This window comes from Hypomesus transpacificus, unplaced genomic scaffold (assembly GCF_021917145.1).
Source record: "Hypomesus transpacificus isolate Combined female unplaced genomic scaffold, fHypTra1 scaffold_329, whole genome shotgun sequence".
NCBI classification, from domain to species: domain Eukaryota; kingdom Metazoa; phylum Chordata; class Actinopteri; order Osmeriformes; family Osmeridae; genus Hypomesus; species Hypomesus transpacificus.
Genome location: NW_025813856.1, coordinates 19,712 through 91,433, shown reverse-complemented (window position 1 = coordinate 91,433; position 71,722 = coordinate 19,712). Strand labels below are relative to the sequence as shown.

The 71,722-nt window shown below is 46.3% G+C and overlaps 4 protein-coding genes across 10 annotated transcripts; 3 read left to right on the top strand and 1 right to left on the bottom strand.

The window, feature by feature from the left end:
- The first annotated feature begins 2,014 nt into the window (after nucleotides 1-2,014).
- LOC124464239 (NACHT, LRR and PYD domains-containing protein 12-like) lies at nucleotides 2,015-8,359 on the top strand. 4 transcript variants are annotated; one of them, XM_047016216.1, is made up of 9 exons: nucleotides 2,015-2,352; nucleotides 3,123-3,156; nucleotides 3,297-5,075; nucleotides 5,443-5,619; nucleotides 6,434-6,607; nucleotides 6,790-6,960; nucleotides 7,115-7,273; nucleotides 7,516-7,565; nucleotides 7,705-8,359. In XM_047016216.1, exons 1-9 carry the CDS (start codon nucleotides 2,115-2,117, stop codon nucleotides 8,250-8,252), a joined length of 3,330 nt encoding a protein of 1,109 aa, XP_046872172.1. In that variant the 5' UTR covers nucleotides 2,015-2,114; the 3' UTR covers nucleotides 8,253-8,359. The 4 variants fall into 4 exon arrangements, with proteins under 4 accessions (XP_046872172.1, XP_046872171.1, XP_046872174.1 ...); XM_047016215.1 differs by having other exon boundaries at nucleotides 3,120-3,156; XM_047016218.1 differs by having other exon boundaries at nucleotides 3,120-3,156; nucleotides 7,516-7,540; nucleotides 7,772-7,904.
- Nucleotides 8,360-12,951: 4,592 nt separating this feature from the next.
- On the top strand, nucleotides 12,952-48,528 carry LOC124464242 (uromodulin-like). Of its 2 annotated transcripts, XM_047016223.1 has the most exons (9): nucleotides 12,952-13,146; nucleotides 13,757-13,962; nucleotides 14,450-14,601; nucleotides 14,759-15,004; nucleotides 15,302-15,461; nucleotides 35,763-35,838; nucleotides 48,022-48,026; nucleotides 48,096-48,255; nucleotides 48,462-48,528. In XM_047016223.1, exons 1-8 carry the CDS (start codon nucleotides 13,056-13,058, stop codon nucleotides 48,228-48,230), a joined length of 1,071 nt encoding a protein of 356 aa, XP_046872179.1. In that variant the 5' UTR covers nucleotides 12,952-13,055; the 3' UTR covers nucleotides 48,231-48,255; nucleotides 48,462-48,528. The 2 variants fall into 2 exon arrangements, with proteins under 2 accessions (XP_046872179.1, XP_046872180.1); XM_047016224.1 differs by lacking the exons at nucleotides 35,763-35,838; nucleotides 48,022-48,026; nucleotides 48,096-48,255; nucleotides 48,462-48,528 and adding exons at nucleotides 15,612-15,687; nucleotides 15,778-16,437.
- On the bottom strand, nucleotides 16,862-28,061 carry LOC124464243 (pancreatic secretory granule membrane major glycoprotein GP2-like). 3 transcript variants are annotated; one of them, XM_047016227.1, is made up of 6 exons: nucleotides 27,771-28,061; nucleotides 27,508-27,665; nucleotides 27,064-27,312; nucleotides 26,826-26,985; nucleotides 26,489-26,564; nucleotides 26,072-26,378 (listed from the first exon to the last, which is right to left on the bottom strand). In XM_047016227.1, the coding sequence occupies exons 1-6, from the start codon at nucleotides 27,993-27,995 to the stop codon at nucleotides 26,365-26,367; spliced, it is 882 nt and encodes a 293-aa protein (XP_046872183.1). In that variant the 5' UTR covers nucleotides 27,996-28,061; the 3' UTR covers nucleotides 26,072-26,364. The 3 variants fall into 3 exon arrangements, with proteins under 3 accessions (XP_046872182.1, XP_046872183.1, XP_046872181.1); XM_047016226.1 differs by lacking the exons at nucleotides 26,072-26,378; nucleotides 26,489-26,564 and adding an exon at nucleotides 16,862-16,987; XM_047016225.1 differs by having other exon boundaries at nucleotides 26,826-27,312.
- Nucleotides 48,529-50,021: 1,493 nt separating the features above from the next.
- LOC124464246 (soluble scavenger receptor cysteine-rich domain-containing protein SSC5D-like) lies at nucleotides 50,022-61,232 on the top strand (the record flags this gene model as incomplete). Its single annotated transcript, XM_047016229.1, has 12 exons — nucleotides 50,022-50,149; nucleotides 53,374-53,456; nucleotides 53,791-53,886; nucleotides 54,215-54,480; nucleotides 54,654-54,974; nucleotides 55,197-55,607; nucleotides 56,680-57,726; nucleotides 58,020-58,075; nucleotides 59,106-59,210; nucleotides 59,946-60,055; nucleotides 60,118-60,170; nucleotides 60,730-61,232. Coding segments are annotated over exons 3-12 (2,964 nt in total), but the record flags the coding sequence as incomplete, so codon positions are not given.
- Nucleotides 61,233-71,722: the final 10,490 nt, after the last annotated feature.

The window sequence follows — 71,722 nt, the reverse complement described above, 5'->3', positions numbered from 1 at the left end:
ATTGTATCGTTTGCACTATCTGTACTTTTTGGTATTTTTAGGTTAAATTGTAAATTATGGCTACTTTTATTTTATTTTTTATTCCCCTTAGTATTAGCTAGACCCCCCTTAGTATTAGCTAGACTTTGCTCCTTTGTATACTTAGTCCACATATTTAAGTTTCAATATTCCTATATGTTTAATGTATGCACCTCTCTGCCAAAGTAAATTCCTTGTTTGTGCAAACACTCATGGCGAATAAAATCCCTTCTGATTCTGATTCTGATTCTGATTCTAACTCACTAACTCACTTACTCACTCATTCACTCACTCAATGAATTCAACCATCGGTCAGGTCATTTTATTCAGCTGATCATTCATTCATTCACACATTCACTTGTTCACTCATACTTTATGATTTCTAAGGACTCGTGTCCTCAGTTGTTTATGAGTTAAATATTAACAATTAACAATAATGTGCTATTGTTTTCACACACCTGTTCGCTCTGAGAGGAAGATAATAAAAGTTGATTTGAGATACAGGGATACAACATGAGGAAGCTCGATATATTCTCAGGCCTGCCTGCCTGCCTGCCTGCCTGCCTGCCTGCCTGCCTGCCTGCCTGCCTGACTGTCTGTCTGTCTGTCTGTCTGTCTGTCTGTCTGTCTGTCTGTCTGTCTGTCTGTCTGTCTGTCTGCCTGTCTGCCTGTCTGTCTGTCTGTCTGTCTGTCTGTCTGTCTGCCTGTCTGTAACACAAACACACACACTCACACACTGAGAGGGAGAGACTTCTCCCCGAGTGGTAGAATGTTTTTTTCTCTCAACTTTTGGCAGACTTCCATTCCTCTTATCAACTTACACACACACTCACTCACACACACCCCCACACACACACACCCACATAAGGCGGGTGAACACATCCACAGAGTCCTCTCCACTCACATTAGACTCGACGGTTCAACGACGACCTTGTGTCAGTTTCCAAAGTCAGAGAGGTAAGAGTATTACTGAGAACGACACTGTGTTTTTTTTTTAAGAATTGTGAATAAGTTTGACTGAATTTGTTCCACTGGCTGTTTTGTACTGCATGTGTTCTACTGCATGTGTTCCGCTGGCTGTGTTCTTCATACAACAGAATATATCTACTCAAATTCTAAGAAGATCATTTGGGCGTTCCTGGAATTCAGCAGAGTACTGCACATGCAGTCGAGCAAGTGTAGACAAGTAGAACACAGTTGAACACAGTAGAACACTGTCGAACATTAGAACAGTAGAATGCGGTTGAACAGATGTCTGTTTAGTTCAAAGGAGTTTTGTAGCAGTAGATACTGCTGCAAAGGTTGTGCTTTTCCAAAACCACACAATCATTTTTACCACGATAACATCATGATTATCACAATTAGAAAAGTATACCCATTATCATACATTTACATTTATTCATTTAGCAGACGCTTATATCGAAAGTGACTAACCCCTCTTACAGGACACCACACTCTGTAGGTCTCGGGGAGGGGGTTAGCTAGCACATGCATTACCATGTTGCTTTACAGTAACTGTTTCCTGTTTCCTGTTTCCTGTTTCACGGTCAGCTAGGTGAGACTGAGAGCAACGCTGGGGCTTTGTTGATGCATTCAGGGTTAGGGTTAGACACAACACAGCCTCTCCTCCAGCACCCCTCAAAACACACACACACACACTCACACATTTACACACACTCACGCATTGACACACACTCACACACATTCACTCACAGACTCACACTGTCAAACACACTCACTCACTCACGGACTCGCACAAACACACACACACACACACACATACTCACTCACAGACACACACACACACATTCACACAGTCACACACACACACATATTTTGGGACTGTGCTATAATCACACAAAGCGTATCTGTACTCCAAATCTGGCAAGGTATTCCTGGAATTTAATCAGTTTAGTAAGGAGGAAACTGAAAGGGAGAGAGAGAAGGAGAGAGGGAGGGACTGGGGGAGAGGGAGGGACTGAGGGAGAGGGAGGGACTGAGGGAGAGGGAGGGACTGAGGGACAGGGAGGGACTGAGAGAGAGGGAGGGACTGAGGGAGACGGAGGGAGTAGTATATGCATTGAGGAAACCAGGCCATGGGAAACACTTGTTCCAAATGTGGAGGACGTGAGGAAGGGGAATCTGAAGAGAGGAGGGGGAGAGGGGAGAACCAAACAACGAAAAATGAAGAGAACCAAAGTGCAGCAGTTCCTCTTCTGACCTCCAACCACGCTCAGTCTGGGAGCAACATCTTGGCTCCTGTATTCAGCCACACAATCATCCAGGGCCCAGTTAACATCACCACGACAGCTCCTGCACAGGCTCAGAGGACGGGTATAACTTCAGCCCCTCACCACCCCTCCTCCCCTCACCACCCCTCCTCTCCTCACCACCCCTCCTCCCCTCACCACCCCCTTCTCCCCTCCTCCCCTCCTCCCCTCACCACCCCTCCTCCCCTCACCACCCTTCCTCCCCTCTCCACCCCTCCTCCCCTCACCACCTCTCCTCCCCTCACCACCCTTCCTCCCCTCTCCACCCCTCCTCCCCTCACCACCCCTCCTCCCCTCACCATCCCTCCTCCCCTCACCACCCCTCCTCCCCTCTCCACCCCTCCTCCCCTCACCTCCCCTCCTCCACTCACCACCCCTCCTCCCCTCACCACCCCTCCTCCCCTCACCACCCTTCCTCCCCTCTCCACCCCTCCTCCCCTCACCACCCCTCCTCCCCTCACCACCACTCCTCCCCTCACCACCCTTCCTCCCCTCTCCACCCCTCCTCCCCTCACCATCCCTCCTCCCCTCACCATCCCTCCTCCCCTCACCACCCTTCCTCCCCTCTCCACCCCTCCTCCCCTCTCCACCCCTCCTCCCCTCACCTCCCCTCCTCCCCTCACCACCCCTCCTCCCCTCACCACCCTTCCTCCCCTCTCCACCCCTCCTCCCCTCACCACCCCTCCTCCCCTCACCACCCCTCCTCCCCTCACCACCCTTCCTCCCCTCACCACCCCTCCTCCCCTCACCACCCCTTCAATCATATTTTAAAATTATTAATTGTGTGGGATGGCATTGTCATGAGACTTGTCTCTCCTCTCCTACTTTCAGAAGATGCTTCCCCACACTGCAGTGCCTCCATTGAAAGGTAAGATGTCTGACGCACCACAACAGGAACTACTGTCGTAGAAAAAGAATGGTGTAACTGTAACAAACTTGTAAACAAAATATATCTATCCCAGTAAATGACCCTGTTCTCCATGCTATCCCCCCCATCCTGCCCAACAGTGTCAAACTGAAACTTAAAGCCAGTTTAAAGGAGAAGTTTCAATTCCTGAGGAGCGATACGTTCCTGTACGTGACGTCCCCGGATGGTCCGACGCCCCTGAGCAGCATCTACACACAGCTTTACATCACGGAGGGCGAGAGCAAAGGGATCAACACAGAACACGAGATCAGGAGGATCGAGTACACGTCCGTTAGCAAAACAAGATCAGACAAACCCATCAAGTGCAACGACATCTTCAAACCCCGACCCGGACGAAAAGAAGAGGTCATGATCGTGCTGATGAAAGGCATCGCAGGCATTGGAAAAACCATCTCAGTTCAGAAGTTCATCCTAGACTGGGCAGAGAGGGAGGCCAATCAGGATATAGATTTCATCTTCGTGCTTCCGTTCAGAGAGCTGAATTTGATTCAAGGCCAACTCAGTGTCTGGGGTCTTCTGAAGGAGTTCCACTCAGAGCTTAATGAAATTGAAGTAGCGGAAGTGTTTCAAAACCACAAAGTGCTTTTGATCTTTGACGGTCTGGATGAAAGCAGGCCGTCTCTGGATTTCAAGAACAACGAGAGAGTGTCTGATGTCACAAAGGAGTGTCCAGTTCACATTCTGGTGACTAACATCATAAGGAAGAATCTACTTCAGTCTGCTCTCCTCTGGATAACCTCTCGACCCACAGCAGTTGTAGAGGGCCTTCGTAAAACCATCCAACTCCACCTGTTGGATGTTGAAGTTCAAGGCTTTGACGACGAACAGAAGGATCAGTACTTCAGGAAGCGATTCAGTGACAATGAAGTCCTGGCCGACGCAATCATCTCACACGTCAAGGCAGCGAGGAGTCTCCACATCATGTGTTACATACCCATCATGTGTCGGATCACGTCCGTGGTCCTGTCGCAAAGACTGAAAGAAAACAAGTCTTCAAACATCCCGACGAGTCTGACCGAGATGTACGTAGACTTCCTCATCAGTCAAACAGAACTCGCACAGGAGAAATTCGAAGGGCAAAACTACATGGGCAGACAGGAGGTCTTGGAATTCAGTCAAGACTTTATTCTGAAACTGGCTCAACTAGCGTTCCAACAGCTTGAAAGAAAAAATGTCATTTTCTATAAGGAAGACATTAAAGGATGTGGCTTTGATGTTGATGACGCTGCAGTGAAATGTGGACTGTGCACGGAAATCCTGAAGGTAGAGTGTGGGCGGTATAAGAAGAAGGTGTACTGCTTTGTGCACCTGAGCTTTCAGGAGTTCCTCGCTGCTCTCTATGTGTTCTACTGCTGTGTGCCCAAGAACATCAGTGCACTGGAATCCTTCCTGGAGAACGTGTCTTCAGAGCAGCCCCTGCATGAGTTGCTGAAGAGAGTCGTGGATAAAGCTCTACAGAGTGAGAATGGACACCTGGACCTGTTCCTCCGCTTCCTTCTTGGCATCTCAATGGAGTCCAACCAGACTCTCTTACAAGGCCTTCTGCCCCAGACAGAGAACATCTCAGAGACTGTTGAGGAGATGAGGAAATACCTCAGGAAGCCAGACGTAGAGAATATCTCATCTAACATGTGCATCAACCTCTTCCTCTGCTTGATTGAGATGAAAGACAGCTCAGTGCATGAGGACATTCACAAGTTCCTCTTCGCACAAGATGATGATACTTTGTCGCTGGACGGGTGCTCGGCACTGGCTAATGCTCTCCTGCTGTGTCAGGGCGGGGTGGAAGAGTTGGACCTGTGGCAGTATGCCTGGCGCAAGAGAATGATCCCTGCGGTGAGGAAAAGCAGAAAGGCCATGTGAGTGTTTGGGTTCTACTCTCCAAAGTAACTTGCAGAAGGGATTCGAACCTGTGCCCTCTTGTGTTGTTCTACCATTGAGCTACAGCATCCATCACCTCAAGTTTTGATTTCCAACTGACACTCTACTGCCTCCTCATTAGCCACACTGGCCAGATAGAGATGGGATTTAAGTCTTGAGCATCACTGCTGCAACCGGTGCAACCTATTGTTTCTTGGGGTTAGGGCTATGGTTAGGGTTAGAAACAAGCTAACCCATTGTTTCTTGGGGTTAGGGCTATGGTTAGGGTTAGAAACAAGCTAACCCATTGTTTGTAGGGGTTAGGGACTTTGGTTAGAAATGCACTAACCATGTGTGTTTCTCCAGACTGAATGACATGAACCTCAGCCCAGAGGACTGTATTTCCCTGGCCTCCTCCCTCAAGTCACCAGACTCTCATCTGAGAGAGCTGCACCTCATAGAAGACAAGCTGACCGGTGGTGGGGACCTGAGTGACGTCTTCGCTTCCCTGGGAGATTGTCACTGTAAACTGGAAATATTGAGGTCAGTGCCTTTGTCAGGGCTTTTCATGTATTTCATCGAAAACATTTGTGGTCACTCTTTTCCATCCAGACAAATTCCACTCAGCAGAGTGAATCAGTGTATCTCCCAACGTGCCCCTCACCACACCTTACATGTAGTACCTCACTGGCTGTATGGATTGCGCATGCTTTCTCGAACACCACAAAATGATCTGTAAATACATGAGAAGTATCATCTTTATGTATCACAAGAAACACAGAGGTATGACAGAGGTGTAGATGCGCGCGCGCCGAAAATTTCACTTAGCTTAATTATTTATTATGTATTGGTTTATTTACTGTATTATAGTCTACTTATCAAGCATTCTCATGAGGACTTCTTATCACTCTAGTATCACTCTTTAACCCACCTGTATCTGTTTTTTATAATTCCGTTTCATGATGACTGCCGACCGACGAGGTTTTGTATTTTGCCAGCAGCACAGATCATGAGAGGGGCCCCCTAAGGGGATTCCGATAACAGTGTCATTGCACTTTACTGCATTGACTATCAAAGGGGCGCTCACACAGTTTGTCGTTGCATTTTATTCTTAACCAGTCGGTGTCTTGGGGCCCCAAGCCAGCTCGGCGCTCAAAGCAATTGCTTGTTTTGCTTGCCTTGTCGCGACGGGCCTGTTCGTGTGTCGTAATTTCTTCCCGGTACGGCGTACCTGCCAGTAACGGCTTACTTTCACCCCTGTGTAGATGTGATGTGAATCCTGGCTGCCAAAAGACCTCCAGTCAACAGTCCTAACCACTTCACCACACTGCAGCACATGAATGTTCTGTTTCCACAGACTGACTGACATGGAGCTTAAACCTAAGGACTGTGCATCACTGGCCTCCTTCCTCCAGTCACCAGACTGTTCTCTGAGAGAGCTGCACCTGGGATATATTTTTCCCTCTGGTGGCGATGAAGTACTGATGGATATTTCTTCCAGCCTGAAAGCATCTAAACTGAGTTTATTGAGGTAAGGAGCTTAGATTCAGATAATCAAATCAACTGTCTTTCATTGACCCCAAAGGAAATGTAAGATTAGTGCTTTGAGGGGTTCAGTTTTAGTAGAGCTTCTCAAACATGTTATGTCTGTTGAAAAACAGAAAAAACACGTTTGTCACTTAATCACTGATACATTTAACATCTTTTGTTTAGGCTGAACAGCTGTCTCCTGACAGAAAACTATTGTAGGGAGTTGACTTCAGCCCTTATTTCCATTTCCCACTTGAAAGAGTTGGACCTGAGTCACAACGACCTGCAGGATTCAGGAGTGAAGCTGCTCTCTGATGGACTGAAGAGTCCACACTGTAGACTGAAGATCCTGAGGTCAGTGATCAGACACACATGGAACCAGAGAGGGACACATAGAACATGTTGAAGAAGTAAATGTATGTCAGTCAACAATGTACCCAGTGATGTCAACAACACTCACCAGCAGAGGGCAGCAGTGTTGTAACGTCCTGATGACTTCTCTTTGCAGGCTGTCGTTTTGTGGAGTCACAGAGGAAGGCTGTGCTTCTCTGGCTACAGCTCTCAGCTCAAACCGCTACCTGAGAGAGTTGGACCTGAGCTTCAATCACATAGGAGACATAGGACCAAAGAAACTGAAAGATTCAAACTCGAGACTGAAAAAACTCAAGTTAGTTTTGGTCGATGACACATTCATACAGTAGACTGCATACATTATGTGTAATGCACAGTTTGTGCATTATCCCATGTATAATTCTATAATTATGAGTAAGTCTATATAGTCAGTGAGGAACTTACTGTTTTAAGATCCTCTGTATTTTATTTTGAATCCTTTTTTCATATTTCTGCAACAGCAGAAGATGAGATCTTTGTGTGTGTGTTTCTTACGGTCCGTACCTGTTTCCCCTACAGTGTGGACCACAATGAGGAGATCTGGGTAAAACCACATCTTATTAAACTGTGTAAGTGCTGTCTTCAATCAACTGTAACCATTTTCACCACAACTAGTGAAACACGCAAACACACACGCACTTAAACACACATTTCTCCCTGGTACCATCACACACAGTTCTGATCCAGCCTGTCGTCTCTGTTCTGTAGGTGACCAGTACCTCACATTTGACCCAAACACAGCTTATAAAACCCTCTCTCTGTCTGAGGACAACAGGAGGGTGGAGGCAGTAGAGGAGGACCAGCTGTATCCTGATCACCCAGAGAGGTTTGATGAGGAGGAGCAGGTGCTGTGTACAGAGGGTCTGACTGGACGCCATTACTGGGAGGTGGAGTGGAAAGGTGACTGGATATTGGTTGGAGTCACATACGGCAGCATCCAAAGGAAAGGAAGCACCACTGCCTGCAGCCTTGGAGACAACGACAAGTCGTGGTGTCTCCTGTGCTCCAACTTTGGGCCATACATGTGGCACAATCATCAACGGACTTATCTCCCTGCTGCCTGCTTACCAGTTCCCAGCAGGGTAGGAGTTTACCTGGACTGGCCGGCTGGAGTTGTGTCCTTCTACAGGGTCTCCTCTGACACGATGACCCACCTGTACACGTTCAACACCACCTTCTCTGAGCCCCTCTACCCAGCGTTTTGGATTGGGCAGCCAGGGTACTCAGTGTCCCTGTGCCAAGTAGGGCAGCCTTAAACCTTATTAATATTACCCTTTACCAGCCTGGACACTCTCTCACTCTCTCTTTCACTCTATCTTTCACTCTCTCTTTCACTCTCTCTTTCACTCTCTCTTTCACTCTCTCTTTCACTCTCTCTTTCACTCTCTCTCTCTCTCTCTCTCTCTCTCTCTCTCTCTCTCTCTCTCTCTCTCTCTCTCTCTCTATATCTCTCTCTCTATCTCTCTCTCTCTATCTCTCATCTCTCTCTCTTTCTATCTCTCTCTCTCTATCTCTCTCTCTTTCTATCTCTCTCTCTCTATCTCTCTCTCTCTCTGTGTCTCTCTCTCTCTCTCTTTCTCTCTCTCTCTGCAGTCTGTCAGCTGATGACCTTTGATCTCCTAAATCCTGTCCTAGAGCTTCCCCTGGTGGTCATTTTGAGATGTCAAAAGATTGTTTTTACATATTTCCCATAGTTTTTATGCACATTACAATTAAATATTAGCAATAATAATAACAGATTTGATTGAGTTAAGCATAAGTTGATAATGTTTTCTAAAGAACAACGTTCGACCAGAGCAATGTACTGTAATCATCTACAGTTGTACATTCAAGGTATCTATAGCGATGAATCAATGAAAATATAACAATAATATAAATAACTTTTTTACTGATTGCCAAGACATTTTCTTGAAACTTGAAATCCTTACACCTAACCATTAAAACGTTACACAATTTTGTATTTTATTTTTATAATGCAAAACTATTAGAACAATTTGTTTTAATATGTTGCTGTAGCTACAGGATGAAAATGTCTCAACATGAATTCACAAGGCAGTGCACGGTGGTTCAGGAACTGAGTAAGGGATTATTTAGTTTGATCTCATTGTTTGACATTTGATTGTTTGTTCGTTCTTTCATCGTTTTTTTATGACTGTATTATTGGTCGCACCTTTATGCTATTACGTGTTGTTTTTCCATTTGTTTGTTTTTCATTGATCTGTTATTCTCTTTTGTGTTGAAATGGCAGGGTTCCCAGACTGACTCAGTGTTTCACCTGTGTTTGAGTGACACTCTGTTGGGATAAAGGTGAAAGAAACAGACACAGAGATTCCACAATCTTTGAGACTATTAAGACTAAGCGGAGTCAGTACCCTGTGTGACAACACAAAAATAAAGATTACAAAAGATAAATAAAAACAAATATTTAAAATGTATATAAATAAATACAAATATTAAACTATGGACAATAAAAACATTTAAATGTCAACGTTAAACAATGAGCCTTAGCTGATTCATCCATAACAAAGTACTTGATCAAGCATTTTAATACCTAATTTATTTGGATTTAATATCAATCAAAGGTTACATTTGTGTACATCCCTTGGCTAAATCAAGGCAAGTTCCAAACTTAAAGCAGCTGCAACAAAAATTGACTTGTGTTTTTGCTTGTTGGAATGTGATTTTCATTGTGGTCACACATCTTATATTTTCACCAAGTACAGTTTTTGTAAATATACTATAAACATGAAACCAAGTTACCGCCCTGTGGTCTCTATCTGTCTCAGTTCTCCCTGAAGGGCTGAACTTGCCTTTGACACTGTGGCCTTCCAGAACACATAGCACTCCCTTTTGTGTAAACTTGTTGAGGAGGACCACCTGATAAGGTATTGTTAGCAATGCAGTGCTCACATTAGTGGACGCGCTGGCTCATTCAGCCCATGTTTCGTGTGAGAATCCGATGCCTTTTCTCTTGGTAGAAGGTTGTGTAATATCTGGCTGATACAGGACTGGCTGGGTGAATGAGTCGATACCAATACCAAGAGGGAGAGAGAGAGAGGGGGGAGGAGAGGGAGCAAGAGAGAAATTGAAAAGGGGAGGGAAAAAGATGGAGGGAGAGAGTGGAAAAGAGAGGGAGGGGGAGAGAAAGAGATGGAGAAAGAAAGAGATCTGAGTTTGATGTCTCAATTATGTAAGAATAACAACGACTCAAAGCTAGAGACTGGAGGCTCCCGGACTTTAGAGTCATCACCGGGAACACCCTGGAACAGGGTGTTTTCAAGATACTCACCAGTCATTTCTACACACAGACCATTGTCCTTTTGACAATGTCTTAAGTGTGAGAGGTCAACGAGAATGTCTTGAGTGGTAAAATCATTCATATCCCATCATTCTCACATTATTTGCACTGTGCCACATATCAACAGCCTCGCCTGTTGATACAGGTCTTTGCAGCTTTTCTCATAAGTAGCCTTAATTCGACATATAACATCTAATTTATCCTTCCTCGCCCTCCAAAGCATATAGACTCTGGCTCAATAACAGAACAGATTGAATGGTTGCAGAAGGTAAGGATGACGTTGTTGGTGCTTGAACCATAAAAGGTGGTCATGATTCAACTTCCTGTGCAGAATTTTCACTTGGGACTGCATTGTCACATGACCCTCCCTCTCGCCTGCTCTTTATCTCCTCAGTCACCTGTGTGTATAAAGGAGAGTGGCCCTGGTTTGCTACAAACAGACACATCTGAACACAGGTAAGTCTTGCCGTCTTGTAGCTTGACTTCTCTTACTGTTGAAAAGATTTGATAAAAAAAGAAAACGTTTCTTGTTTTTTTCTTTTAATTGAACAAATTAAGAAGAACATTTTTATATTCTATTAAAACTTGAGAAATTTGTTTTTCACATGTGATTGCATAATCAATTTAAACAATAAATACATTAAATTAATTAATTAATTCTGCTTATGGAATTTTGCATATTTTAAGAAAATATAAAAGGAAATAGAGAAGGATTTGGATAAATAAATGTAATGATTTATTTGCTTTGCAGTTTTGCCTTAAACTTTCCTTCCTTGTGATCAACAACTCTCTGATGTGGACAATAACTTCACTGGTATTGCTGGTACCTTTACTGGTACTGGTTAACACCAAATACACTTCAGGTAAGGAACTGGTTTTACCAATCGATCTTCCTTTGTCTCCTTACATTCTTTACACAACTTTAAATTGTATATAAAAGTGTTGTCAGTGTGAGTCCTTGGCCTTGTTGAAGAGGCCAGCTTCGGATGGGAAGAAACTGTTCTTATGGCGTGAGGTTTTGGTCCTGATGGACCTTCAGCCTTCGTTCTCTCGTTTTCTCTTTCCCTCTCCCTCCATCTCTACACCTTCTTCTCTCTGCCCCTCCCTTTCCCCTCCCCTTCTACTCCTCTGTCTTTCCCTTCCTCTCCCTCCCTCCTAATTATCTCTCTACCTCCCTACCTCCCTTCCTCTTTCTCTGTCCTCCATCTCTCTCTGTATCTCTTTCTCCCCAATGCACATGACCACCACACTTCCCCCTGTCTCCACAGGCGTGATCATCACCAGCTGTGAGGCGTGTCACCCACACGCCAACTGCCACACGGCGCCCGGCAAAGGCCCCACCGGAGAGGACGTGGCCTCAGCCAGCCAATCAGTTTCCTGCGTTTGCAAAAGTGGTTTCACCGGCGATGGCCTCACCTGCTCGCCTCTCCTCGCCCACGTCCCTGCCCCCCCCGCCCCCCACCTCCGCCCCCGCCGCGCCGCCCCCACCTCCAGCTCCAACCAGGCCCAGGTGACCTTCACCTGTGGGTTCTACCAGTGCCCGCCCGGCCAGGACTGCCTCACCATCAATGGGGTACAGCAGTGTGCCAACCCATGCCAGACATACACCGTCCTGAACGACCCCTGGCGCGCCACCAACAACCCGTCCACCCCTAAGGACCGGCACTGCGACCGCTTTGTGGCGTGGGACGGCTGGTACCGCATGTTTGTGGGCAACGCCAGCGTGTCCATGCCCGACAAATGTGTGGAGCAGTACATGTGTGGCACCCAGGCTCCTCTCTGGTTGGCGTTCCCCAACCCACAGCTCATCGATGGGGTAAGACACAGCCTAACCCTAACCCTGCTGCAACCCTACCCATAAACGTAGCCCCAACCCCGAACCTAACCTCAACCCTGACACTAACCCACGATATCCTTTAGGGAATTCCTAAAGTATCCATCCATCCATCCCATTATAGCTTTGTTATATTTTGACTGCATTATCATTTCTGTGCTTTTGTGTGTGTATTTGTGTGTGTGCTTTTGTGCATTATAATTTGTGTGCTTTTGTGTGTGTGTGTGTGCTTTTGTGTGCTTTTGTGTGTGTGTGTGTCCAGGTGGTCAAGAGTTCTGTGTGTGCCAGCTTCAGAGGGGTATGCTGTTGGGTTCAGTCCCAGCCCATCCATGTCAAAGCCTGCCCAGGGAACTACCATGTCTACAAGTTTGTCATGCCTCCAGGCTGCTACTTTGCCTACTGTGCAGGTTAGGAGGAAGGCATTTGTCAATCTGCTTTTTCATCCTGTCATTCGTTTACCAATTCAGTCATTTGTGTTGTCCGTCAATCTATCTTTCAGCTGTGGACTCCAACCCCACAACACAACCACCAACTACCACAACCACAACCCAACCACCAACCACCACAACCACAACACAACCACCAACTACCACAACCACAACCCAACCACCAACCACCACAACCACAACACAACCACCAACCACCACAACCACAACCCAACCACCAACCACCACAACCACAACCCAACCACCAACTACCACAACCACAACCCAACCACCAACCACCACAACCACAACACAACCACCAACTACCACAACCACAACACAACCACCAACCACCACAACCACAACACAACCACCAACCACCACAACCACAACCCAACCACCAACCACCACAACCACAACACAACCACCAACCACCACAACACAGGCACCAACCACCACAACCACAACACAAAGTGTCAAGTTGACTACACCACCCGACACCATGACAACAGGGAAAATGATGTGTGTGAGCTGTAAAGAGGGGGAGGTCTGTGTGAGCAAAGATGGTGTCACCTGGACATGTGAGAGACCAGGTGAGACATGCCCTGGACACGCCCACCTTTGGTATTCGTGGTATACTTCCTGGTTTACTGACATGATGACATCTCCTCGATCATGGCGTTGTTTTTGTTGGAGGTTGGCTTACTGTTTCCTGTTCTCTCCTACCTCCTCCTGTTCTTTGCCCTCTCCTCCATCTGTCCTCCTCCATCTCTCCCCTTCCCCCTCTCCTCCTCCTCCCCCTCTCCTCCCACTCTCCTCCTCCTCCCCCTCTCCTCCCCTGTCTCTCCTCCTCCTCCTCCTCTCCCCCTCTCCTCCTCCTCCTCCTCCTCTCCCCCCCTCCTCCTCCCTCTCTCCCCCTCCTCTCCTCCCCTCTCCTCCTCTTACTCCTCTCCCCCTCTCCTCCCCCTCTCCTCCCTCTCTCCTCCTCTCCCCCTCTCCTCCTCTTCCCTCTCTACCCCTCTCCTCCTCCTCCTCTCCTCCCCTGCCTCTCCTTCTCCTCTCCTCCCCTCTCTTCCTCCTCCTCTCCCCCTCTCCTCCTCCTCTCCTCCCCTCTCCTCCTCCTCCTCCTCCTCCTCTCCCCCTCTCCTCCTCCTCCTCCTCCTCTTCTCCCCTGTCTCTCCTCCTCCTCCCCCTCTCCTCCAGAGAACCCCTCTATACCTGTTCCTGTGATGGTGTGTGGTCACAGCACGATGGAGGTGGGGCTGGTGAAGGCTCGCCTGGCAGCTATCGGCCTGGACTCCTCCTCTGCTCACCTGGCCGACCCCCGCTGCTCCGCCCACCAGGAGCGTGATGGGACGGTGTGGTACCAGGTGGAGCGCAAGGAGGGCAGCTGTGGAACCACTCTGAGGGTGAGAGGAGAGTTACTGAGGATTAGACCCAAACCTTTAACCCTGACCCCAAAAACTGTAGCACAGTGAAGCAGTTTTGATGTGTAACTGTAGGCGATAATGTAAGACAAACATCACCTCTTTCCTCAGACAGACATATAGAACAAAAACAATAACAGCGTGACATGCTGGCTTTAACCGACTAAGTGGTAATATGGTCACTAATAGAGACTAAAACCCTGAACCCATAACGAGATCGATGCAGCGGTGTGTCCAGACATTTTTGATAGGGGTGGCACCAGGGGTGGACCGCCTCTGACTGGGCATTTAGCCAATCATGTATTGGGGTGGCCAATCAGATTTCAGGGGTGGCCCGTGCCACCCTAGGCCACCCCCTGAACACGCCCCTGGATCGATGCACCCTTTTGTACCTCTTTGCATTCCAACCCCTGATCACTACCCTGGCTCCTTCAAACTCTCATCCTTTCCTCTCCTCTCCCCTCACCAGACCAACGGCAGCCACGCCATCTACTCCAACAGTCTGTTTGTCTACCCAGTAGGCAACGTGACCTTTGTTCAACCCCTGAGCGTCCCCTTCTCCTGCTCCTATCCTCTGGAGACAGACTCCAGTCTGGGTGTGGCTGTCCGACCATACCTGGCGTAGGTGGACACACACACACACACATATGCACACACACACGCACACACATATGCACATACACACACACACATATGCGTGCACACATACTGTCTCAGAGGGGATTTCCTGTATCGTAGACCCTCGATCTTATACATCTCTTCTTTTGACGTCATGCAGCGTGGAATCCGCTGCTGTCGGCCAGGGTTCAAAGGTCAAGGCGTCCATGACCCTGTTCCACAACGCCAACTACACTGAGCCTTACGCCATAGGCCCCGTCACCATGGCGGTGGGCTCTGTCCTGCACGTGGGCGTATCCGTGGACGACAAGGAGACGGAACGCTTTGTGGTCGTCCTGGACGACTGCTACGCCACCTACTCATCAAAACCTGCGGACCTCATGAGATACTACCTCATACAGAATGGGTGTGTGTGTGTGTCGGTGTGTATGTGTCGGTGTATGTGTGAGGGTGTGTGTGTGTGTGTCGGTGTGTGTGTGAGGGTGTGTGTGTGTGAGGGTGTGTGTGTGTGTCGGTGTGTGTGTGAGGGTGTGTGTGTGTCGGTGTGTGTGGGTGTGTGTGTGTGTCGGTGTGTGTGGGAGGGTGTGTGTGTATGTCGGTGTGTGTGTGAGGGTGTGTGTCTGCGCGTCTGTGTGTGTCTGCTTTGTTTACATATATTATAACATATAATTATTTGTGCCTCGGTCTCTTCCATGTCCTCCAGTTGCCCTAGTGACCGTCGCCAGGTGACCGTGGAGGAGAGTGGCTTGTCCCTCCAGGCTCGCTTCTCTGTGCTGCTGTTCCTGTTCCAGGGGGACTACAGGGACGTCTACCTGCACTGCAGCCTCAACCTGTGTGACCAGAGGACCTCCTCCTGCTCTCCTGTGAGTCCTCCCACTCTCCTTCCTGGTCTCTCTGATACATAAATATTATTTAATACAGAAATTGGATGTAAATAATAATCAAACATATACATATCTGCATGTAACTACATTCCACACGGATATAACTGCATCACCTATCTGTCACCACAGTCTTGTTCAGCCAGGAAACGTCGTTCAGTGAGCCCAACTGTAAGCCTGGCACCTCTCACCCTTGGGCCAATCACATGTGAGGATGAAAGTCACTGACCAATTAGAAACTTTGAAAGTTACCATCAGATTTGGACAAACTGACAACATGTCTTTCTTTGTTTTCTAGGGACCGAGATTTAGGATGTGACATCAGAACATCTGAATTAAACGAATTAATTATTTATTAAAAGTAATCCAAATTATTTATTTCACATTTCAACAACTGATCAAGAAGCCTATTTCAAATTAATACACTATCCACAATGCCTATTCACATTTTCCATGTTATCTGTGGTGATTTTAGGTCATTGTTTTTATCAGTGCTTAGCAACCCCACATCTCTCATTCAGAGAAATAGTTTGCAAATATAAGGTAATTGAATATGTAATAAAGATGTAATCATAATTGATGTTATCTTTGTATCTTTACGTCTGTATGTTAAACAATCTACAGAAGGATAGCTACACCTATTGTTAATGCTAGTGTTAGTAATAGAGAGGCCGAACACATTTAGCCTATTTGTGTCACGTCACGTGAAGTTACGGTAAAGACTGCCATCTAGTGTAAACATTGAGATCTACAGTTTTGAACTAGGAAGAGAAACTTATTCTAGTTTGAACCGATCTTGAATATTTATACTGGCATAACATAAAAACAGTATTAGTTGCTGCTTGAGTTTTTTCTGTCGATTGTTAATAACCTTTACAATCAAACTGTGGTTGAGGCCTGTGATTGACGTTTGCAGCGAATAAATCTGATGATGGATGAAATAGTCTATTAGAATGAACATGAATGACTCAATAGTTTTCACTTCTTTATTTGAGATTTTTTTTATCAAGCCTTGATTAGTACACAAACAATCCCTGATTTTGGTCCAGATAAGTGATTAAGTTAGAGGAAAAGTAGTATGTTTATTTAGTAGGCTATACTTATTTCCCAGGATTCCCGCTATTCCCATATGAAATTAACAATTATAGAATGCAAACCTTCATAAACCGTAACCCACAATTTAAAGCTTAGTTATTTATTTGCAGGGTGTTCTGTCATCATTTCCAGGATTAAAATTTAAAAAGACAGGAGACAGGAGAGAGCCTGAGCTGGTTGCCATAGGGATGGTCATGAAGCCGTTCTGAGGGAGGTGTGACTTCATCAGCTGACTCTAGGCCACTGGAGGTCATAGGTCAAAGACAAACACAGTGTTACCCGGGAGACCGTTACTATGACAACATCAGGAGTCATCATGGCTGTGGTTTATACTCACAGGTGATTGGTCCGATGGTGACGGGCTTGAGGGGTACGAGTTCGTCGACAGAGCGGACAGACCTTCCTGAACACATCTGTGGAGAGACACCAGAGAGTCAGAGAGACCAGAGAGTCAGAGAGACCAGAGAGTCAGAGAGACCAGGGAGTCAGAGAGACCAGAGAGACCAGGGAAGAGGGTGGGAGGACTCACAGGAGAGCAGGAGGAGTTCCTCTGGTCACACAGGTTGAGGCTGCAGTGCAGGTAGACGTCCCTGTAGTCCCCCTGGAACAGGAACAGCAGCACAGAGAAGCGAGCCTGGAGGGACAAGCCACTCTCTTCCACGGTCACCTGGTGACGGTTGGTAGGACACCTGGAGGAACAGGGGAGTTAGACAAACACACACACACATACTTCTGTTCCCCTCTCCAGCCTCACATACTTGTGCTGGATGAGGAAGTATTTCAGGAGGTCATCAGGATCAGGGGAGTGGGTGGCGTAGCAGTCCTCCAAATTTACAACACTGATATCTGATATCCCGATTTCTGAACAGGTCTTGGCATAGCAACGAAATGTAGCCTACTCTGACATTATTAGCTTAACCTTAGTTCAGTCAAGCCAATCGCGTATTAGATTTGAGCATTTATTGTTACATTACATGGACATGTAGATTTAACTTTGGCGGAGTGGATGATCTAAGGGAAGCACTCCCTGCCTCCTCGATGCAACAAATACATACATGACATATGAGGCAGGGAGCAATAGAGATATAATCCCCCTGATGGATAGATACACAGACAGCATGGGGGAGAAGGGGACGGTGGAGGGTGGCAGCAGCACTGATCATACAACGACCGTGGTGAGTGTGTGCATATCCGCGCAGTCTTTTAAAGGCGCCTTATCTGACGTGGCCCAATGGATATGCGCTGCTAACATGGGTGTGGTAGTGGGTGGAGTAAAGGAAGGTGGAGTAAGACGCCTTACGTCCCAGTTAAATGAATGACGCACGCTGCCCGATTGCCCTGCCAGAACTAACTGCGCTTATATCAATGACATCGCTAAACTAAAAACGACTCATACCATTTTTACATTTTACTAAAGCAACAATACAATGTTTATGTTTGCTTTTTAAAGTTATGGTGAGTATTTCAGTATAAATTGGTTATAATTTCTTAAAATATTTAAGATGAACATGATTATTGTTGGCATCGCGGCTGGGCCCCACCACGGCTGGGCCCCAGAAAGCTTGCCCTGACACAGACACGTGGTTCTTGTTAGCTAGATGGTCTACAACATCTCTCCCTGTATCAGTTGTTCTGTTTCGTGTTGCAGTGCTTTGTTCTCCCACTAGATTTCACCCATATTCTATGTTCCCCTTTGCGTCACAGGTGTGTGTCCTTACTAATCAGTCGGATTGCCCACCTTTACAACCCAGTCTGGTCGGCAAGGCTGGATCTACCATATGGGCAATCTGTACACGTGCCCAGGGGCCCTTTGGGCATAAAGGGGCCCTACGAATTTGTATGATTATCATTAACATAATATTTTTTTTTTTATTAAGCTGTACTTTCATGTGGTCTTGGAGCCCCTCTGGTGGCCATGGGGGCCCTAAGCAGCCGCTTAGTTCACTTATGCCTCGTCTTGTTTGGTCATTCTCTGAAAGATTGTCTTGGACAACCAAATTTAGGCCAAACCGTACAGTGTGCCGCCGGCTTAATTCCAGTCAGATTAAAGTCTCTAAAATAAATGCGGGTGCAGCATATTCTTAAGCAGCCCGAGAGGTAGAATATGGATCACATCAATCCACCACGGCAAAACGCAATGTTCACAACCCCATAACTATACACTCTGGTCTTGGTCATGACTTGGTCTCGCATGGTCTTGATTACAACACTCATTACAGTAAGCTATCTGCACCAAGGCTGTAGCCATGGAGTCAACATTGGGGGGGACGAAATCTGCTGGGGAGTCTGAAGGTCTTCCCCTGAAAACTTTTTACGTTTAGTTATGAATATGATTACATTTTTTATGATAATTTTGTCGCCTATTGTCCGTCATCCAGATTTTTTTTTTTACTTTTATATTAATGCAAAACGGGATTTCAAATTCACTGTCGGACAAATCAATCTAAAAAAATAATTCAAAAACACATTTTGGCCTATATAGAAACCACAGTGTACGATTGAAACATTTCGTCATAGAAATCCACGTATCTGTACACTCAGATCCTGACACCCCTGTGCCACCCCTCCCCCACAAGAGGTTTCACTGTCTGGGCCAGGTGAGAGTGCAGTCTATAGCCTAACGGTATAGAACCTGAGGGAGCTTATCGTTGATGAAGGCTAGCCCAGTTGAACGCTGCTAAGTGCAGATACCAAGTCAAAGAAAAAATTAGGCTAAGTACAAATATTCAATAAACCGTTTTTTACATTTACATTTTTTGTTATTTAGCAGACGCTCTTATCCAGAGCGACTTACAGTAAGTACAGGGACATTCCCCAGGGTACAGTAAGTACAGGGACATTTTTTGAATTTTAAATGACCTATTTAAAGTAGGCAACCTAGCTTACGTTGGCTAGCTACAATAGCATAATTAGCTAGTGCTAGTTAAATTTTGGGAGGGCTGACTGTATTATCTTCCTAGTTAGTTTAGACAAATGAAAGGTAACTTCAGTCTGGAGAGAGTAGCTATTGCTAACTTACGCAATTCGGCCCGATCACACCGAGAGTGAATTTTTTTAACATAGCACGTAAAACCTTATTGTTTGCTATGGTACAGCTGTACATATGTATGGAGGATTATAGGGGCCAAAACTAAATAAATAAATACTTGGATAAATACATAATTATATAACACAAAGCTTAAATAAATGACACAAAATATATAAATGTTACATGTATTTGTGTGTATATATATATATGTTTACGTTTTCATGTGTTTACATTTATTCATTTATACTTACATGTATTCATTTATACTTACATTTATTTATTTATACTTACATTTATTTATTTATACTTACATTTGTGTATTTATACTTACATTTATGTATTTATACTTACATTTATCCACGGTGAAACTTCCTGCAGCAAAATAAATCTGTCGTCCCCCCCGTCACCAAGTCAGGGGGCGGGTCAAAGCCTCTGATTGGTGGTTCAACTTGAATCGACTGCTTTTGACTATTCCAAGGTGGCAGCACCTTGTGCGGATTCAATGAAGGAAATATTGAATGCTACAGTGGTCGAAATGTTGGCGGAAGCTGAAGAGATGGAGGCACCTGCCAGTTCACTTTTTTTTTTACATCATATTGAGAGCTTCGCTGAAATTATAGGAATGATATTGGCCCTAACTGACACAGACATCAATGAAAATGTGTTCACGATCCTCAGCGAGATGATACAGCATAGGGGTGGGCATATCGATCTTAAGACCGACAGTGTCCGGGTTGGGAAACCCGGCAACTATCGATACCAACGTTGGTATCAATAGCCTGATTGATAGCGTGATAAGATCGATACTTAAGTTTCATTCCACACTGAGTACACAACTCCCTTTACATCATATATGACAACCACTATAGTGGTTGTGCAAACACCGTCTAACTTCGCTCAAACTCACTTTGCCCCTCCACTGCTTTTCTAAGCCCAAAGTATCGGTATTGGCAATACTGGCCCTGTATTTACTCCTTGGTATCGGATCTATACCACATCGTGCAGTGTCGCACACCCCTAGCAGCTGTAGAGTGAGGCAATAGAGGATCCCTCTAGCTTGAAGAGAGCTTGATCGACTAGTTGAGCCTGCGTGGTGTGTAATACTGTTCATTCACCAATCAGAGGCTTTGACCCGCCCCCTGACTTGGTGACGGGGGACGACAGATTTATTTTGCTGCAGGAAGTTTCACCGTGGATAAATGTAAGTATAAATACATAAATGTAAGTATAAATAAATAAATGTAAGTATAAATAAATAAATGTAAGTATAAATGAATAAATGTAAGTATAAATGAATAAATGTAAACACATGAAAACGTAAACATATATATATATATACACACAAATACATGTAATATTTATATATTTTGTGTCATTTATTTAAGCTTTGTGTTGTATAATTATTTATTTATCCAAGTATTTATTTATTTAGTTTTGGCCCCTATAATGCTCCATACATATGTACATGTAGCTAGCTCTGTTAAATATCATATCTGGGGCGACCTTGGGAAACCCTTCACATGGTGAACATTTGACTTTCTGGGTGGTACACATCTTTGGAAACTACAAACTCTCCCGAATACAAATCTTATCACTCAGACATCTTTATCACAAATGAAGTTTTAAACCATTTTAAAGTTGACCTGTGTCAAAAAGTGATAAGGAAACTGCATAAGATTCCACTCTGTTTCATTCTACCTTACTGTGGCGAATATGGAAAGGAAATCCTTTGTTCATAATCACGTTGTGAATGTAAATGTCAGTTTAACTAGGCAATGTTCATAACTTCTCAGCAAGTTATTTTTATGTTGTTTGGCGCTGCTGCAGCACGGAGCAGTGAGCATGTCAAAAAAAACTTGAAATTCACAGTTTTTCATAAGTAATCATATACTTTTTGTACATTACAATTACATTTAGAGTGTTAACTATACAAAAAATAACAAATCTCAATTTTGACAGAAAACAGAATTTGGATCTTTTTTGGCTCATAGTCAACAATGACCTCGACATCAGACGGGTTCTTGCAGACCGCCACACATATGTGCTTTTTGGGTCGGCTTTTTGAGACAGACGCTTTTAAAAATTATTGGTAGACTACATGTTTTGATTTTGGTGTGCCACCCCAATATTTTCCCTTGCCCCATCTGGCCACCCCTATGAAAAATATCTGGGGGCGCGACTGTTAGTTAGTCTACATGTTCTCTTGACTTTATTTACATTCATGATGCCAGACATCTGGGGTCATTAAAAAAATTTAAGAACATTTGAACAAATATTTAGGGGAGGATTTGCAGATGTGTGCCCAGGTAGATGTTAGTACTTACATGCACTAGAAGGTAGATCTGATCACACTGCTCTCTCCTCCTCAGTCAAAGTGAAGACACTGATGACAGCCTCAAATGGGCCTTTATTCTGTTCTACACCTGCCTGCGGTCAGCACACATAGGCGTGTTCTCTGTCAGGTGGGAAGTGATGAACATACACCTGTTGCTCTCAGGGTCATTCAGATAGAGAATGTGGAGCTGAATTCCAGGGGCAGGGCGAGTGTGGCGCGGTGAGAGAGAGGGGGAGGTGTCCAGAACCTGATAGTACAAAGAGAAAACACACAGTCCCAATGCCCTGGATGGTCCAGTAGAAGAATATTGTTATCTTTGTGCAGCAAATACCCTACTTCCTTGTTCATTTATTACAAAAACATTATTTTGGGGCTACAACCTGAACCAGTTTGTGTCTCCTTGTCACCGGCTGAGAACCAAGCCTCTGATAACGCTACAGGTTATCTTTCACAAAACATCTTGGAATTTAAAGAAAAGGCACACAGTGTACATTCCCTTGAGGCATGGAACATTAAGAATGTTCCATAAATGTCAAACAATTTGCACGTTCACATACTTTCATCTTTTGTAGACTCACCCACACAGTTGGAATGTGTGTTGTGTATTTCCTTCTGCACAAGAACCTGCTCGGCTAGAGTTTGTTGGAATGGACAGCACAGCACCTATTGCTGCTCCGGTTTTTGGAGACATCTGATAGGCTGCAGAGGATATCTTTTAGAAAAAATGCATTTGTGAATCTAAGCGCGTCAGGAAAGTTCCAAAAATCCACACCAACGAATGCAGGTGTAGGGGGTTAAATATTGGCCAAGCAACCAAAACGAATTCCCCTATGGTTTAAAGGAAGATGGGAAACTGAACAGTGTATTAGCATGAACCATTAATGCCAAAACCAATAGAATTCCAGGTATTTGACAATATGGGTTAAAGCAGAGCAAGAATGGTCAAAGTACGGTTAAATGAAACACGCATTTAATAACATTGCAAATGAATGAAATCAATTACAAGGCAAACATGTTACAAAATGAAGGCTTTAAATCTTACCCACTCTACCGTGATCATTGTAAATCAGAGAGAAAGCAAGAGGTGAGCAAGGAGTAGGACAGTAGGACAAGGGAGAACTGAGGAGAAGGTCTCAGGAGATGAAGAATCCAAAGAACAATGCATTACAATTCCCTTTATACACAAGAACAACCAATCAGACCACATCTTGAATGGGGTGTGAGAGCCATCAAGTTGAGACCGTCCAGAAACTCCATACTTTAGCATATGAGAGGTGGGGGCAGGTTTGACACCCAGCCTTACACAGGGATTCACACCAACGAATACAGGGATTCACACCAACGAATGCAGGGATTTGTAACTTGTGTTTGTCAGGTTGCAAACGAATGTAATAGGGTCATTTATTTGTGAATCGTGTTACATTTGTGAATCACGAAATACATTTGTGAATCGTGTTACGTTTGTTTGAATCGTGTTACGTTTGTTTGTTTGAATCGTGTTATGTTTGTATGAATCGTGTTACGTTTGTTTGGATCATGTTAAGTTTGTATGAATCGTGTTGCGTTTGTTTGTTTGAATTATGAAACTAATCTAACTCCATACATTACAACCGGTCCCCATATACGCCACCACAGCTGCCCTGCTAATGCACATTCTGGGTTTGATGTGATGCTAGATCTGGAGTTCAATACTTAATGCTCGCGCTCGTTGTTTAGTGAAGGTGATGTCTTTTTATCTCTTCATTTTTCAGCCCCACCCTTACGTTTCTTAGCATGGTTTACTATCGTTATTCTTCTCCCGGTGCTCCCGATGGCCAGTCCGCTACTGCGGGGCATTGCCACGGTGGTGGATTTTCAAGTCATATCATTTTAACTTCTCCTGCTGTCAGGAGGTACTGCAACACCTTCAGCACCCCTAGTTCCAGCGGCCATGAACTTGCGTCCCTGAACAGTTGTATAGTGGGTTAAGCAAGGGGAATTTCTATAGCCTAGTAGTGCATTGTGCACAGCAAGCTTGAAAGAAAAAAAAGAGATTTCAATAGGGCCCTCTGCCCCAGTAGATTTTCATGACAAAGCCTCTGAGATGATCCCTCAAAAAGTAGCTTGGCATTTAAGGAGACCCAGAGTACAAAGCGTAACTGGTATTCCCTCGAGGCGATTTCCTCTGGCTTTGAGAGACACTCACATAGTAAGAATTTGAGTTGTGAGGTGTTCACTTTGCATATGTCCCGGGGCTGCAAACGCAGGCTCTGTCAGGGGTGTGGATGAGTCTGGAAGCACAGTGAGTGTGAGACTGCAGAGTGGGGGGAGACTCACAGGCCAGCAGAATAACGACATTAGTTCAACATATTGTAAGGAGCATTAATAGCATATTAATAGGAGACTTGATATACTGTATATTGTAACACGTCATCCGCAGGACTTGAACAAGCAGTGGGGTCATTTTGAAACCACAAGTTACAGCAGTTCTAAAGCAACTTGTAGCTCAGTCTAACTTTACGTCCATTGTATAGCTTCAGTCTGCTTCTCAAAGCACTGCTGAACACTTAAGGATGCTGATTTCACACATTTTGTGTCCAAACCTTTGACTGGTACTGTATGTCATGCATTAACTTTGTGTTTCCTGTTATACCCCTCCTTTACCTGGCTTTATGTTTTTTATCTGGTCATTTCACTTCTGCGCGCTTTAGCATAAGTCCTGAATGCTTACACGTATTCACCCTCTTTTTTTGTTTAGTCAAATTTGACTGATTTACAAATGTTCTGTTTGGAAACTTAAGAGTCCACTTCAACTGACTGTCATAAGGGTCCATGACTCTGTCCACACAGGGCATCGGATACTCTGGCAACTGATGCTGCAAAACTAACCTGCTGGTCCAGGAGTAGCTAACTGTGTTATTGCTTAACCAAATGCCCCTAACAATGAAAAATATGATTATCACAGACTTTCTGGCATGCTGACATATTTTACTTTCAGTAAAATCAGTCAAAGGATTCCAGTTTATAAAAAGTCAATCATAATCCTGACACCATTTGATGAAATGTGTCATATTCAAGGCAGGGCCATGGTTCTGCTGGAGGCTGAACCACTCAGGATCATCAGCTAACTGGATTGTGGATCTTGACCTAAGCATGCTCTGGCCCTGCTGAAATGGCAGCTGAGCAGAGATGGTGGGCACTGTAGGTAGGAGGGCAGCTGAGCAGAGATGGTGGGCACTGTAGGTAGGAGGGCACCTGAGCATGAGATGGTGGGCACTGTAGGTAGGAGGGCACCTGAGCATGAGATGGTGGGCACTGTAGGTAGGAGGGCACCTGAGCATGAGATGGTGGGCACTGTAGGTAGGAGGGCACCTGAGCATGAGATGGTGGGCACTGTAGGTAGGAGGGCACCTGAGCATGAGATGGTGGGCACTGTAGGTAGGAGGGCACCTGAGCATGAGATGGTGGGCACTGTAGGTAGGAGGGCACCTGAGCATGAGATGGTGGGCACTGTAGGTAGGAGGGCACCTGAGCAGAGATGGTGGGCACTGTAGGTAGGAGGGCACCTGAGCATGAGATGGTGGGCACTGTAGGTAGGAGGGCACCTGAGCATGAGATGGTGGGCACTGTAGGTAGGAGGGCACCTGAGCATGAGATGGTGGGCACTGTAGGTAGGAGGGCACCTGAGCATGAGATGGTGGGCACTGTAGGTAGGAGGGCACCTGAGCAGAGATGGTGGGCACTGTAGGTAGGAGGGCACCTGAGCATGAGATGGTGGGCACTGTAGGTAGGAGGGCACCTGAGCATGAGATGGTGGGCACTGTAGGTAGGAGGGCACCTGAGCATGAGATGGTGGGCACTGTAGGTAGGAGGGCACCTGAGCATGAGATGGTGGGCACTGTAGGTAGGAGGGCACCTGAGCAGAGATGGTGGGCACTGTAGGTAGGAGGGCACCTGAGCATGAGATGGTGGGCACTAGATGACGTGCAGAGGAACCGTCTGGAAGGTCCTGTTGGTTCACAGGATCGATTCAGCCACCTTTCGGTTACTGGCCCGCCTCCTTTACCTAGTTACCAAGTCGTCAACTAGTCTTTTGGATGTTTGAATGACCCTACCCCTCTCGTCTACACACAGAAGAGATAGATACACACAGAAGAGATACATACATTTTATTCATTCAAGGAAGACACTCAATAAGGAACTGAAAATAAACACTATAAAACAATAGTGGTGTTTTCTAAGATGGTAGTGCGTTGATGCACGTGGAACCTGATGAACTTACATCAGGTTTTAAAAAGGTACCGTAATTTTCCATTACAAAGGTTACACAGTGAAACATCCCAATTTAGATTAGACAGGAGAGATGATGTCGTGGTCACCATGATTATGGCTACATGTTGTTTTTCCAGAAATCAGTTCTGAGGGAGGGGTGACATCATCAGCTCACTCTAGACTCTGGTCCCTGAAAGGTCAGAGGTCAGACACAAACAAATTCATACTTTAGACTGAGACCTTCACTGTGACATCATCATGATTGACAGATCGGGAGGCGGGGCTGAAGCCCATACTCACAGGTGATTGGTCCGATGGTGAGCGGCTTGAGGTGGAGGGACTCAGAGACAGAGCGGGCCGTCCTTCTAGAGCACACCTGTAGAGAGAGACCAGAGAGAACGGAGAAAGTTAAGAAAAATACTTCTAAGGGAATTGAAGAGAGAGAGATTTTAAGAAAGAGACAAGAGGCAGAGAGACCAGACACAAAGAGACCAGAGGCAAATACACCAGACACAGAGAGACCAGACAGTCAGAGAGACCAGAGTCAGAGAGAACAGAGACAGAGAGAACAGAGACAGATGGACTAGAGGCAGAGAATAGAGTCAGAGAGACCAGGAAGGAGGGTGGGAGGACTCACAGGAGAGCAGGAGGAGGTCCTCTGGTCACACAGGTTGAGGCTGCAGTGCAGGTAGACGTCCCTGTAGTCCCCCTGGAACAGGAACAGCAGCACAGAGAAACGAGCCTGGAGGGACAAGCCACTCTCCTCCACGGTCACCTGGTGATGGTCGGTAGGACACCTGGAGGTGGAAAGAGAAGAGTTGGACAATAATATAACAACTGACGCTACATACACACTCACAAACATGCACACATACTTGTGCTGGATGAGGAAGTATCTTGTGAGATTGTAAGGATTGGCGGAGTGGGTGGCATAGCAGTCCTCCAAAACGACCACAAAGCGATCAGTCTCCGTCTCCTGTACGGACACGCCCACATGCAGGATGGAGCCCAGGGGCAGAGTGACCGGGCCTGCTGGGTAAGGCTCCATGTAGTCAGCGCTGTGGAACAGAGACATGGAGGCCTTGGCCTTGGGACCCACATTCACCAGGCCTACTCCATCCATTCTGTCGACATTGAGGACAGGAAGATCAACTTGAGGAACACTGCACATTCAATACTGACCTGAAACTTAAGACAATGATTGAGTCAACAAGTGTGATGATACCCTAATCAAAGCTTCAAAATACACATTGTTTACCCACTGGAATTCTGCTTCACAGCCTCAACTTTTCATGACCTCTATCCATTTCTCTACTCACCCCAAATAAGGCTTTATTACCACATCCAGACTGGTCTCTGTGTCCATTGGGTAGATGCAAGAGAAGTGGATTCTGATTGGTTGAGACAGAGAGTCAGAAGCTAGGTTCAAAGGGTAAACGAAGATGTTGTTGGAGAAGATAGCGTGAGATCCGTTGGTCTGTGGGGGCAGAAAAGAAAGATGTAACAAGCTAGATACAGTATACGGAGGTGGATGAACGGACGTTAGGTTGGATGAATTAATGGATTCATGGACTCTCCTCACCTTCAGACTGTTTCCACAGCTTCCCTCCTTGCGCTCCACCTGGTACCACACCTTCCCGTCACGTTCCAGGTGAGTGGAGCAGAGACGATCTGACAGGTGTGCCGAGGAGGAGTCCAGGCCGATGGCCTTCATCTCAGCCGACGGGAGCCCCACTTTTAGGACTTTCCTCCCACACTCCAGGTATGGCTTTGTGATTGGTGGAAGAATTGTGGGTTCTGGGGTCATGGTAGTGGTGGGTTCGGGGGTCGTGGTAGTTTTGGGTTCGGGGGTCGTGGTAGGGGTGGGTTCGGGGGTCGTGGTAGTGGTGGGTTCGGGGGTCGTGGTAGTGGTGGGTTCGGGGGTCGTGGTAGGGGTGGGTTCGGGGGTCGTGGTAGTGGTGGGTTCGGGGGTCGTGGTAGTTGTGGGTTCGGGGGTCGTGGTAGTGGTGGGTTCGGGGGTCGTGGTAGTGGTGGGTTCGGGGGTCGTGGTAGGGGTGGGTTCGGGGGTCGTGGTAGTGGTGGGTTCGGGGGTCGTGGTAGTGGTGGGTTCGGGGGTCGTGGTAGTGGTGGGTTCGGGGGTCGTGGTAGTGGTGGGTTCGGGGGTCGTGGTAGTGGTGGGTTCGGGGGTCGTGGTAGGGGTGGGTTCGGGGGTCGTGGTAGTGGTGGGTTCGGGGGTCGTGGTAGTGGTGGGTTCGGGGGTCGTGGTAGTTGTGGGTTCGGGGGTCGTGGTAGTGGTGGGTTCGGGGGTCGTGGTAGTGGTGGGTTCGGGGGTCGTGGTAGTTGTGGGTTCGGGGGTCGTGGTAGTGGTGGGTTCGGGGGTCGTGGTAGTGGTGGGTTCGGGGGTCGTGGTAGGGGTGGGTTCGGGGGTCGTGGTAGTGGTGGGTTCGGGGGTCGTGGTAGTGGTGGGTTCGGGGGTCGTGGTAGGGGTGGGTTCGGGGGTCGTGGTAGTTGTGGGTTCGGGGGTCGTGGTAGTGGTAGTCGTTGGGAGCTCTGAAACAGCTGAAATAAATGGAATTATATCCTTATTTTAGAACAAATAGAGCTCCCAATTTATATTATCACTGATATAGTGATGGATTACTATCTACAGTAAACATTTACATTTTATTCTACGTTAAGCTGATCAAAGGTGTCAATTTCACCAAGAGGACAACACTGAAGAGTAGTTCCAAACCACCTCAGTTTTACAGAGAGAATTATAGGTTTACAGATCTCATGTAATGTTTCATTCCAAGTCCAGCAATTAGAATTTCTTTATCTTCTGTCAAATTTCTATGTAATTGATTACAGTTGTTCCACAGGTAACAAAAGTGTTCAGAATTTACAAAATGCAACTCAAGCTGTTTGTTTTTAAATAGGAATTATTTAAATTAAATGGTAGCCAGCCACGTACCAGCGCAGTAGGCAGAATCGCTCTTAGAAGGTGTCACCAGCTTGTAGATATAGAAGCCACCAGGACACATTTTGACGTGTATCTGCTTAGATTTATACCTGTCAGAGCCAGAGGGAAAGAAATAGTAGTGTCAAAGAAAAAAAGATTGGCTTCAAAAATCAGTTAATTCCCAAATGAACTGGGTTTAACTAGAAACTATTCAGGACTGAGATTTGATGAATCAACTGTACCTGCAGCAGCTGCCCCTCCCCACGCCACACACGTTGGAACGTACCACACCCTCCTCCGGACGGGGGTGTCTGTTGCTGAGCCACAGTGGATACTGGGCCCCACACATAGACTCTCCTACGCAGATCTCGGGAATCTTAGCGTTGACGCCGTTCAGCATCAGGCGGTACCAGCCGTCCCAGCGGATGTCGCGGTCGTTGAGAGAGTACCTGTCTGAGTGGAGCTTGTTGGAGACTGACCGGCGAGGGTCGTCTAGGATGGAGTAGTGATCGCAGGGGTCCGCACACTTTTTGGAGTCGTCGACTTCCAGACAGTCCTGCCCGTTTTTGCAGTACCGGGAGCCGCACCAGAAATTGGACGAATAGGGAGATGGACTCTCAGACACATCCATAGGAACTGGGAAAAAGGTTCAGTAAGTAAAGACAATCAACTGATCGACTAACCTACCAATCAAATGATCAGTCAATCCACCAACTTTGTCTATCATCAATCAATGTATGGAAACAAACTATTATTGTTCTTGGGGTTGTATGATTCCAGTTATTCAATCTTATGTAGACAATTCTGTGTTTTCCGACAATTCTGATATGATTCATAAATGTTAACAACTTGTAAGAACTTGATATTATTTGTGAATCATGAACAGTCAGGATTCATTTTTAACTGCAGTTTGTTATCTCCACAGCGTTGCATTTTAAAGGATAAAATAAAAATAAATATACAAAATGTTTAAGGACTGCAAACAAGACATGAAGGCGCCTACCAGTGCTTTGGTCTGCGGAGATGAAGCTTGCCAGCAGTAGGAGCAGGAAAACCTCTGACATCATCACTGTGCGCCTCATGCTGGCGGTGTTTAGGGTTCATACAGGACACAAACCTTCAGAGGGAAAAACAAATACAATAATTAGCTTTTTATTTTATTCATGGTCCAGATGGAAAGTGCAAAGTATTTCAGTGGTCAGAGTCAAGGAAAAGTCTGTGTTTACTTGTTTCATATGCAAATCCACATATTAGCTAACATACTACATATTGGCTACATATTGGCTATAGTACAATAGTGCAAAAATATCTAAATTGGTTAAATTTAGTGCAACAATAACATTCTGGTTACAGAAGGTAACTGTTTCATATCAACAAAAATAATAAAACAACAGTAAAATAATCAAAGCATGTGCTCGCATCATTATGCTTTAAGTGAATATCATAAATCTTTAAACCTCGACTAACTACTTCTGCAAGTATTTCTTAGCTTTGCAAAGTTTTGTAATAGAGTTCTTTGACTTACCACTGACGGGAGAATGTGAGCTGCAACCTGCTGGAGTCTTTTAAACACATGAATTACGTAAGTTATAAGAGGTTATAACTTACGTAATACAGGTCTACAGTAAAGGGACATTAAAGGCAAATATTATCAAGCTATGAGTTACTTATTGACAGCAAAGAAAACATATAATTTTATTGGAGATAACAAAATGTGACAGATCAACAATGTATGGCTTCACCCTGCGTCAATACGCGGAGAATACGTCTGGAAATGAATGTTCCATTATCATCAGGATTTCTGCTCATGAGTGATTGTATTGTCAGAGGGTGGGGTCAAATAATTTCAGTTCATTCATTCTGTGTTCTATATACTCAGGGAGCATTTGAGACATATGCAGCAACCTTTTCTCTAATGTTGGAGATGTTGCTTTATCCACACTCATATATGCTGAGTAAACGTGTTTTGACTTTGTCTCCTTGCTGGCAAGCATTAAACTATTGTACTTTCTTGAATCCCCCTCCCAGTCCCCCCCCAGTCCCCACCCCTGGACCGGTGGTCACCCTAAGACATGTTCTGGACCGGTGGTGGTCACCCTGAGACATGTTCATGCTTTGATTTTTCATGAGTGTAGGAAGCAGATGAGGCAGAGTGAAGTTCAATCAAGACACTCGCGTGATTGATTTCACCATTTATTCATAATCATGAGAATAGGTTTAACATTGGCAGAATGGATGTACATGGGGAAGCGCTCCCTGCCTTCACTGCAGCATGCATGACATGAGGCAGGGAGCAACGAGTTAAATCCCCAACGGACAGCACAGACAGACAACATTTACATTTAGTCATTTAGCAGACGCTCTTATCCAGAGCGACTTACAGTAAGTACAGGGACAATCCCCCGAGGCAAGTAGGGTGAAGTGCCTTTTGCCCAAAGATACGTCATTTTTCACGGCCGGAAATCAAACCGGCAACCTTCTGATTAATAGCCCAATTTCCTAACCGCTCAGCCATCTGAGCCCCCCATGGGGGAGACGGGGAAGGTGGGTGGCAGCAGCGCAGAAACCTGAGCTAATCAAGGATGCGTGTGCGTGTGTGTGTGACTTTATAGCGCCGCCTATGGAGCTAAGCCTATGGGCTAAGAACATGGCGATGGTTGATATGACGCATGCTGCCATCTCAGCTCATTCTTATTCTTATTCTTATTTCTTATTCTTATTTTCTTATTATTTGTATATATACTTTTTTAATAGTTTTATTTTAAGATTGTTTAGTTCTTAGAAATAGTCAAACTTTTGTATTTTTACTAATTTAAGATCCGTATGTTTCTTGTTTGCATCTTCCTGCCACAGTAAATTCCATGTTTGTATAACATACATGGCGAATAAACCAAATTCTGATTCTAATTCTGTGTGCCATGCCTGAACTAGCTTAGCTCATTCTGTCCACAGTCCTGGTTAGCAGGTCGAGTGTTTGTTGTCCTGACCATACTTTGATCTCGCTATTTTCTGTTCCTCAAACTATACTCTTGCGTAAATACATGTCGAATTAAGAGGGTCTATTCAAGTCAAAACACTTTGGCCTATCAACAATTTGATTGATTAGCGTTTTGCCATGGTGAATGCTGACACAATCAATGTCTTAGGTTATGGGTTAGAACTGAATGTTCCTAAAGGACAATTATAGCTCTCGGTCAGAAGATTTATTCCATCGTCGAAATGTCAAAATCACATTTGTCTTTTTTGTGTGCAACATAAGCGGACAATGAACCTAAAAACAAATATTGGAGGTGTATTTTGCCCTTGTAATGATTGACTCACAGACCCCACCTCACACAGAGTGGATAAAAACCACTCCTCAAGCATCAGGGAACACCTCACATGTCGTCCACCTCAATATTCATGGTAAGAATATTCTTTATAGAGTATAAACACCATACTGTACTATACCATTACTATACTTCACTATACAGTACTGTAGCATAATATTCTATACTGTGATATACTGTACTGTATTATAGACTCTATATACTCTATAGACTACCACCAGAACACGTAGGTATTTGTTGATTTCTAGGTAGAATGCCTGTATAGCATTTTAGAATCCTCTTTGTTCTCAGGATTCTGTCTGTCCAGTTTGTCTTGTTTCTAACCTGAGGGATGCTGTGCACAATGATGACATCATCCGAGGCCCTTCTGTTGCTGTTGCTGGTTTCAACCACATCTGGACAAACCACAGGTGACATAAGGAAGATTGCACGTCCATTGATTGTTTATAATGATCAATAATCATAGTTTTGCACATATATAATTTATTTGTACCATATTCTAAATTACACTAAATTGATTTGGAATGTTATTAGATTTTGATAACTATAACTGTTCTACTAAATGTAATTCAATTGATTACCAAAAACTAAAACTATTTGAAACCTCCACAGCCATGTGAAAATGAGTCACACAATTAATATATGTTTACCTGATTACCCAGGTGTATCCTGGCATCTTCCATCTGTAATTAACAGAGAATATGGACGATTCTGACTCCACATGTGACAGATGCCAATCAAATGAGCTCTGCATTAGAAACACCCAGGAACAGACCTGGCAGTGCGGGAGATATGGTGAGGCCTGTCTGCCTGCCTGTCTGCCTGTCTGCGTGTCTGTCTGTCTGTCTGTTTGTCTGTCATTCAACTGCCTGCCTGCCTGTCTGCCTGTTTGCCTGTCTGCCTGTCTGCCTGTGTGTCTGCTTGCCTGCCTATCTGCCTGTCTGCCTGTGTTCTGCCTGTCTGCCTGCCTATTTGCCTGCCTGCCTATCTGCCTGTCTGCCTGTGTGTCTGCCTGTCTGCCTGCCTGTCTGTCTGCCAGCTATTTGTCCGTTTGTCTAAAAGTATTCTCCGCTACCCTCTCCCTCAGCCCCAGAGCTGGTGTGTGGGAGGAGCTTCCTGGAGGTGGGTCTCCTCAAGTCTCAGCTGTTATCCCAAGGTCTGGACCCCTCCTCTGGTCACCTGGCCGACCCCCGCTGCTCCGCCCACCAGGAGCGTGACGGGACGGTATGGTATCAGGTGGAGCGCAGGGAGGGGAGCTGTGGAACCAGTCTGAGGGTGAGAGGATACAATTATTTGTGAGCAAAAATTACAAAATATTCTAAGGTCTAAGCAATGGGACGGAAATGTTCTACCTACAGGGCCCCTCTGTAGGGCGCCTCAACACCATGCTGTATGTAGGGTGCCTCAACACCATGCTGTATGTAGGGCGCCTCAACACCATGCTGTATGTAGGGCGCCTCAACACCATGCTGTATGTAGGGCGCCTCAACACCATGCCGTCTGTAGGGCGCCTCAACACCATGCTGTATGTAGGGCGCCTCAACACCATGCTGTATGTAGGGTGCCTCAACACCATGCCGTCTGTAGGGCGCCTCAACACCATGCTGTATGTAGGGTGCCTCAACACCATGCCGTCTGTAGGGCGCCTCAACACCATGCCGTCTGTAGGGTGCCTCAACACCATGCCGTCTGTAGGGCGCCTCAACACCATGCTGTATGTAGGGTGCCTCAACACCATGCCGTCTGTAGGGCGCCTCAACACCATGCCGTCTGTAGGGCGCCTCAACACCATGCTGTATGTAGGGCGCCTCAACACCATGCTGTATGTAGGGCGCCTCAACACCATGCCGTCTGTAGGGCGCCTCAACACCATGCTGTATGTAGGGCGCCTCAACACCATGCTGTATGTAGGGTGCCTCAACACCATGCCGTATGTAGGGTGCCTCAACACCATGCCGTATGTAGGGTGCCTCAACACCATGCCGTCTGTAGGGCGCCTCAACACCATGCCGTCTGTAGGGCGCCTCAACACCATGCTGTATGTAGGGTGCCTCAACACCATGCTGTATGTAGGGTGCCTCAACACCATGCTGTATGTAGGGCGCCTCAACACCATGCTGTATGTAGGGTGCCTCAACACCATGCTGTATGTAGGGTGCCTCAACACCATGCTGTATGTAGGGCGCCTCAACACCATGCCGTATGTAGGGCGCCTCAACACCATGCTGTATGTAGGGCGCCTCAACACCTGCTCGCTTGAGCACTCAGACCAATGGATTTAGATTCATAGAGACGTGTGCACAAAATCAACTGTTTGAGACTGAAAACGTAAAACTTTCAGATTCACGTAGATTGACAACTCGTTCTGAAAATAGGAAATTCTGAGAAATAGACGATATGAGTCCATTACACCAAGAGGATAAACGGTTTCTTAGGACATCATTGGACTTTAGACAAGAAAAATCTAATTCCATTAATACTTTAGCCAATGCAGGAACATGGTAAAAAATCCACAACTTCTTGGTCTGTGGACAGGATGAATGGAATCGGGATTGTAGCAGTTGGTCCCAAGGCCAGGGCCTCCATGTCTCTGTTCCGTGATGCCAACTACACAGCTCCTTACTCTGCAGGCCCGGTCACTCTGCACTTCTGCATGTGGGCGTGTCTGTTGAAGAGACGGACGCTGAGGCCTTTGTGGTCGTTCTGGAGGACTGTTACGCCACTCCCCTGATCCTGATGACCTCCTGAAATACTTCCTCATCAAGCACAAGTATGTGACCCTGAATATTGACGTGTGTGTGCGTGTGTATGTTTGTGTGTGTGTGTAAAATCAGCTGAAGAGAGATTTGTGATTATTTTCCCTCTCTCTCTCCTCCTCCAAGTGTCCTACCGACCGTCGCCAGGTGACCGTGGAGGAGAGTGGCTTCTCCCTCCAGGCTCGCTTCTCTGTGCTGCTGTTCCTGTTCCAGGGGGACTACAGGGACGTCTACCTGCACTGCAGCCTCAACCTGTGTGACCAGAGGAACTCCTCCTGCTCTTCTGTAGGTCCTCCCACCCTCTTTCCTGGTCTTCCTGACTCTGGTCTTTCTGCCTCTAGTCCATCTGTCTCTGTTCTCTCTGACTCTGGTCTCTCTGACTCTGGTCTCTCTGACTGTCTGGTCTCTCTGTGTCTGGTCTCTCTGTCTCTGGTGTATTTGCCTCTGGTCTCTCTGCCTCTTGTCTCTTTCTTAAAATCTCTCTCTCTTCAATTCCCTTAGAAGTATTTTTCTTAGCTTTCTCCGTTCTCTCTGGTCTCTCTCTACAGGTGTGCTCTAGAAGGACGGCCCGCTCTGTCTCTGAGTCCCTCCACCTCAAGCCGCTTACCATCGGACCAATCACCTGTGAGTATGGGCTTCAGCCCCGCCTCCCGATCTGTCAATCACGATGATGTCACAGTGAAGGTCTCAGTCTAAAGTATGAATTTGTTTGTGTCTGACCTCTGACCTTTCAGGGACCAGAGTCTAGACTAGAGCTGATGATGTCACCCCTCCCTCAGAACTGATTTCTGGAAAAACAACATGTAGCCATAATCATGGTGACCACGACATCATCTCTCCTGTCTAATCTAAATTGGGATGTTTCACTGTGTAACCTTTGTAATGGAAAATTACGGTACTTTTTTAAAACCTGATGTAAGTTCATCAGGTTCCACGTGCATCAACGCACTACCATCTTAGAAAACACCACTATTGTTTTATAGTGTTTATTTTCAGTTCCTTATTGAGTGTCTTCCTTGAATGAATAAAATGTATGTATCTCTTCTGTGTGTATCTATCTCTTCTGTGTGTAGACGAGAGGGGTAGGGTCATTCAAACATCCAAAAGACTAGTTGACGACTTGGTAACTAGGTAAAGGAGGCGGGCCAGTAACCGAAAGGTGGCTGAATCGATCCTGTGAACCAACAGGACCTTCCAGACGGTTCCTCTGCACGTCATCTAGTGCCCACCATCTCATGCTCAGGTGCCCTCCTACCTACAGTGCCCACCATCTCTGCTCAGGTGCCCTCCTACCTACAGTGCCCACCATCTCATGCTCAGGTGCCCTCCTACCTACAGTGCCCACCATCTCATGCTCAGGTGCCCTCCTACCTACAGTGCCCACCATCTCATGCTCAGGTGCCCTCCTACCTACAGTGCCCACCATCTCATGCTCAGGTGCCCTCCTACCTACAGTGCCCACCATCTCTGCTCAGGTGCCCTCCTACCTACAGTGCCCACCATCTCATGCTCAGGTGCCCTCCTACCTACAGTGCCCACCATCTCATGCTCAGGTGCCCTCCTACCTACAGTGCCCACCATCTCATGCTCAGGTGCCCTCCTACCTACAGTGCCCACCATCTCATGCTCAGGTGCCCTCCTACCTACAGTGCCCACCATCTCTGCTCAGCTGCCATTTCAGCAGGGCCAGAGCATGCTTAGGTCAAGATCCACAATCCAGTTAGCTGATGATCCTGAGTGGTTCAGCCTCCAGCAGAACCATGGCCCTGCCTTGAATATGACACATTTCATCAAATGGTGTCAGGATTATGATTGACTTTTTATAAACTGGAATCCTTTGACTGATTTTACTGAAAGTAAAATATGTCAGCATGCCAGAAAGTCTGTGATAATCATATTTTTCATTGTTAGGGGCATTTGGTAAAGCAATAACACAGTTAGCTACTCCTGGACCAGCAGGTTAGTTTTGCAGCATCAGTTGCCAGAGTATCCGATGCCCTGTGTGGACAGAGTCATGGACCCTTATGACAGTCAGTTGAAGTGGACTCTTAAGTTTCCAAACAGAACATTTGTAAATCAGTCAAATTTGACTAAACAAAAAAAGAGGGTGAATACGTGTAAGCATTCAGGACTTATGCTAAAGCGCGCAGAAGTGAAATGACCAGATAAAAAACATAAAGCCAGGTAAAGGAGGGGTATAACAGGAAACACAAAGTTAATGCATGACATACAGTACCAGTCAAAGGTTTGGACACAAAATGTGTGAAATCAGCATCCTTAAGTGTTCAGCAGTGCTTTGAGAAGCAGACTGAAGCTATACAATGGACGTAAAGTTAGACTGAGCTACAAGTTGCTTTAGAACTGCTGTAACTTGTGGTTTCAAAATGACCCCACTGCTTGTTCAAGTCCTGCGGATGACGTGTTACAATATACAGTATATCAAGTCTCCTATTAATATGCTATTAATGCTCCTTACAATATGTTGAACTAATGTCGTTATTCTGCTGGCCTGTGAGTCTCCCCCCACTCTGCAGTCTCACACTCACTGTGCTTCCAGACTCATCCACACCCCTGACAGAGCCTGCGTTTGCAGCCCCGGGACATATGCAAAGTGAACACCTCACAACTCAAATTCTTACTATGTGAGTGTCTCTCAAAGCCAGAGGAAATCGCCTCGAGGGAATACCAGTTACGCTTTGTACTCTGGGTCTCCTTAAATGCCAAGCTACTTTTTGAGGGATCATCTCAGAGGCTTTGTCATGAAAATCTACTGGGGCACAGGGCCCTATTGAAATCTCTTTTTTTTCTTTCAAGCTTGCTGTGCACAATGCACTACTAGGCTATAGAAATTCCCCTTGCTTAACCCACTATACAACTGTTCAGGGACGCAAGTTCATGGCCGCTGGAACTAGGGGTGCTGAAGGTGTTGCAGTACCTCCTGACAGCAGGAGAAGTTAAAATGATATGACTTGAAAATCCACCACCGTGGCAATGCCCCGCAGTAGCGGACTGGCCATCGGGAGCACCGGGAGAAGAATAACGATAGTAAACCATGCTAAGAAACGTAAGGGTGGGGCTGAAAAATGAAGAGATAAAAAGACATCACCTTCACTAAACAACGAGCGCGAGCATTAAGTATTGAACTCCAGATCTAGCATCACATCAAACCCAGAATGTGTATTAGCAGTGATTAGCATGTGACTTTATGAGAACCTTCCCTGTGATGACCAACTGTCGCTCAGATTCCTTCTATTAAAACTCCTTTAAAGATTAATGCTCAATCTCAATTATCTTGGTTATCTCAATTGTGTTTTATTTTAATTTCCATATGAATAAAATAAAATGGGCTTTCCGAAATTAGTTCATTGATCTCATGTCCCACTGGTATTCTTAGTTTTGTCTTTGATCCTGCCGTATTCGCTTTTCTGGGGTGATATGATATATTTGATGGTACAGGTGTTGTTCATTAATTACATTAGAAATGTACGTTGTATGTGCCAGTTTCCCCTTTTCAAATATCAAGAAAGCTGTTACTTTGGGCCAGGTTCGACAGCAGAAAAAAATAGTAAGCTACTGGGAAAATAGTTTTAGATTTTTGAAATCAGTTTTTTTTATAAAATCACCGGAATTATCCAGGTGCCAAAAACGTAAATACAAAACCATCAAGATCAACCGGGGCATTTGTTTCGAGTCGAAGAGCAGGGGTGAGGGCTTGGACACGCACGTGCCAGACGAGCCATCACAAGGTGACACAAAAATGTCACCGTCACAGAAGACACGCCCACATGCACGCAAGAGAGGAGTGGGCTTGATCAGTTGTCAGTATTTTTTTCGCGTGATCCAAGGCGGATTTATAATATACATGTAAGTATTACGGTGTGTTCAGAGTGCTATAGGTTATAGCAGTTTGACCTTTAAGATCAGTATCGGCTTGTTTTTATTGTTAGCAAAGGATTTATTTCATTATGTTTTAGGGTTTACGTTTTGCGTTTGTTATGGCCTTTTTATAAAATTGTATTTTGTTTTATAAAATTGTATTTTGTCTTATAAAATACTTTATAAAATAAGTGTAGTCTTATTATTTATGAAATGTATTCGAATCAATTTAAAAAGTTGATACAACTTATCAAGTGTTGATACAACGTTTTTGTATTATATATGTATATATATAAATGATATAGGCTATATCAGTCTAATGCAAGGCAGCTTGAAAGCTTGTTACTTTTTTGTCACTGGAGCGCTGTTGGAGACAGCAGTGATTAATGCATTTTGGTATTTCTTTTTTTTTTCAACAATCAACATTAACTCTGCAGCCAAAAGAGCAAATTTTGTAACTTGCGTTCTTTGTCAGAAGATACGCAAAGAAGGCTGTTCTTTCAAGAACCAAACTTAAATTAAACTGACAAACTTTAAAAGCCAGCGCTACATTGAATATTTCGAGCTGAACTCGATGTTAAAAGTCTTAGACTAATTTGTAAATAACAAATTGTTATAAATTGGTAGGCTATTATTATTTGTAGGCCAGTTATTCTTATGTTTTCTTTTTATTATTATTATTTTATGGTAATTTTTATAATGAGACATATTATAATTATTTAAATTATTATAGCCTACTTACAGAATGCAACCACAGTCAGCCTTATCGACTGCCTTAACTATGCGTAGCAATGCTTTTACACGTTTATTCTGCAATAAATAATTTAGCAAAAGTATAGGCAAAAGTAGGCAAAAGTAAATGTTGAGTGAAGAGGATATTCATATATATAGGCTTATGTCAATTTCATAAAGACATATAACAGAGATATAGATCTTACAAGATTAGATTATTCTTGAACAATGTTCTTGAATAAGAAGACTAGTGGACCCTAATAGGCATAAAATAATAATTTTGTTCATATTGAATTAATAGCTATATAGACCGACATATATAACCCATGTATCAATAATAGGCTACTTATGGTCATATGTATTAATAACAGTAGATTGAAAATATGTAGGCTAAGTGTTACCGATGTTAAATGTTTAAACTCACTCCTCAGTAAGCTAAACACCACCCACCCAAAGGCTATAGGTTTTCGGTGGCAAATAGCTGGTTAAAGCAGTTTTTATGACAGGTGTTCGTTGCACGTGTGAACCTCCGTAAAGACCAGGTGTTGGACGAGGGCAGCCATACTGACGAGCGACGCGATGACACATGTGACAAGTAGGCTATGATTTCTTATTGCAATTTAATTTTATATCAGGCCTAGTACCTATATAACCTAGCCAATAGTAGGCCTAATGTAGGCCAATTGTAACTATTAATGATTTATAATTTATAGTAGGCTATAGGCCCAAAGATAAAATTGCGTTTGGAAAGCTCATGGGTTACCTTTACGATGAAGCTGAAAGAGATTCCCTGTCAAATTCATAAATATAAATGTATGAGCTTATACGGTACAGGCCGATATGCTATGTCGATTATCCTTGAATGACTGTGACTTCAACACTTCTAGCTCAACCACTGCCAAGGAGTGAGACGCAATGAAACGTAAGAAAATACGTCTCTAAAATACGTACAAAAAAACATTTTTGTTTTGTTTTTAATATCACTGCTTTCCGATCAGACACATTTCTGTCTCCACCTTCACCGGTGAAGCTTCTGTCAAAGAGGGGGTCTTAGTTATTAGCCTCTGCTATATGTGACAAGGAAATATATTGTATCGCATTAGATGCAGGCTGTGTTGTACATTTTTATCAGGGGCGTCGTTACACCCTTCATACTGGGGTGTGTGCCCCAGTATAAATCTGCTGTGCATGCCCCATAGTAAACTATAAAGTTTGAGTTTTAACAATTTACTTTATTAGTCATTGCAGAGGCGCCGTATATGGGGGGGGGGGGGGGGGGGGGGGGGAGTTGGACAATTCCAATAAAAAAATTGAAAAACTAATAGAAATAATCTCTTTTTTTTTCATGGGGCCCAACATTCCTGGCGGCTCCCCTGAGTCAGTGCATTCATTTAAATTGATAATCCCGGAAAAATGTTTTACAGTATCCCAATCAACGCATGTAAAATCAAAGCAGGTTAACCAAAAACACAAACCAATGCCCCAGAATTCCACGTCAGCACGCTCTTCTGAGCTTGCCAAATAGCCACTGCAGCACGCACCCATGGCACAGGCGCCGATACCGTGGGTGCTCCTGCGCGAAAATCTGCTATCAACTTTGGGGGGAACAATTATATGACTCATATATAATTTAATTTATATTTTTGATTTATATTGCTGCTTTACCAGAATATCTGAATTTGCAGAGCTAGCAAGCCCCAATTCCGTTTGTGTGGTGTTTGCTAAAATCGCCAGTTTACTCCAGATCGGCACACAGGTGCTTCAAAGTCCCTAAAGACAATTTAGCCTTTGGTAAAATAATCAGAGGCGTTTTTAGACATGAACCTCAAGGACTCAGGCCCTTATTATTTATTTCAAGCTTGCTGCGCACAATGCACTACTAGTCTATAGGCTATACTAGACTATAGGCTACAGACTGAAGACTTTACAGTTTACTGTTGCCTTTAATTGAACCAGATTCAACGATATCAATTTCTGCATCTCACTCCTGCATTTTATTTCTTAAACTGCACTGCAACTTTTATTTAATTTCTTGCATTTTGACATGTTTTTAATCTTTTATTGATTGTTCTAAATTGTTTTAAAATCTTGTTTTCGTTTGCATTATGTTTTGATGCTTTTAATGGTTTTATGTGAAGCACTTTGAATTGCCTTGTTGTTGAAATGTGCTATACAAATAAACTTGCCTTGCCTATAGAAACTCCTCTTGCTTAACCCACTATACAACAGTTCAGGGACGCAAGTTTGATATTAGCCTGGGCAGGGACATCAATAGTTAATGCGAGCGTGCACATTTTTATCGCATTCATTGAGCGCAAATCCAATTTTTTGGAGATTCATTTTATATTGTTTAAATGTTTTAGTCAAAATAATATGATCGGTAGACACTTTCGTTAGTTTTGTAATGTTTTCTTAGCCTACCTCAATTCTGATTTGTGCACCTCATGTATAAATCTTGCGTACACACGAAAAGCTTGCGTTTTGGCCATACGACATCTTCAGGTATAATTGCTGCGTAATCTGTTATACATGAGGCCTCCGCTGTGTGGTCAAGGTAATATACTGTAAGTAGGCCTGTAGATTACAGGCTAAAAAAGCTAGTCGTTGCTGCCCTCTAGTGTTCGGAAGTAATAACACCTCCAATCATTGCGCATCCCTTCCCCTCTCTCTCTTTTTTACTTGTGCCAGCACAACACGGGTTGCAAAATAGAAAAACGAATGGCCACCAGGTACACGGACCCTACAGCATAAGCACTGAAAAAGTGCAGCCTAATAATACACAACATATGTTGTGCAAACAACAACTTTTCCTAGAAACTCTTAAAAGTAGCATTCAAGTTTGTGACTTGTGACTGACTATGGGAACTGATTAGGATTGTGCCCTGCCATTCTATAACAAACAGACAATATTTTTGTGCGGTGGGCAGATAACTGCGGACACTGAGTCCTAATGTTTATCTCATACTTTTTTTTCTCAGGACTTTCTGTCAGGTTAAAGTCTGATCTGAAGGATGTGGCGCACAATGATGATGTCAGAGGGTTTGCTGTTGTTCCTGTCCATACACGCTGTCAGCGGAGTCACCTCTGGTAAGCTGTGCAGTGACGAGACAGTTGTCATTATAGGTTTCCGTTTTGTATTACACTGCAGTGTGTCCACAAGAGTCTGAGTACAGAAGTGTCATGCATGGGGAAATTACAGAAAGTGTCCAATCAGTGTCAGACTCTCTTAAAGTTGATGCATTTAAAATGATGCATGAAAGGTCAAAGCCAAAAACAGTATTTCGATGACCGTATGAAATCTAGGAACGTACCAAGTAAACAACTAACTACAAGTCAGGTTTGGTCTGTCATTACAGCGAATTCTACTCTGAGATTGGTCAACGGTTACCCTGACAACGCCTGCTCTGGCAGAGTGGAGGTCTACCACCTGGACCAGTGGGGGACGGTGTGTGACGACTCCTGGGGTCTGCAGGAGGCCCAGGTGGTGTGCAGACAGCTGGGCTGTGGCCACGCCGTGTATCCAATTACCAATGCTAGATTCGGCCTTGGTAACGGGGCGATCTGGCTGGATAACGTCAGGTGTTCAGGGTCAGAGTCCTCCCTGGCAGAGTGCAGCCACCAAGTCTTCGGCGCCCACAACTGTTGGCACGGTGAAGACGCCGGGGTCGTGTGTGAGGGTGAGTGTGAATGAGTGAATGTTTAGTGATCAAGGTTTTAGTGATTTGAGCCAAGGAAATGAGGACAGGGTAACAAATGGGTGATGAAACGCTTAAGTTACAATTCATGCATTCATTAATTCCATCTTTATTCAGTATTATAAAGATGTTTGTGATCGTGTTTTAATTCTTCATGTTTAATCATTGTTTTGCATTTAAATGTACTAATAGCCTATACTCCCTGATTCAACATTTAAGTACTTATTTAAAGTTAATTCATCAATTTAATTAATTATTCATGAATACAATCTTTCAGCAAAAAGGAAGCTTTCACACGCAATTTCAATGTATTCCTCTCAATGCAATTACCTATGAGTCAGGGTCATGTCTCCTGTTACAGCCAGTGTTCCCCTGAGATTGGTCAACAGCTACCCTGACAACGCCTGCTCCGGGAGAGTGGAGATCTACCACCAGGACCAGTGGGGGACGGTGTGTGATGACGGCTGGGAGCTGCATGATGCCCAGGTGGTGTGCAGACAGCTGGGCTGTGGCCGCGCCCTCTCTGCCCCCACCAGGTCCAGCTTCAGCGAGGGCAGCGGCCCCATCTGGCTGGACGGCGTGGGGTGCTCAGGGTGGGAGTCCTCCCTGATGGATTGCCGTCACCAGGGCTTCGGACCCCACAACTGTACCCATCATGAAGACGCAGGGGTGGTCTGTGAGGGTGAGTGTGGATGGGTGAATGTTGAGGGACCAATGTCTTCAACTAAGGGTGTGGTTAGAAACATGTAAGATTTTATAATTGTCATTATTTTTGTTGTGTCATGTATTCATTTACTTTCACACTTTTCTTGATGAATTCCTTTGTTATTTGTTCAGTATCAACACTGTACACACAGCTTCTTAAACACGCGTATGTCTTCTTCCCTAGTGGGTCAAGTGGTCTCCATCTTCACATCATCTCCGACCCCGGATGACAGTGGAGACCTCCAACTCCACGGCCATGGAAGGGGAGCTGCGTCTGGCTGGGGGAAACAGTTCCTGCTCTGGAAGAGTGGAGATCTACCACCGGGGCCAGTGGGGGACGGTGTGTGATGACATCTGGAGTCTGAACCATGCCCAGGTGGTGTGCAGACAGCTGGGCTGTGGCCGAGCCCTCTCTGCCCCCACCAGGTCCAGCTTCGGCCAGGGCAGCGGCCCCATCTGGCTGGACGACGTCAGGTGCTCTGGGTCTGAGTCCTTACTGATAGACTGCAGCCATCGGGGCTTCGGCTCCCATGACTGTAGTCATGGTGAAGAGGCTGGAATCGTCTGTGAGGGTGAGTAGGAACCAGTGTCTGATTGTTGACCAGTTAATGATTTAATTCAAAAAGTGTTCACTTGTTTAAAAAATAATGTATGGATTTATTCAAACATTTCGCAACTCAAAAAAGATTCCTTCTTAAATGTCCCTAGTTAGTAGCTTTACTTTATTAGCTTTAAATTTTCATATATTTTTGGAAGTTTGCATTTATGATGTTAAATGTCCTTTTATGTTTTTAATTAACATAAAACTGTATGCCCATGTTGGAAAATTTCTCCCCCAGTTATTCAAATGGTCACTTATCCTGCCACCTCTACCTCCATACCCATCATTTATACCCCCACCTTCACCTTTACCTCCACCCCGAGACCCAACAATTACTCCACCACCTTGAAATCCAGCTCCACACCCGCCTCTCCTCCCATCACCTCGAGACCCACCTCTCCTCCCATCACCACCACACCCACCTCTCCTCCCATCACCACCACACCCATCTCTCCTCCCATCACCACCACACCCACCTCTCCTCCCATCACCTCCACACCCACCTCTCCTGACATCACTTCCAGACCCTCCTGGCCTCCCAATACCACCACACCCACCTCCACACCCACCTCTCCTCCCATCACCACCACACCCACCTCTCCTCCCATCACCTTCACAACCACCTCTCCTCCCATCACCACCACACCCACCTCTCCTCCCATCACCTCCATACCCACCTCTCCTTCCATCACTTCCACACCCACCTCTCCTCCCAAAACCTCACCACCCACCTCTCATCCCATCACCTCCACACCTACCTCTCCTCTGATCACAACCACACACACCTCCAGACCCTCCACTCCTCCCATCACCTCCACACCCATCTATCCTCCCATCACTTCCACACCCACCTCTCCTCCCAAAACCTCACCACCCACCTCTCCTTTCATCACTTCCAGACCCTCCTCGCCTCCCAAGACCACCACACCCACCTCTCCTTCCATAACCTCCAAACCCTCCTCTTCTCCCATCATCACCACACCCACCTCCACAACTACCTCTCCTCCATTCACCTCCAGACCTTCCTCTCCTCCACTCACTTCCACACTTACCTCCACACCCATCTCTCCTCCCATCACCCCCTCCCCCATCTCTTCTCCCATCAATTCCACACTTACCTCCACACCCACCTCTCCTCCCATCACATCCTCCCCCACCTCTCCTCCCATCACCAGCACAACCACCTCCACAGCCACCTCTCCTCCCATAACCTCCACACCTACCTTTCCTCCCATAACCTCCACACCCATCTCTCCTCCCAACACCTCCACACCCACCTCTTCTCCCATCACCTCTACACATACCTCTCCTCCCATCACCTCCACACCCACCTCCACACCTACCTCTCCTTCCATCACCTCCAGACCCTCCTCTCCTCCCATAACCTCCACACCCACCTCTCGTCCCATAACCTCCACACCCACCTCTCCTCCCATCACCTCCACACCCACCTCTCCTCCCATCACCTCCACACCCACCTCTCCTCCCATCACCTCCACACCCACTTCTCCTCCCATCACCACCACACCCACCTCCACACCTACCTCTCCTTCCATCACCTGCGGACCCTCATCTCCTCCCATCACCTCCACACCCATCTCTCCTCCCATAATTTCCACACCTACGTCCTCACCTACCTCTCCTCCTATCACCTCCACACCCACCTCTCCACCCAATAAGTCCACACCCACCTCTCCTCCCATCACCTCCACATCCACCTCTCTTCCCATCACCACCACGCCCACCTCTCGTCCCATAACCTCCACACCCACCTCTCGTCCCATAACCTCCACACCCACCTCTCCTCCCATCACCTCCACACCCACCTCTCCTCCCATCACCTCCACACCCACCTCTCCTCCCATTACCTCCACACCCACTTCTCCTCCCATCACCACCACACCCACCTCCACACCTACCTCTCCTTCCATCACCTCCGGACCCTCATCTCCTCCCATCACCTCCACACCCATCTCTCCTCCCATAATTTCCACACCTACGTCCTCACCTACCTCTCCTCCCATCACCTCCAGACCCACCTCTCCACCCAATACGTCCACACCCACCTCTCCTCCCATCACCTCCACATCCACCTCTCTTCCCATCACCACTACACCCACCTCTCATCCCATCACCTCCACATCCACCTCTCTTCCCATCACCACCACACCCACCTCCCCTCCCATCACCTCCACACCCACCACACCTTCAGGAGTGGAGGGGGAGTTACGTCTGGCTGAGGGCTACAGTTCCTGCTCTGGCAGAGTGGAGATCTACCACCAGGGCCAGTGGGGGACGGTGTGTAATGACAACTGGCACCTGAGCCATGCTCAGGTGGTGTGCAGGCAGCTGGGCTGTGGCAATGCCCTGTCTATCCTCACCAGTGCCAGATTCGCCCTGGGCAGCGGGCCCATCTGGCTGGACGATGTCAGGTGTTCAGGGTTAGAGTCGTCCCTTACAAACTGCAGCCATCTGCCCTTCGGTGCACACAACTGTGGTCATGGAGACGATGCAGGGGTGCTTTGCGAGGGTGAGTGTGAATGGATTAATGCTTAGCAATGTACCTTTCCGCTCATATACTATAAATGTATATATAAATATATTTTGTAAAGTGAAATGAAAAAAATCTAAACGTAAAAATGTCTTTGGTCATTCATTTCAAAATGAATGACCTTTATGAATTAATTAATTTATCATCTGTTGATTTTTGGGGGGATAAATGGTAAATATATTACAATTTTCTTTTTTACTAATGCTTTCCCTTTTTACTCTTTACATTTTTCTCAATGTATTCCTTTAGAGACTGGCCTGGATTTGATAAGACCATACCTGGTGTAGGTTAACACACACAAATACACTCACACACACACACACACACACTGATATCACACACACACACACACTGACATCACACACACACATACACTACTTTCACCCTGTTGTTTTGTGGTTCCATCCTATCTTGTCAGGCTGTCAGGCAGGGGTCCCAAGGCCAGGGCCTCCATGTCTCTGTTCCCCAACTCCAGCTACTCAACTCCTTACCCAGCAGGCCCGGTCACTCTGCCCCTGGGCTCCATTCTGCATGTGGGCGTGTCTGTTGAAGAGACGGACGCTGAGGCCTTTGTGGTCGTTCTGGAGGACTGCTACGCCACCCACTCCCTTGATCCTGATGATCTCCTGAAATACTTCCTCATCAAGCACAAGTATGTGAGCCTGGAGAGGGGAAGAGAAGGATGTGTGTGTGTGTTTGTCTAACTCCCCTGTTCCTCCAGGTGTCCTACCGACCGTCACCAGGTGACCGTGGAGGAGAGTGGCTTGTCCCTCCAGGCTCGCTTCTCTGCGCTGCTGTTCCTGTTCCAGGGGGACTACAGGGACGTCTACCTGCACTGCAGCCTCAACCTGTGTGACCAGAGGACCTCCTCCTGCTCTCCTGTGAGTCCTCCCACTCTCCTTCCTGGTCTCTCTGAATCTCTGGTCTCTCTGTCTCTGGTCTCTCTGCCTCTCGTCTCTCTTGTACTTAAAATCTCTCTCTCACTCTCTTTTTCTGGTCTCTCTGACAGTTGACTCTCTGGACCTTCACATTCTCTCTGGTCTCTCTGACTCTCTGGTCTCTCTGACTCCCTGGTGTCTCTCCACAGATGTGTTCAGGAAGGTCTGTCCGCTCTGTCGACAAACTCGTACCCCTGAAGCACGTCACCATCGGACCAATCACCTGTGAGTATAAACCACAGCTATGATGACTCATGATGTTGTCATATGAACAGTCTCGCTGGTAACACTATGTTTGTCCCTGACCTCTGACCTCCAGGGGCCCAGAGTCTGGAGTGAGCTGATGAAGTCACACCTCCCTCAGAATGGCTTCATGACCATCATCCCTATGGCAACCAACTCAGGCTCTCTACTGTCTCCTGTCTTTTGAAAAAAAAAAAAACATAAAATGGAAAGGATGACAGAATACCTGCATATAAATAACTATTTTATATAGTCGCTATAATATACAGCTTTATATAGTGGGTCAGTTACTAAAGATTTGCACTTTCTAAGTAGTCATTTTATATGGGGGGAAAAGTTGGGACACTGGGAATTAAGTATACTAAATAAACGCAATACTTTTCCTTTAACTTAATCATGTATCTGGAACCAAAGCAGGGATCTGTTTCCTGAAATAATCAAGGCCTGCTGGATTCTATCTTTAATTAAAAAATTAAATAAAACAGTATTTTAATACAGGAATTGTTAAACATATTTTACAACAGTCCTCCACGGTGATGTCGATACAACTGTTTCAAAATCCATCATACAGTTAATAATTATTAGTAAATGTAACTACGGTCCACCATCTACAAGAATACCAAGTAGCAACTGATACTGTTTGTTGTGTCAGTATCAATGTTCAAGATCTGTCCAAACATTTCTTTCTACTCAACTGCGAATCTCAATGTTTACACTAGATGGCAGTCTTTAATCAACGTAGTAAACATGGAACATTATGTTGCTAACTTGTTTGTGAAATTCTGAAAAGACCCAATGCACCAAAGAAAAAAAAAGCCTTCCCCGTCTTGACTCACTCACGATATGTTTATTTATTTATTTTGTGTGGAAGTAAATATGTGCTTATTTCAACACTGGCAGCTCATAAAAGTTGCCATGGTAGTCTGAAAAGTTGCTGAATCTAGCAACAAAGTTGCTAAATTGAAAACACTGACGGGATTAGCTCTAATTGGTCAAACCTTAAAACTATCACTTGGGATTTTGCGGGAGTTTATGCCACTGGCCTGGTAGTCTGTCTAACTCCCCGTTTGGGGCGCTGACAGCAAGGCCGTAGCCATTGAGTAAACATTGGGGACGAATGACAATTTGGTATGATAATTTCGGACAGCGTGGTTGCCTGTCGTAGCGTAGCACATTTATATTTTATATCAATATATTGGGGGAAAATGTTGACCAGATTTGAATATTGTCGGGATGCCCCCCCCCAATATGTATTATAATTATGGCCTTGTCTGCCTGTACTTCTCTGTTATCTGTTAGCCGGGAGGATGGCTAGTGTAGCAGGGGATTAGTACGAAAGCAACCGGCAGGCAAACGGTAAGTCCGTTTTTCATATTTTTTATTTTTTACAAAAGGTGACATGGTGATGTCACTCCATAGACGGAATAAATTGATACTTGACCGAAGCAACGCATGTGTATGCACTCTGCAATAAACACCCGCGAGAACAACAGGTGTATCTCACAGAAGACACGCCCACGGACATACATGAACAGGCATCCTAGGTTGTCGGTATTCTTTTTGCTCTGAAGCCCCGAGACCAAGTAGATGACATGTAAGTAGGCTACAAATGTGTGTTCGGGGTGCTGGTCGTTCTGAGAAGTAGTGGGTTTATCTCGAGACGAGACAGCGCTCAACTCGGCAGAAAATGTTGCCTACCTCCGTATGCCGGCGCCTCGTCCATTAATTGTATACAGTGGGACAAGATCTCCCTTGAGAGCCCTACTTATCAGCGTGGGAGAGAAATACAAGGTGTTGCGTGAGAGCGTGTGACCAACATTTAGACCTGTGGTAACGGCTAAAACGGAGACGATTCTTTTATTTATTCGATTGGGCGCTGTCGCGCGTTGGTGGGGGTAACATTTAACTTTTAGCCTATCAAAAGTTTTTTAAAAAGTGGTCTCTGGACTAAATGTATTATAAAACGGTGTAAGATAAAGATGTTGGAAATATGTTACGTGTAGTTAATAGACATAGGAATCCGTTACATTTTCATTTAAAATGTGCCAATCTGTGATGAGTGATTGTAGCTGGCTAACATAATTTCATCTCAAAGTTGGGTTAAATTTGAGTGGGGTTGGTTGGCACAGTAATTTTGAAGATATACGCATTTAATACAAAAAGTGGTAAGACATGCATTTATACGTGTGATGGTGGAGGAGGGCCACTTGTAGGGCTACTGTTTGGCTCCTGTTGTGGGGTCATATTCCGTCCCTTTCAATGTTGTCTAATAAGAACAGGGCCGTAACTACCATTGAGGACACCGAGGTCGTGTCCTCGGTATTTTTTTTCGTATTTCAGTTTTTTTTGTGCTTAAATCGTGGTATATAAACTCAAAATAAAGTACACGTGAAACTGACTGCAGGACGATGATCTTGGTCTCCCACAAACCGTAACGTGATTTTATACTTGAAGAGCCGAGTAGCTCAAGAGTTTGGACATACGTGCTGCGCGTCATCAACAAAACGTACTGTCGTTATGGTAACCACCAAACACAAGTCGGACGCTGATGTTACCGCCATAGACCAGAGCCATAGAAAAAGAATTTGCAGAATCTTTTTCTATGGCTCTGCCATAGACATACCGCTACTGTTAGTGAATAGCCTATGTTAGTTACAGTCACTGGAAGAGGAGCGCAGCAAACTAAACATGTAGGTTAAGAGAAGTTTAAGTGGCAGATGACTGTGAGAAGAAAGATTCATTTTCATGTGGAAATATTTGTATTGCAGCACTCGGATAAGGAAACATCAAATCAAAGTTTGGTTAACTCCGTCAGTACCGGTTGTCAATCAATTTCCACCGGTTGAATCAACATTCATTTTGCGATTGATATGTCATTGATGTGATTGATTGAAAATGAAATTCAGTGGCAATTGGGAAATATCAAACTGACTCGCTATGGCTCGGTCGATACGTTCCAGCCTCAGTTTGATATTTCCCGGCATGACCGAACGGTCGAGGTTAGTAAGTAGTTTATTATATGGCAATTTTAGATTCTTTTCATTTTGTAAACGAAAATAAATGGTACCTTTAGGCTAATTGTAGCTAGCTCTCAAGTCTTCTCACGGTGTGTTTCATGTGTTGCCAAGCAACTCATTACTTTTTATAGAAAGCTGACAACATGGTTCTGCTAAAATGGCTTTAATTTCATCACAAAATAACGACACAAGTGATTCAAAGAGTCTGGTCTTCATCCTCACTTTCGATGACAAAGCTTTTCAGCATCATCTGGATAGTAAAACTCAGCAGCTGACTTGTCCATATCGCTCATTTTGAAGCTGACGTCAGAGGGCAATACGGATCCGTATTGACCGGCGAGGAGGGCAATACGCGGCTGGGGTTACTACTCATTATCCAATCAGAACGCTCGTACCGTCGTTGCCATATAATAATAATTGTGGTAACTTGCCCTTACTTCATGAGTCCCATAAAGGTCCTTCAAAAAGCCTCAGAATGCCCCATGTTTACCTCAAAATTTCAAAAGCTCCACACCGCCCCATATTCAAAAGTCATAATGATGATGTTTTTGCTCCTTAAGACTCAATAAGAGAAAATGGCCATATTTAAATAATGTAATTTAAAAAAATTCCGGGGGAGCATGCCCCCGAACCCGCCTAGAAGTTCTGACTCATGACCTCAGTATTTTTTGGGCCCTGCGTACGGCCCTGAATAAGAACATTGTTGTCAACATTTCGGTCTTCATTCCTTTTGCCTAATCCTGAGGATTAGGGATAGAGTCAGGGTTAAAATATAAATTCCTTATATTGAATTGCATAACACATGTTATTAAATGATGAATTGCTCCAAATATACTATTAAATGTTAAAATTGTTTCTATTGCTTGCTTCATTTTGTGTAACTCTAGCATGGTAACATTGTGCCAACCAAACCCATTTTGTGTGCCAACCAGCCCCATCACAAATGCACAACATGAGTTTAATCACAAATCACCACATTAAAGAAAATATTTGTCAACATTTGAACATGATTAATTATAGCTTAGACCATAACGTTTCATTTGCTGCTGGTTAGAATATTCTAACATAAATGATGCCAGAGAAATATGGCAGACAGTGAAGTGTGCCAACCAACCCTGGTCTCCCCTACCTCAACTGTAGGCCTATAGGGTATATGTTAATAATATGATTATGTAGTAATAATAATGTCTATGGCAGAAGGCTAGGGTGTGCAAAGCTTGCAAGGTAGTTAGTTAATTTAGCAAGCTATACTAAATGTATTAATTATATTAATTGTATAAATGTTTTTAAAATCATGATTGGTAAAATGGTCTTCCATAAACCATGTCATGCTTGTGTGTATCGTTTTCTGGTGTAATGTTATGCTACAATCACATAGAGAAATTTGTAAATAGCTGACTAGATGGAGAATGTGTTTGTTGGAGTTCATTATAAGCCTATTAATAGCCATTATTATTATTAATAGGCTATTATTGTTATTATTGTACAGTTAAATAAACTCGGTGTAAACTACATTTTCAGTCAGACATAGACCCAAAGCCTCGGAGTCATAGGATGCAAAAAATAAAGATATTAAACATAAACACGCAAGCAATGACCCTGCATGGCGCACAGCTCTCCGTGGAATCCATTTCAAGCCAATTCCGCGCAGCCACAACGAATATTGAAAATATGAAACAAAGGAATTCAAGCTCAGGCTACCCCATTTACGGTGGAAGCGAATGAGATTCCCTGACAAATTTAAAGAAATGTTATGTTTTGGCTAGATGATCCTTACCATAAATTACTTTGACACTTCTAGCTCAATCATTGCAAAGGAGTGCGACGCAATGAATCGTCAGAAAGACTTACTGACTGCTGGAACAACAAAAGGGACTACAAAAGGTTTTCGGTCTGTTTAAAATACTTTTTAAGGCCTATACCTGGAAACTGGACTGTAATTAAAATGACGAGAATCACTTTTGGTACGTTTATAACAACTGAATATAGTCAGAATAGCAAATTGTAATCGAATTTTGCCCTTCCAGAATGTAGTTTTATGCAGTGGCCTGATATATCCTTCAGCCAATCAGAGTCTGTATGTGTCTGTCCTGATTTTAGTTTCTTGTTTTTTTTCTTCAAGATTTTTATTGAATTTAATTAACACATTATACATCTATAATGGCATTCGTAATATCAATATCAAATCAATATGCATTAACACAAGGCATCCTGTTAGGTTAATGTCTGATCTGAAGGATGTGGCGCACAATGATGATGTCAGAGGGTTTGCTGTTGTTCCTGTCCATACACGCTGTCAGCAGAGTCGCCTCAGGTAGGCTGTGCAGTGACGAGACAGTTGTCATTATAGGCTCCCTGTTTCATCAATGTATCCACATTAATATCCACATACAATACCCAAAGTAGTGTCATGTACAAGCGTGTGTTCCTGCAGGATAATAAACAATGTGTTCCTGGACAGACAGAATGATCTTGGTGTATTCCAGATATTACATTATTGTTATCATATTAAATTATGAAAGGGTACCAAAAACAACATTTCTACGATTGTGAAAGCTAGGATCATATGGTACATATGTAATTACAGCATATTCTGCTCTGAGATTGGTCAACGGTTACCCTGACAATGCCTGCTCTGGCAGAGTGGAGATCTACCACCAAGGCCTGTGGGGAACGGTGTGTGATGACTTCTGGGAGTTGTTGGACGCCCAGGTGGTGTGCAGGCAGCTGGGCTGTGGCCGCGCGGTGTTTCCCATCACCCGTGGTAAGTTTGGCCAGGGCCGTGGGCCCATCTGGCTGGACGATGTGGGGTGCTCAGGGTCAGAGTCCTCCCTGGCAGAGTGCAGCCACCCAGTCTTCGGCGCCCACAACTGTTGGCACGGTGAAGATGCCGGGGTCGTGTGTGAGGGTGAGTGTGAATGAGTGAATGTTTAGTGATCACGTTTTTTTGTGATTTAAGTGTCAGAATTGTAATTATCCATGAATAAAATCTTTCAGCAAAAAGGAAGCTTTCACACATAATTTCAATGTATTCCTCTCAATGCAACTACCTATGAGTCAGGATTCTGTCTGCTGTTACAGCCAGTGCTCCCCTGAGATTAGTCAACGGCTACCCTGACAACGCCTGCTCTGGGAGAGTGGAGATCTACCATCAGGACCAGTGGGGGACGGTGTGTCATCACAACTGGGGTCTGAGCCATGCCCGGGTGGTGTGCAGACAGCTGGGCTGTGGCCGCGCCCTCTCTGCCCCCACCAGGTCCAGCTTCAGCGAGGGCAGTGGCCCCATCTGGCTGGACGGCGTGGGGTGCTCAGGGTGGGAGTCCTCCCTGATGGATTGCCGTCACCAGGGCTTCGGACCCCACAACTGTACCCATCATGAAGACGCAGGGGTGGTCTGTGAGGGTGAGTGTGGATGGGTAAATGTTGAGGGGCTGATGTCTTCAACTAAGGGTGTGGTTAGAAACATTTAAGATATTTATAATTTTAATTATTTTAGTTTGTGTTTTGTTCACTCATGTATTCATTTACTTTCACACTTTTATTGATGAATTCCTTTGTTATTTGTTCAGTATCAACACTGTACACACAGCTTCTTAAACACGCGTATGTCACCGTCTTCCCTAGTGGGTCAAGTGGTCTCCATCTTCACAACAACGTCTCCCACCCCGGATGACAGTGACCCCGTCACCCCCACCCTGGAAACCTTCAACTCCACCGCAAGGGAAGCGAATGTGCGTTTGTCTGGGGGGAACAGTGCCTGCTCTGGAAGAGTGGAGATCTACCACCAGGGCCAGTGGGGGACGGTGTGTGATGACATCTGGAGTCTGAACCATGCCCAGGTGGTGTGCAGACAGCTGGGCTGTGGCCGAGCCCTCTCTGCCCCCACCAGGTCCAGCTTCGGCCAGGGCAGCGGCCCCATCTGGCTGGACGACGTCAGGTGCTCTGGGTCTGAGTCCTTACTGATAGACTGCAGCCATCGGGGCTTCGGCTCCCATGACTGTAGTCATGGTGAAGAGGCTGGAATCGTCTGTGAGGGTGAGTAGGAACCAGTGTCTGATTGTTGACCAGTTCTTTAAAGGCAAGGTAGGTAATATTGTTGAGAATCACTTTTTTGTAGTTTGCTGAAAATACTTCACATCCTGATAGCAACCAGTAAATCCAAAGGTTTGACACTAAAATGAAATAAATCCGATATCAGTGGGCCACGCAGGACTGTAATAAACACAACCAATCATTAAGGTTGGACCTGCACTAATGATGGGACAGATTGGATGGGCTACTTGACTTACCTACCTACCTACTTCCCAGCAGTAGTCAGGGTCATGTGTTTTGGAGGAGTGGATTTTAAGGGAGGGGGTGGGATATTTTGATTTGAATCCTTTCATACTCTAGCTAAAATTACAAGGTTTGCAAAACTTGCCTGCCCTGCCTTTAATGATTCAAATTCAAAATGTGTTCACTTGTTCAACCATTAAAGGTCCCATGACATGCTGTTTTTGGATGCTTTTATATAAACCTTAGTGGTCCCCTAATACTGTATCTGAAGTATCTTTCCCAAAATTCCGCCTTGGTTCAGAATTACAGCCATTACGAGCAGTTTTTACGTGTGTAGCTTTAAATGGCGGTGCTAATTGCCATGCTTCAATCGTTTGCCACCCATGATGTCTCTCGAGGAAAAAACAATATCATGCTTGCACGGTCGAAGCACATTTTCTCATTGGCAGGCCAGAATCTCTGGGCGGGCAAAGAAGAGAAAGGGGCGGTAACCTTTCCCCTTATGGAGACATAAGGGGAAAATTCCAGATCGGCTCATCTGAGCAATTTCTAGCCACTGGGGGACTAAAGGCAGGCTAGGGGAACTCATATTAATGTATAAAAAACCTCATAAAGTGACATTTTCATGCCATGGGACCTTTAATTAACAGATTTATTCACACATTCTGTAATTAAGATTTGTTCACTTCTTAAAAGTATTAGTTTGTAGCTTTATTATGAATTTACATATTCATATTTTTTTTGAAGTTTACATTGATGAAGTTCAATGTCAGTTTATATTTTAACTTTACGTACAACGGCATTATCCCATGTTGATAATTCTCTCCCCCAGTTGGTCCAGTGGTAACCACGTTTCCTGGCCCCAGCACCACCTCCACACCCAGCATATCTCCCTCCACATCCACACCCAGCACATCTCCCTCCACATCCACACCCAGCATATCTCCCTCCACATCCACACCCAGCACATCTCCCTCCACATCCACACCCAGCATATCTCCCTCCACATCCACACCCAGCACATCTCCCTCCACAACCACACCCAGCATATCTCCCTCCACAACCACACCCAGCATATCTCCCTCCACATCCACACCCAGCATATCTCCCTCCACATCCACACCCAGCACATCTCCCTCCACATCCACATCCAGCATAACTCCCTCCACATCCACACCCAGCACATCTCCCTCTACATCCACACCCAGCACATCTCCCTCCACAACCACACTCAGCATATCTCCCTCCACATCCACACCCAGCATATCTCCCTCCACATCTACACCCAGCATATCTCCCTCAACATCCACACCCAGCATATCTCCCTTCACACCCACACCCAGCATATCTCCCTCAACATCCACACCAAGCATATCTCCCTACACATCCACGCCCAGCATATCTCCCTCCACATCCACACCCAGCACATCTCCCTTCAACTTCATACCCAGCACATCCATCTCATTCTCCACCTCCAGACCCAGCACATCCATCTCCAGACTCAGCACATCCCCATCCACCTCCATACCCAGCACACCTCCTTCCACCTCCTTACCCAGCACATCCACCTCCAGCACATTTCCCTATACCTCCATAACGAGCACATCTATTTCCACCTCCATACCAAGCACATCCACCTCCACCACATCTTTCTCTACCTCGACACCCAGCAGATCTTTGTCCACCTTCAGCTCTAGCACTTCTGCCACATCCACCTCTAGACCTATAACTACTCCAGACACCTCCACATACACCTCTCTTACCATCACGTCCACAGCCACCTCTCCTCCAAAAGCCTCCGCACTCACCTCTCCTCCCAACACCTCCACACCCACCTCTCTTCCCATCACTTCCACACCCATCTCTCCTCCCATCCCCTCCACACCCACCTCTCCTCCCTTCCCCTCTACACCCACCTCCCCTCCCATCACCTCCACACCCACCTATTCTCCCATCACTTCTACACCCACCTCTCCTCCCATCACTTCCAAACCCACCTCTCCACCTATCCCCTACACACCCACCTCTCCTCCCAAGACCTCTACACCCACCTCTCTTCCCATCGCCTCCACATCCACCAATCCTCCCATTCCCTCCACACCCACCTCTCCTCCCAAGACCTCCACACCCACCTCTCCTCCCAACACCTCAACACCCACCTCTCCTCCAAAGACGTCAACACCCACCTCTCTTCCCATTTCCTCCACACCCACCTCTCTTCCCATCACGTCCACAGCCACCTCTCCTCCAAAAGCCTCCACACCTACCTCTCCTCCCATCATCTCCACAGCCACCTCTACTCCCATCACCTCCACAGCTGCCTCTCATCCCAATACCTCTACACCCACCTCTCTTCCCATCTCCTCCACACCCACATCTCCTCCCATCACCTCCACACCCACCTCTCCTCCCAAGACCGCCACACCCACCTCTCCTCCCATCTCCACTCCCACCTCTATTCCAATTCCCTCCACACCCACCTCTCTTCCCATTACTTCCACACCCAACTCTCCTGCAAAGTCCTCCACAGCCACCTCTCCTCCAAAGACCTCCACACCCACCTCTCTTCCAATTCCCTCCACTTCCACTTCTATTCCCATCACCTCCACACCCACCTCTCCTCCCATCACCTCCACACCCACCTCTCATCCCATCACCTCCACAGCCACCTCTCTTCCCATCTCCACTCCCACCTCTCTTCCAATTCCCTCCACTTCTATTCCCATCACCTCCACACCCACCTCTCTTCCCATCACCTCCACACCCACCTCTACTCCCATCACCTCCACAGCCATCTCTCTTCCCATCTCCTCCACACCCACCTCTCATCCCATCACCTCCACAGCCACCTCTCTTCCCATCACTTCCACACCCACCTCTCCTGCAAAGTCCTCCACAGCCACCTCTCCTCCAAAGACCTCCACACCCACCTCTCTTCCGATTCCCTCCACTTACACCTCTCTTCCCATCACCTCCACAGCTAACTCTCTTCCCATCACCTCCACGACCACCCCTTCTCCAAAAGTCTCCACACCCATATCTCCTCCCATCACCTACACACCCACATCTTCTCCCAAATATATCACCTCCACACCCACCTTTCCTCCCAAGACCTCCACACCCACTGCTCCTCCCATCTCTCCTCCCATATCCTCCACACCCACCTCCCCTCCCATCACCTCCACACCCACCTCTCATCCCATCACCTCCACACCCATCTCTCCTCCCATCACCTCCACACCCACCTCTCCTCCCAAGACCTCCACACCCACTGCTCCTCCCATGTCCACACTCACCTCCCCTCCCATCACCTCCACACCCACCCCTCTTCCCATTACCTCCACACCCACCTCTGCTCCAAACCCCTCCAGACCCACCTCTCCTCCCATCACCTCCACACCCACCTCTCCTCCCATCACCTCCACACCCACCTCTCTTCCCATCACCTCCACATCCACCAATCCTCCCATCATCTCCACACCCACCTCCACACCCACCTCTCCTCCTATACCCTCCACAACTATCTCTCCTCCCAACACCTCAACACCCACCTCTCCTCCAAAGACCTCTACACCCACCTCTCTTCCCATTTCCTCCACACCTACCTCTCTTCCCATCACGTCCACAGCCACCTCTCCTCCAAAAGCCTCCACACCCACCTCTCCTCCCATCACTTCCACAGCCACCTCTCTTCCCATCTCCACTTCCACCTCTCTTCCCATCACTTCCACAGCCACCTCTACTCCCATCACCTCCACAGCTGCCTCTCATCCCAATACCTCTACACCCACCTCTCATCCCATCACCTCCACACCCATCTCTCCTCCCATCACCTCCACACCCACCTCTCCTCCCAAGACCTCCACACCCACTGCTCCTCCCATCTCCACTCCCACCTCTCTTCCCATCACCTCTACACCCACATCTCCTCCCATCACCTCCACACCCACCTCTCCTCCCAAGACCTCCACACCCACATCTCTTCCCATCACCTCCACACCCACCTCTATTACCATCACCTCCACTGCCACCTCTCCTCCAAAGACCTCCACACCCACCTCTCCACCTATCCCCTCCACACCCACCTCTCCTCCCAAGACCTCTACACCCACCTCTCTTCCCATCGCCTCCACATCCACCAATCCTCCCATTCCCTCCACACCCACCTCTCCTCCCAACACCTCAACAACCACCTCTCCTCCAAAGACGTCAACACCCACCTCTCTTCCCATTTCCTCCACACCCACCTCTCTTCCCATCACGTCCACAGCCACCTCTCCTCCAAAAGCCTCCACACCTACCTCTGCTCCCATCATCTCCAAAGCCACCTCTACTCCCATCACCTCCACAGCTGCCTCTCATCCCAATACCTCTACACCCACCTCTCTTCCCATCTCCTCCACACCCACCTCTCCTCCCATCTCCACTCCCACCTCTCTTCCCATCACCTCTACACCCACATCTCCTCCCATCACCTCCACACCCACCTCTCCTCCCAAGACCGCCACACCCACCTCTCCTCCCATCTCCACTCCCACCTCTATTCAAATTCCCTCCACACCCACCTCTCTTCCCATTACTTCCACACCCAACTCTCCTGCAAAGTCCTCCACAGCCACCTCTCCTCCAAAGACCTCCACACCCACCTCTCTTCCAATTCCCTCCACTTCCACTTCTATTCCCATCACCTCCACACCCACCTCTCCTCCCTTCTCCTCCACACCCACCTCTCATCCCATCACCTCCACAGCCACCTCTCTTCCCATCTCCACTCCCACCTCTCTTCCAATTCCCTCCACTTCCACTTCTATTCCCATCACCTCCACACCCACCTCTCTTCCCATCACCTCCACACCCACCTCTACTCCCATCACCTCCACAGCCATCTCTCTTCCCATATCCTCCACACCCACCTCTCATCCAATCACCTCCACAGCCACCTCTCTTCCCATCACTTCCACACCCACCTCTCCTGCAAAGTCCTCCACAGCCACCTCTCCTCCAAAGACCCCCACACCCACCTCTCTTCCGATTCCCTCCACTTACACCTCTCTTCCCATCACCTCCACAGCTAACTCTCTTCCCATCACCTCCACGACCACCCCTTCTCCAAAAGCCTCCACACCCATATCTCCTCCCATCACCTACACACCCACATCTTCTCCCAAATATATCACCTCCACACCCACCTTTCCTCCCAAGACCTCCACACCCACCTCTCCTCCTATCCCCTCAACACCCACATCTCCTCCCATCACCTTCACACCCATCTCTCTTCCCAAAACCTCCACAGCCACCTCTCCTCCGAAGACGTCCACACCCACCTCTCCTCCCATCTCCTCCACACCCACATCTCCTCCCGTCACCTCCACACCCACCTCTCTTCCCTTCATCTCCACACCCACCTCTCCTCCCATCTCCTCCACACCCACATCTCCTCCCATCACCTCCAGACCCACCTCTCCTCCCATCACCACCAAACCCACCTCTCCTCCCATCACCTCCACAGCGACCTCTCCTCTAAAGACTTCCACACACACCTCTCTTCCCATCACCTCCACAGCCACTTCTATTTCCATCACCTCCACACCCACCTCTCATCCCATCACCTCCACACCCATCTCTCCTCCCAAGACCTCCACACCCATCTCTCCTCCCATCACCTCCACACCCACCTCTCCTCCCAAGACCTCCACACCCACTGCTCCTCCCATCTCCACTCCCACCTCTCCTCCCATATCCTCCACACCCACCTCCCCTCCCATCACCTCCACACCCACCTCTCATCCCATCACCTCCACACCCATCTCTCCTCCCATCACCTCCACACCCACCTCCCCTCCCATCACCTCCACACCCACCACTCTTCCCATTACCTCCACACCCACCTCTGCTCCAAACCCCTCCAGACCCACCTCTCCTCCCATCACCTCCACACCCACCTCTCCTCCCATCACTTCCACACCCACCTTTCCTCCCAAGACCTCCACACCCACTGCTCCTCCCATCTCCACTCCCACCTCTCTTCCCATATCCTCCACACCCACCTCCCCTCCCATCACCTCCACACCCACCTCTCATCCCATCACCTCCACACCCATCTCTCCTCCCATCACCTCCACACCCATCTCTCCTCCCATCACCTCCACACCCACCTCTCCTCCCAAGACCTCCACACCCACTGCTCCTCCCATCTCCACACTCACCTCCCCTCCCATCACCTCCACACCCACCCCTCTTCCCATTACCTCCACACCCACCTCTGCTCCAAACCCCTCCAGACCCACCTCTCCTCCCATCACCTCCACACCCACCTCTCCTCCCATCACCTCCACACCCACTTCTCCTCCCATCACCTCCACAGCCACCTCTCTTCCCATCTCCACTCCCACCTCTCTTCCAATTCCCTCCACTTCCACTTCTATTCCCATCACCTCCACACCCACCTCTCTTCCCATCACCTCCACACCCACCTCTACTCCCATCACCTCCACAGCCACCTCTCTTCCCATTTCCTCCACACCCACCTCTCATCCCATCACCTCCACAGCCACCTCTCTACCCATCACTTCCACACCCACCTCTCCTGCAAAGTCCTCCACAGCCACCTCTCCTCCAAAGACCTCCACACCCAACTCTCCTCACATCACCTCCACACCCACCTCTCCTCCCATCACCAACACACCCACCTCCACACCCACCTCTCCTTCCATCACCTCCATACCCACCTCTCCTCCCATCACCTCCATACCCACCTCTCCTCCCAACACCTCAACACCCAACTCTCCTCACATCACCTCCACACCCACCTCTCCTCCCATCACCACCACACCCACCTCTCCTCCCATCACCTCAACACCCACCTCCCCTCCCATCACCTCCACACCCACCACACCTTCAGGAGTGGAGGGGGAGTTACGTCTGGCTGAGGGCTACAGTTCCTGCTCTGGCAGAGTGGAGATCTACCACCAGGGCCAGTGGGGGACGGTGTGTGATGACATCTGGGACCTGAGCCATGCCCAGGTGGTGTGTAGACAGCTGGGCTGTGGCTATGCCCTGGCTACGCTCACCAGTGCCAGATTCGCCTTGGGCAGTGGGCCCATCTGGCTGGACGATGTCAGGTGTTCGGGGTCTGAGTCGTCCCTTACAAACTGCAGCCATTTGCCCTTCGGCGCACACAACTGTGGTCATGGAGACGATGCAGGGGTGCTTTGCGAGGGTGAGTGTGAATGGATTAATCCCTTGCAATGTATGTCTCAAAGTCTCTTGTCAACCAAAATCATAGGGTATAAACTTGACAGCACATAGGAAAATAATATTTAAAAGGATTAATCCCCTTTATCCAAGTTTTCTCTCAGATGCCCATGCACTGACTAACTCACATATACTTCCAGTACTCTTTAGTTTACGTTTTATTAAATCATTCACTTATTTGTTGTTAATGTATTTCCTTTTTGAGTGTATATAGTAAATATTACTGCTAATTATATCAAAAACGGATATTTCAACTAATTCTTATAAACAAATTCAACTTTTAAATAATCAATTTGTCCTGAATGTCCATTAGAGAACAACCTGGATGTGACCAGCAGACCTTACCTGGTGTAGGTTTACACACACACACACACACACACACACACACACACTGACATCACACACACACACACTGACATCACACACACACACACTGACATCACACACACACACACTGACATCACACACACACACACTGACATCACACACACACACACTGACATCACACACACACACACTGGCATCACACACAAACTGACATCACACACACACACACTGACATCACACACACACACTGACATCACACACACACACACACTGACATCACACACACACACACACACACTGACATCACACACACACACACTGACATCACACACACACACTGACATCACACACACACACACTGACATCACACACACACACACTGACATCACACACACACACTGACATCACACACACACACACACACACACTGACATCACACACACACACACTGACATCATACACACACACACTGACATCACATACACACACACACACACACACACTGACATCACACACACACACACTGACATCACACACACACACACTGACATCACATACACACACACTGACATCACACACACACACACTGACATCACACACACACACACTGACATCACACACACACACACACACACACACTGACATCACATACACACATCACACACACACACTGACATCACACACACACACACTGACATCACACACACACACACTGACATCACACACACACACACACTGACATCACACACACACACACTGACATCACATACACACACACACACACACACCGACATCACACACACACACTGACATCACACACACACACACTGACATCACACACACACACACTGACATCACACACACACACACACTGACATCACACACACACACACTGACATCACATACACACACACTGACATCACACACATGCACACACACTGACATCACACACACACACACTGACATCACACACATGCGCACACACTGACATCACACACACATGCACACACACTGACATCACACACACACACACTGACATCACATACACACACACTGACATCACACACACACGCACTGACATCACACACACACACACTGACATCACACACACACACACTGACATCACACACACACACACACACACACACACTGACATCACACACACACACACACACACTGACATCACACACACTGACATCACACACACACACACACACACTGACATCACACACACACACACTGACATCACACACATGCGCACACACTGACATCGCACACACACTGACATCACGCACACACACTGACATCACACACACACACACTGACATCACATACACACACACTGACATCACACACATGCACACACTGACATCACACACACACGCACACACACTGACATCACACAGGCACACACACTGACATCACACAGGCACACACACTGACATCACACAGGCACACACACTGACATCACACACACACACACTCACATCACACACACACGCTGACATCACACACACACACACACTGACATCACACACACACATACACTGCTTTCACCCTGTTGTTTTTTTGGTTCCATCCTATCTTGTCAGGCTATCAGGCAGTGGTCCCAAGGCCAGGGCCTCCATGTCTCTGTTCCCCAACTCCAGCTACTCAACTCCTTACCCAGCAGGCCCGGTCACTCTGCCCCTGGGCTCCATTCTGCATGTGGGCGTGTCTGTTGATGAGACAGAGATTGATCGCTTTGTGGTCGTTCTGGAGGACTGCTACGCCACCCACTCCCCTGATCCTGATGACCTCCTGAAATACTTCCTCATCCAGCACAAGTATGTGACCCTGAATACTGACATGTGTGAATGTGTGTGTGTGTGTAAAATCATCTGAAGAGAGATTTGTGTTTATTTTCCCTCCCTGTCCTCCTATAGGTGTCCTACCGACCGTCACCAGGTGACCGTGGAGGAGAGTGGCTTGTCCCTCCAGGCTCGCTTCTCTGTGCTGCTGTTCCTGTTCCAGGGGGACTACAGGGACGTCTACCTGCACTGCAGCCTCAACCTGTGTGACCAGAGGACCTCCTCCTGCTCTCCTGTGAGTCCTCCCACCCTCCTTCCTGGTCTCTCTGTCTCTGGTCTCTCTGCCTCTCGTCGCTCTAGTACTTAAAATCTCTCTCTCACTCTCCAATTCCCGTAGAGATTTTTTTCCTAACTTTCCGTTGTCTCTGGTCTCTCTCTACAGGTGTGCTCTAGAAGGACGGCCCGCTCTGTCTCTGAGTCCCTTAAGCCCCTGACCATCGGACCAATCACCTGTGAGAATGGGCTTCAGCCCCGCCTCCCGATCTGTCAATCATGATGATGTCACAGTGAAAGACTCTAAAGTATGATTTTTTTTGTGTGTCTGACCTCTGACCTTTCAGGGACCAGAGTCCAGAGTGAGCTGCTGATGTCACTCCTCGCTCAGAACTGATTCAGAAAAAACGACATGTAGCCATAATCATGGTGACCACAACATAATCTCTCCTGTCGAATGTAAACTGGGATGTTTCACTGACTGTGTGACCTTTGGAACATTTCTGTATTATCCTGCAACCGGATGAAAATATACTGGTATCACTGCACTGCCATCTTAGAAAATATTCCTAAGGTTTAAATGTTTTTTCGGGTCCCTGACACGTGACTTGTGATTTAATAAATGGAACGTCTCTGATATACAGAAAGCTTAATTGGGCTGACAATAGCCTTGGGATCTTAGACAGATTCCCAGAGTTGATCAAATAATATGTCAAGGCAAAAGACAAGCAAAGTATTAACAAAAAAGAAAAGCCTGTCCTTAATAATTACTCAGTCATGCATATACATTTTATACTGCTGTATACTTTCCTGTCGTGTGAAAGTCTTGAGACAAAACTCACAGCAAAAACTGTACAACAATTTTATTAATTTTATTTTTTATGTGAAAGTATTCATCCAGGTTTTCTCAGTGTGTAGGCTATAAGGGATAAAGGTCATGCTTTAGTGTCATGCCACAAAACAATGTAACAACTCCAGCCAAGCAGGTTCTCAAGCTGGCCAGGTGAGATTGCCAACTTTTGAGCAGAGGTGTGTTTGTGTGCACGGTTGTTAGTGTGTGTGTGTACCGGGTCGTTAGTGGCGGGATGTGTGTGTGTGTGTATCAGGTTGTTAGTGGCGGGATGTGTGCGTGTGTGTGTGTATCAGGTTGTTAGTGGCGGGATGTGTGTGTGTGTGTACCAGGTTGTGAGAGTGTGTGTATCAGGTTGTTAGTGTGTGTGTGTGTGTATCAGGTTGTTAGCGAGTGGGTTGGGGAGGTTGGCCAGATCAATCATGCTATTACGCTTCAATCAATAAACATGTGGTTCATTCATTACATTAAACACAATCATCAGATTATCACAGTATAAGATAAGGTGACACTTTTAGTAACTGAATAATTTGAACATAAACTAAATGGTGTTCTTAAATATGTTGACAATTGTTTGTGAAAATATTTAGTGATTCCAGATTTCCGTAGGAATTCTACTGATAGGGGTTGTGCCAGACAACTAATGGGAAAAACTAAGACATTCTACCAGGTCGAACACGATACAAAAACAATTCATAGATTCAAACGTTTTTTATGTATAACAGAAGAAAATGCTAATCGTCGTTAGCATTAGTTAGATTCATTCCACGCTTTCTATGGAAGATACTGCATGAATCCTCCATGGCCTCCAGTACTCTGATGAAAAGCTTCTAGCGTACATAGCATGACAAGCAGGCTCTCAGGCTGTTTTGACGGGAAGCTGTCAGATAAAGCATCAGATAACTTGCTGGTTACAGTAGTGAGAAACAATAGCATTGATTATCTTGTCTGATTTGATTGATGTGCTGTTTCATCGTTCAAGTGTGTGGAATGTTGGACTGGAGCTCAGGAGGCGATAGGTGCAGCCGTGGCATCAACAGGAAGGAGCCTGACACTTCAAATAAATGAAAGACATGAAAGTTATGCAGCGTTCACTTGGCACAGAAACCTGCTTGACTAGCTTTGTTGTACTGTTTGGTGTGGCACGGGATTAGAGTCTTACCTTCATTTCTCATCAGAGCTGTGGGTTGATTCACTGCTGTCTACTTTGTTGAACTGGAAATGGACACACATGTTCTATTTATGCTAATTGGCCACCTGCAACAAAGTAGCACGGCGCTCTATTTTCTTGTTTTTATCTTCCCTCCCGTTTTCCTCATCAGGGATCCCTGCGCACATTTTGACTTGTGATGGGTCAGTAAGGGTGCTATTAATTCAATGTGCTGCTTTACAAAAGCAGTTGCGTCAAATAACCCGTTAATGAATGTCTGTAAAGGAGACATGTTATACTGCTTAATTGTATATATGTCATACTGTCTGTCATGCCCCTGTGTTGTATATATGTCATACTGTCTGTCATGCCCCTGTGTTGTATATATGTCATACTGTCTGTCATGCCCCTGTGTTGTATATATGTCATACTGTCTGTCATGCCCCTGTGTTGTATATATGTCATACTGTCTGTCATGCCCCTGTGTTGTATATATGTCATACTGTCTGTCATGCCCCTGTGTTGTATATATGTCATACTGTCTGTCATGCCCCTGTGTTGTATATATGTCATACTGTCTGTCATGCCCCTGTGTTGTATATATGTCATACTGTCTGTCATGCCCCTGTGTTGTATATATGTCATACTGTCTGTCATGCCCCTGTGTTGTATATATGTCATACTGTCTGTCATGCCCCTGTGTTGTATATATGTCATACTGTCTGTCATGCCCCTGTGTTGTATATATGTCATACTGTCTGTCATGCCCCTGTGTTGTATATATGTCATACTGTCTGTCATGCCCCTGTGTTGTATATATGTCATACTGTCTGTCATGCCCCTGTGTTGTATATATGTCATACTGTCTGTCATGCCCCTGTGTTGTATATATGTCATACTGTCTGTCATGCCCCTGTGCTTCCATCCCCTCTAGAAAATCCCCCACAGGAACTTTGGAACCGATCTAAAAAGTTCCACTGGGTGGCTGTACATGCTCACAGTAAAATGCTAATTACTGCTAGCATTATTAGCATTAGCATTAGCTGCAGCAGCATGATCCGCATTAGCATTATCTGCATTAGCATTATCTGCATTAGCATTTTCTGCATTAGTTCCATGTCTTCTATGGAACAGACTGCATGTACCCTTCGTGCCCTCTATTGAACTGGTGAAAAGCTTCTGGTGTCCATAGCATGACTGGCAGGGCACAGCAGAAATCATTTACTTGTTCCAGTAAATAATAGACACTCTATTTGAAAGAATTTGAAAGTTATGCAGCGTTCACTTGGCACAGAAACCGCCGTGGCAAGTATCGCTGTATTGTTTGGTGGCAATCTGCTGTGAACCTGTCAGATGAACAATCAACCCCAAGCCCCCTCGTGGTCACGCTACTGTTGGGAACCGATTAGCAGATCACATAACTTGACAGTGACTGGAAGTGAGACACAATCATACAGTAGGAATGTAAGAGTTGTGTGATGTTCACTTGGCACAGAAACTTGCTAGATGAGTGTTGTTGCAATGTTTGCTTTCTAGTGAACTCAGGTAAACTTAGCCGAGGGTAGTCGTCCAATCAGAGCGCAGACTGAGGGATCTACAACGTTTCGGGGTCACAAAAACAACACATTTTAAAAATTGCAGTAAATTGAATCAAGTTATTAATCAAATGCGTGAGTATTGCTTTGTCCCTGTGCACACAAGGGGCGTGATCATGCAATCTCATTGGCATCACAGCAGTGTAACATGCACCACAACATAGAATATAAATCCTTCATAGAGAGTGACTGTTAACTTCTGTCGGGATCATCTCTATGTTGGGGAGTCCTGGTGACCCACCAGGTAAGAGTGAGCACCATTAAGGTGACCCAGCAGGTAAGAGTGTGCACCATTAAGGTGACCCAGCAGGTAAGAGTGAGCACCATTAAGGTGACCCAGCAGGTAAGAGTGTGCACCATTAAGGTGACCCACCAGGTAAGAGTGTGCACCATTAAGGTGACCCAGCAGGTAAGAGTAAGCACCATTAAGGTGACCCAGCAGGTAAGAGTGAGCACCATTAAGGCGGATGCCCAAAGCTAACGCAAGGGCCCGGGCTTGAACCTGCTATCCTCACTTCTCTCCCCTTCCCTGCTTCTCTCCCCCTCCCTGCTTCTCTCCCCTTCCCTGCTTCTCTCCCCTTCCCTGCTTCTCTCCCCTTCCCTGCTTCTCTCCCCTTCCCTGCTTCTCTCCCCCTCCCTGCTTCTCTCCCCTTCCCTGCTTCTCTCCCCTCCCTGCTTCTCTCCCCTTCCCTGCTTCTCTCCCCCTCCCTGCTTCTCTCCCCCTCCCTGCTTCTCTCCCCTTCCCTGCTTCTCTCCCCTTCCCTGCTTCTCTCCCCCTCCCTGCTTCTCTCCCCTTCCCTGCTTCTCTCCCCCTCCCTGCTTCTCTCCCCCTCCCTGCTTCTCTCCCCTTCCCTGCTTCTCTCCCCTTCCCTGCTTCTCTCCCCTTCCCTGCTTCTCTCCCCTTCCCTGCTTCTCTCCCCCTCCCTGCTTCTCTCCCCTCCCTGCTTCTCTCCCCCTCCCTGCTTCTCTCCCCTTCCCTGCTTCTCTCCCCCTCCCTGCTTCTCTCCCCCTCCCTGCTTCTCTCCCCCTCCCTGCTTCTCTGTCTCTCTCTATCGAAAAAAAATAAACACAACAAAAACGCATACTGATCTCTATCACTATGATCTCCATCTCATTGTATTAATACATTACACTTCTCCTTAGCTGTTACAACTGAGGGAGGGTGTATCGGCAAATCAGATAACTTGATCGTTCCAGGAAATGACAGTAAATGAGACAGTCTTACATGATGGGGATTTTACAGGTGTGTGCTTGGCTCAGAGCCCTGCTAGGCTGGTGTTGATCATGTGTTCTGCTGGCGTTAGAGTGTGGCTTTCATTTCTCATCCTGAGGTTCACTCACTGCTGCCTACTTTGTTGAACTGGGAATGGACATACATGTTGTATTAATTCTAATTGGCTGTTGTCCTCTAGTGACTGCAATGCCATTATGGATGTTCACTATCATGGATCACTATCATGGATGTTATTAATCAATCAATGTGCTATGTCTAGTTAATACTAGTAAACACATCAGCAGTTCCAGTAAGTGAGACACTCACATGTTTGAAAGTCTTGCGGTTGGCGTGCTGTTTAGTGGCACAGCATCGGAGGATGGCCTTAATGACTTCAAGCACACAGGAAAGCTAAAGGAAATGATTTAGCTCACCCTTAAATAAATTCACCAATCTCTATGTAATTTCAAATTCTTAGAAACCCAACCAAATTTGTCACCAAGGTAATTAAATCATTTTTTACTTTTTATTTCTGGATATTTTCAAGCTTGACTTTTGACATGTCCCTGCTGTCCGGTAACCCTGGCAATCTCCAGAACCCCCGGGTACAGATTCTAGAATGTGTGAGTGTGACCCTGCATGGAAAGGGGTTCAGATGGCTGAGTGGTTAGGGAATTGGGCTATTAATCAGAAGGTTGCTGGTTCGATTCCCGGCCGAGAAAAATGACGTTGTGTCCTTGCACATGGCGCTTCACCCTTCTTGCCTTGGGGAGGATTGTCCCTGTACTTACTGTCAGTCGCTCAGAGCGTCTGCTAAATGACTAAAAGTAATCATACTGTACAGAGAAAGGGAACTACACATAACTACCATTTTTAATATTGTAACTTTTTTGTGTAAATGGTTTTAGGTAGAAACTCTCGTACCAAACATACCTGTAGCAGATGGGTGTTCCTCCCTGATCAGACAACGGTACACCCACGTGACATCACACCAGTATAGAACCACATAAAAGACGTTGACTGTCATCTGTCTGACTGAGGAGAGAGCCTGACAAGTAATGCATTAGCATGATCTGCATTAGTTCCATGTCTTCTATAGAACAGACTGCATGTACCCTTTGTGCCCTCTAGTGAACTGGTGAAAAGCTTCTGGTGTCCATAGCGTGACTGGCAGGGCACAGCAGAAGTCACGTGCTTGTTCCAGTAAATAATAGATACTCATGCATTGAGAATTTGAAAGTTATGCATTGTTCATTTGGCACAGAAACCACCGTGGCTAGTGTCGCTGCATTGTTCTATTGTTAACCTGTCAGATGAACAATCTGATTATTCCTGGAAGCCATGAAAAGATTCAACTGGGGGGGTGTATGTGTTCACCTGTTCTCCCTGACCCACACGTAACCCCTTCCTGTCCTCCACTTCT

Excerpts from the sequence above, each read along its gene's own strand:
- LOC124464239 (XM_047016215.1), top strand. The coding sequence starts at position 2,115 with ATGGGAAACACTTGTTCCAAATGTGGAGGACGTGAGGAAGGGGAATCT. Across the intron at positions 6,608-6,789 it reads TCTAAACTGAGTTTATTGAG|GCTGAACAGCTGTCTCCTGA; the intron begins GTAAGGAGCTTA and ends TCTTTTGTTTAG. Across the intron at positions 7,566-7,704 it reads ACCACATCTTATTAAACTGT|GTGACCAGTACCTCACATTT; the intron begins GTAAGTGCTGTC and ends TCTGTTCTGTAG.
- LOC124464243 (XM_047016225.1), bottom strand. The coding sequence starts at position 27,995 with ATGACCCCAGAACCCACAATTCTTCCACCAATCACAAAGCCATACCTG. Across the intron at positions 27,313-27,507 it reads GTAATAAAGCCTTATTTGGG|AATGGATGGAGTAGGCCTGG; the intron begins GTGAGTAGAGAA and ends CAATGTCGACAG. Across the intron at positions 26,565-26,825 it reads GGACCTCCTCCTGCTCTCCT|GTGTGCTCTAGAAGGACGGC; the intron begins GTGAGTCCTCCC and ends CTCTCTCTACAG.
- LOC124464242 (XM_047016223.1), top strand. The coding sequence starts at position 13,056 with ATGACAACAGGGAAAATGATGTGTGTGAGCTGTAAAGAGGGGGAGGTC. Across the intron at positions 13,147-13,756 it reads CTGGACATGTGAGAGACCAG|AGAACCCCTCTATACCTGTT; the intron begins GTGAGACATGCC and ends CCTCTCCTCCAG. Across the intron at positions 15,005-15,301 it reads TACTACCTCATACAGAATGG|TTGCCCTAGTGACCGTCGCC; the intron begins GTGTGTGTGTGT and ends CATGTCCTCCAG.